The 56,690-nt window shown below is 35.7% G+C and overlaps 1 protein-coding gene across 1 annotated transcript; it reads right to left on the bottom strand.

Moving 5' to 3' along the window:
* Positions 1-15,423: 15,423 nt before the first annotated feature.
* On the bottom strand, positions 15,424-50,306 carry LOC103781181 (neural cell adhesion molecule 2-like; the record flags this gene model as incomplete). Its single annotated transcript, XM_008948884.1, has 9 exons — positions 50,271-50,306; positions 46,161-46,179; positions 44,939-45,013; positions 43,942-44,148; positions 41,781-41,924; positions 34,560-34,697; positions 28,868-28,985; positions 24,439-24,599; positions 15,424-15,569 (listed from the first exon to the last, which is right to left on the bottom strand). Coding segments are annotated over exons 1-9 (1,044 nt in total), but the record flags the coding sequence as incomplete, so codon positions are not given.
* Positions 50,307-56,690: the final 6,384 nt, after the last annotated feature.

The following is a 56,690-nucleotide window of genomic DNA, read 5'->3' as shown; positions in this document are numbered from 1 at the left end:
GTGGCTGGGGGTCTTTGCAGGGAAGACGGATCTCATGTATGAGAAAAAAAACCAAACAATTCTACAAATATAGATGATGTAATATAACTTACAATTATGATTTGGGAAAAAAAAAAACCAACCTAATAAATACTCTGAATGATTTGCATAACCACATCACCTATTCTTGTCACCAAATACATGGTAAGAACAATTTTGAGGGGGATCTACTATGTTAAGGAAAGTCCACAAAACCAAATAAAACACATAACAAATGTAAGCAAGAAAATTTGGCCCATAGTGTCATAAAAATCTGTATCTACTATATTAATTTCTAGGTTTTCAAAATTGTCTGAAAATGGTTACAATAGTTATCTTTGAAATTATAAAATGCTTCTAAAATGCTTATTAAATAATGTAAAATATATTATAAGATGTTTTCTGCTGCTCAGAATGTCTATTACAGTGCAGCTTCCTCGTGAATAGTTTAAGAAGTCCTGTTCCCTGGTCCTATTCTGCAGATGGATTAGTGTACAACTCGTTAATTTTTCTGTAGACATGTGCAATATCTGAATAAAAATTTACTTTTTGTCTGACATTCCCAAACACATAAATAGGTGACAGAAAATAAGGGTGCAAATACAGATGAAAAAAAAATTCCATTGATAAACAAAAAAATGAAAGAAAAGAAAATATTTTGAAGCAGTTGCTTATGTCTAGAAAGGATTCCCAGAATATACTGGAGATTAACACATCCAGATCAAAAATGCTAGACAGCATGATGAATTTTCACAAGGATTTAAAAAACTATTGATGTGGCTGGACTATATTGTTCTATGGTATAAATCAATTAATAGAGGTCTGGGTAAATAAGTCAAGGCTATATCTGATGACACAAGATGTACATAGTTAACTACGGCAAAGAGCAATGAAGAAGCCCAGACATAAATTGAATATGCAGTGTTAGCCTGAAGCAAAAATTGGAACTAAGCTAGTTATATTTTCCTGTTCTTGCAAAAACTAGAATATACTGACAAAGCACAATTCTGCCTTCATAGTATCCATAACATCAGTCTTCTTATTTAACTTTAAACAGCAAACACACAATTTCAAAGAGAGCATAATGAACCTTGGGGTCTCCACCAACCAGAACTTTATAACCTTTAGTAAAGTCTTTCTTAGGCTGATTTTGCTCCTGCACTAAGTATGGAGAGCACACATTAGCACCACATCTGACATCATAACACAACAAAACAGGGGGAGACAGCACACAGGGAATGTGAAGTTCACTGCACCTGCCTAGTAGTCCTAAGTAGAACTTCCTAGCAAAAAAAAAAAAAAAGAAAGATATGGTCTCTATTAATGAACAACATCAGTAACTCTCCAGTCTGCCTGAAATAATAATGAACAACCACTAAATTGGAATATTCTTTCTTCCCTTTCAAATGTTACACTGGAAGAGATGTAAAATATGTACTATGGTGTTTTCTACTGGATTGAATAAGTACACATGCTTTTATTTCTTAGAGTTAATAAAGAGTATGAAAAAAATAGACAAAAGAGAAACCGAGCAGTACAGTCTCTGTCATTCAGTACTGATGCCTTCTGTTCATTCACTGAGTCACTCCACATTACCTATCATCACAGAGCACGAATACTCAGTGAGGTCAGAAAAATACATGTGGTCAACACAGTTCCATACAGATATATGTACTCCTTTACAAAGATCAATGAGCAAGGTTGTTACCAGGTACTTAAACTCTAAGACATTGGAAGAATAATTTCAATAAACATACCATTGTGTTCCCTGAAAAACCATAAAGCTAAAACAGAAGTGACAAATCTTCAGTAAAGATTTTGATAGTGCCTTACTCGGGCACAGCTGACACTGTGATTTTATCCACAACCCCCCCCACATTCTCTAAATACAGAATTTAACATTTCACAGCAAAATACCTTTGATTTTGAATACTCATAGCAATCTAGTTCTCTGTCATTGTCAAAAGAAAGAAAACTCTTCTATACAGGTCTCCAGGTAAAATTATACATAATAACTCCACAATGTGTAAAAATTGCCTTCTGAAACCAAACCAAACAAAGGGTGAGAGCTTACTGCACTTGCAATATTCTTACTCAGAATATGAATCATAGACTAATCATAAAATAGGAGGTATCTCATCACTTGCAATTAATTCTACAGATTCTGTAAAAGTAAATACATATTTCTGATTTTGATAAAACTATTGTCATGCTATATATGCTATTCTAATACATTACTTTTTCTGTCATGCTCTTGTTTCACAAACTTGTCACATGATTTGTAGTCCCACACATGAATATTCCCCAAGTCCTGACTGGCTGATGCTGACCTGACTGGTTGCTGCACAGTGCTAAAACCATATTCCAGAGCTCCTAAGGCAGTGCCAGAATTGTGGTAACTGTGTATTTCAGAGGTTCCACATGCAGAGAGAATAGGGATGTGATGAGACAACAACAGATCCACAAAGAGGCATTAACAGCTTCTGGGACAGCAAAACTTAGGTACCATGGAGTGTTCAGTCTGTACAATTCCATTGCCATTCTAGTAAAAAAAGTGTAATTTCTCAGAAGGGGAGAATTAGCTGATTATGATTCTTAGAAATTGTCATTCTTCTTCAGTTGTAGAAAGCTGTACTTGGGATGAGGTGGATGGTGTGATTAGTGGTTGAATGCTTTTATGAACTATTTCTCCAGCTCCCACTGAGGAACTGTAGCACCAAATAAGATGAAACTGTATGGCTGCCAAAATGTGCACTTTGAGTTGTCTGAAAGCAGCAGTGAAGGTGAAAACAGATGCAGAGATTGGTGACTCATTTGTAGCTGGATTTTGGTAATATTACTTGGGTGGTTAGAGCAGCTGTGATTTTATGTTAATTATCTTCCCTCCTACAGAGTTTACAATTTGGCTGACACAGTCCTCCTTCATCCCTTGAAGCCCAAGTGCAAGACTGCAAGGAAAAAAAATCTAGACAAGCTGAAATACCTTTATTACTTTTTCTTCTAATGCTTAAAGCTTATTTGTGATTTAAGTGCCATTACTGTCCATAGTTACACCACTGCAGGTCATTTTTGCCTGTCACATATTTACCAAATACTTATTCTGACCGCTTGTGTACTTCAGTGCTGTTTTGGATGTGTGTTGCATGTGTTAATAACAGAAAAGATGAAGAAATAGTAGCCTGTTATTGTAAGAACAGACACCTTGAGTAAAAACTGAAGGGCTTTTTCAAGTTCCTCCAAAGGAGCTGCTGTAGATGTACATGGTAGAAGATCCTCACACTGGTGGGGGAAGGATAAGGGGAAAAAAAAAAAAAACAAACAAAAAAAAACACAAACCAACCAAAAAACGTGGTTTAATTTTATACCTAGCTCTTTCTTGTATCAAAAACTGTCAATGCATTATATTGTCTTGGCCATGTTCCAAGTACACATCACTGAATTTTCAAGGAGAACACAAATATTGATTAACAGAATCATCTTTGTAATTCCATGAATAACAATTTTTTTTCTGAAGCTTTCTGATTTTGGGTTGTGCTGATATCCATGAGAGGAAAACTTCAGATCACATACTTTAGGCTGCTGTCTCTGATATGTGAGATTTAAGCAGATCATAACGGATCATGTAACTGTTCCTTGAAGTAGCATGAAAGATAAGAACTTCTGCAACCTGACATGCTGATACTAAACCATGATAAAATTCCAGAAGTCCATTAAATGCAAGTGACCAGCAATTCCTAGTCTGAAAATCTACCTTTGGTGATGAGAAAGGGCTGTTAGTCACAACAGCCATCATCGTGTAGAAGCTGATGGAAGCTCCCTTCTGGATTATGGATGGTATATTCACAATATTTCCCATTCTCTTCAGGTAAATGTATTCTATCCATGCACCTGTTGGAGACAGCAGAAAATTCCAGAGTATTGCTACGTGAATATGCCTTAATGTCCAGTGAATCAGAAAAATGCTACAGCAGTGTCTTGGACTTCAGGGATTTTTATAGAAGACATAGTGATTCTTTTAGAACTGCAGCTCATTAAATATATATGTCAACACGCTGCAAACTCCTGGATTTGTTAGGAATTTGTTTTTCCACAAGGAAGGAATTATTGAAGAATCTATTGTTTGTAGATCTACAGTGTAACCCCAGGGAAATCACAAAAAAAACCCTAATCTTGAAGAAAAAAATATAGTTGTTTTGATTTTCTGTTTATCTGTAGACAATAGCAGTTACTTTTAAAGAATTCAGACTGAAAATATTAGCAGGTTCTATGCAGGTTGTTAACAGCATGTACAATCTCAGGAAAAAATGTATTCTTGAAAGCTTCATATCACTTCTAGGATTTATGAACTGATATTTGATTGATTCATGCTGGCATTTCTTTCAAACTTAAGTTGTTATGTAATGAGATGACATGGGATATCCAATACAACAAAACCACATACTAAGACATGAAATAGAAAACTGAACTTCTTTACTTGATTAGTTTTCACTTCACAAAAGATTATAAAAGGAAAATAACGAAGAAAGAAAACATAATTATCAGCTATTCATGATTACTTCTGCCAAAGATACAAATCGCAAGAATGAAATGGTTGATGATTATCCATGACAAAAGTATCAGCATCATATGAAAATAGCTTGTAGAGGAAAATAAGCCATTAGTGTTGGCCATAAAAAATAACAATAGTAGCCACAAGTGAGTGTTTATAACAGAAACATTACAACTGCAATAATTGCACAGGTACTTTGCAAATAGAAATTCTGATACACTCATAAATACTGTAATTAATGGCTTTTGTTCTAAGAATTTTCCTGATGTGCATATAGTCTGCTGCTGTGATGTCATGAACATAGGTGACTCAGATTCAGACCAACAAAATTCTCAGAAATAAGACCGTTAGGTATAACATTCTTAGTCAATACAGGCCTCACACAAAACTGCCACTACAAATAATGGTTTTACTATAAAATTGTGTCCTACTTTAGACAATCAAATCTTATTATAGCTTGATACTTTGGATAAATGAGAACGAGACACAGGTGATTATAATCCAGCTTTGTTAATCTTCAAAATGTTTGTGAAGTATAACTTCAGCACAAATCCGAGTCACAAGGTCTTCCTGCAAAGGATAACTACTCATGTGTACAGTATCAGTAGCAACAAGTGTGCTTGTTCTGACCAGGAACTTCAACCTGGTCCTGTTTCTGCTTGGGTCAGTTCAAATCTGAAGTTAGTATTACTTCAGCTGTAGAAATAACTAGTACTGTGTCATCACACTACACCAAACTGCCCACACTGAGTGAGTTACAGAACTGAAAGAAGCAGGAAACATCAAGCACTCAGATCCCAGTTTCCCTTCAGACAGGAACTGTAGCCAAGTAACATACTTCTCCTATACCTAGTAAAAGCTCTGCACTGTTCCAGTGGTTGCCTTGTTCTGAGGTGATTTCAGCTTTACGACTGCAAGTCCCTAGTAATCAGGTAAGTACCCAAACTAGTTTCCACTTAGCTCTGTGCTACATGTCATGCATGGCAAAGGTCTAAGTAACAAATCTTTATCTCTTTACCTTTATCAAGCTCTTCATCTTAATTGGGACTGCAAGAAGCAGTTCTGCAACTTCAATAACTAACAGGTGAAAACAGTAAAAAAGGAAAAAAAAAAGAATAATGAAAAAAGAAAAAAAGAAAAAAGAAAAAAAGAAAAAAGACAAAAGAAAAAAGACAAAAGACAAAAAGAAAAAAGAAAAAAGAAACTAAACAAACCTATAGCTGAAAACCCATGAAGACAAAACATGTCTAGCTGCAGTACAAAACGGACAAAAATAACTTAAAGTTGCCCCAAGGCAGAGAAGGAAGCACGGTTTAGGTTAGGCTTCGTTTTAAGGTGGTGGGGTGGGATGTTATCTTTTGTATCTTCCCCTGAAGAAAAATTTAAGATGCTGATGAATTGTCAGCTCTTGATCCCATTTCTTTCTTTATTTATTTATTTTTATGAAAATAAGCACTGTCAGCCTTGGGTCTCAAGGGAATATTGGAAGGATGACTATAAGAATGAAAAACAAATCTAGGAAGCTTTTGTATAACAATTTTAACTGTAACTTTTTTTTCCTTCCTCCTGTACTACTTAGGTAATTTGGATTAAAGCGTCCATATTATTGTAACTAGACTAAGAATAACTTTGTTTAAACTGGTAAAACATTACTTGGACTGATAAATTCTTGGATAGATATGGTTTCTCTGCACCTCTTATTAACAAAACTCCTCTGTAAGAATATACAATAACCTTCCAAAAAACTACTCTGAGAAACTCAAACTGAGCTTATGGTATTTATATATACATTCATTTCATTTTCACAGAATTCAGGTTCAAATCATGACACAGTTTAGCTTAAGTTGCAAGAATAGCTGATGTGGTGAAGGTGTGCATTTATAACAGAACAGCACAACATGTGCTTTCTTTGGGAAAAAGAAAGAAAAAGAAATTGCAATTTATGTTTCTCTTACTGCGTTGCTCAGTAGTTGTATGCAGCCTGAGATCCTTTCCACTATTTTTTTTTTTTAAAGGTGATGTGTATTTAATTAAAATGACTGTAGCTAGAGGGCAGATAGGAAGTCTTTCTGGAAACTGGGATGAGGTGGAGCCCTGCAGGGGTATATATAACCAAATGGCTTCCTTAGAGGAAAGAAAGGCACAGAAAGCCAGAAATGCATAATTTGATCATGAGGAGCAGTGGAATTGTCTGCAGGAGGACACAGATCCAGATTTCACAGATTAAAAACTCTTCACTCACAAACCCAACTAATTCTGTAGGGTTCTTTGTAATCAACCTGGAATCAGCCCGGAAAGGATTAATGTTAACAAGGGGCTGCAGCTGGGCGGGGCCACAGCCAGGATAAACAACTGACCCAGACAATGGGGTATCTGGTGCCATGCTGATGTCCTGCCCTCCGTATAAGGGCAGGGTCTGGTACCTCAGTGAGTGCTGTTAGCTTGTGGCTGGAGCAGGGAGAGCTGTGTTTTGGGGTTTATTATCAGTTGCTTTATATATTATCGTTGTGGTATTATTGTTATTATTGTTGTCTCTCTTCTGTTTGTGGTGTTCTATTAAACTGAACTTTCTCAACCCATGGGCTTTTTGTTTTCTCTTCTTCCCAATCCTCCTCTGCTAACACGTGTTGGGGGCAGGGAGGGGAACAGGAAGAAATGGGCAGCGGCTGCTGGTGTTTAGTTGCCAGCTGAGGCTAAACCAGGACAGTAGCTGAAGAAACAACAGGAAATTATTGCAATCATAAACTAAATAGGCAAAGCAAGCCAACCTGGACATATCAGGAAGAGCACAGAAGTATTTGGCTTCAAGTTATTTTATTTAATTGGTTTATTCCAACAGACTTTCTGTATCTGCATGTCTAAATTTATATATATACATGGATATAAGTAAAAGATGATGCTGACCATGTGACTTAAATTGGGTGGAAACTATTACGGAAAAAATGTGCTACTACAAGAGTTTGAAACAAGTCAGAAAGCAGACATGCAGCATGGCAGCATAAAACCCTGTGTGTCATTCTGCTAGGGAAGGCATCATTGAGGAACAAAACCCTAAAGCAAATGTACAGCTTATTTTCAATTACTCAACTGCACCAGTCAGGAAACTCAAGGAGTATAGGTATCATTAAATTAAATTATCAGAAGTTATGCATAGTACATTACTGAAGAAACATCTGTAACAACACAGAATGTGAAGAGGCCGTGTAGATAAAGTAATCACAGCTAAAAAAAATTTGTCACAGTTCTAGGATTCTCAGGTATGCAGGCAAACTGGGAGGGAAGGGGAAAGCCTATCCATCTCTGGGTGTGGAAGGAGAAGAAAAAAGAGTGAAAAAATGAGTGTGAAGATAAAAAACTCTGCAGACACCAAGGTCAGTAGAGAAGGAAGGGGAGGAGAGATTGCCTTGCATCATGTGAAGAAGATCATGGTGAGGCAGGCTGTCCCCCTGCAGACCACGGAGGTCCGCAGTGGAGTGGATATCCACACTACAGTGCCCAAAGACCCCACCCACATCGCTGCATGTGGACATGCCCTGGAGAAATCTTCAGCCCATGGAGAGCCCTATCCAAAGCAGGTTCTTGGCAGGACCTGTGGCCTATGGAGGACCCACACTAGAGGAGTCTGTTCTTCTGAAGGACTGTATGTGGTGGAAAATATGCGTGCTGGAGCAGTTCTTGGAAGAACAACATCATGGTGGAAGGAGCTACATTTGTGCACAGGAGACTATGGGAAGCAAATGGCCTCTTGGTGGACTGTTGGTAGGGCTAAGAGTTTTCTTCCTCTTTTGTACAGCTATTATGTCCCCGTGTCTTAGCCAAGAAATAAAGTTACCAATAAAATTTCCAAAAAACACATTTGCTGAAGGTCTGTCATGAGCAAACACCCTTCCCCCACCCCCCATGTTATTTAGTATTTTAGAATTTGCTACAAGATGAATGATGCACGTGTAATGTTTTTTAATGACACAAATTAATGTTAACAAATATGATGGTAAAGGTAATGAAGACCAAAGGACTAATCTGTTTATATAAATCCATGCATTTTCATACAAAATTTGCAAAGATTTTTTAACATAATTAGGGCATATTTGATAAATACAATGACCTGTAACTTCAGAAATTCTTAAATAATATCTATGAATCTTAAATAATATCTATGAATCTTAAAGGTCTTAAATGTCTTAATTTTAAATGCCTACAATATTGCTTTTGTGAAAGATAGTGATACTTTATCTCAATAGAGATTACTGTAGTTTTGGTATTACTGAAATCCCTTTGAATCTGTGATAAGGAAGTACTGAAAACTGCTGTCTCAATAACATTGCGTGTTCCATACTATAAATATTATGGGATTTTTTTTGTTCTTGCATTTAAAACCTCTAAAGGAATTCATTGCAGTTTGTGATGATGTTCTATACTTATTTTCACATCTTCTAATTGAAAACAGAAAATACATTTTGATCAACAGCCCATAGCTCGAAATGAGGCTTCTGTAATGTGCTGGCAAAATGGTATTTATTCCGTTTGGAACTCTAAATATTCACAAAACTGTATTCTTAACACAGTTTAAAATTTGCATCTTAATGCAAATTTCCACATTAAATATTCACTTTCGTATACTAACTTAAGAAGAGGAATATTTATATCGTACTGTGTTAATTCAACTTTTACCAAGTAATATAAGCCCGAGGGCTTTGACATTACATATCAGCTACCTGTATGATACAATAAAGCATGTTAGAAGATTAGATTGCTGTAAGGTAAAGATTATCGTGTTATTAATTCATCAGCCTTTAGCATAAATGTCACAGCTTGATTTGTACAAGCAGAAATTTATAGAAAGACAAAAAAACATTTTGTTGTTGATAACACTCTATATGTTATTGCAAAATTTATAAATTTTAGTAATAGGTTGAACCCATGCATAGATGTGACTTACTCTGACTACGAATTGGAGCTCAGACCCTATGATTCACTTATGCAGTCCTAGGAAATATTGTTTGCTGAAGTTCAGAAGCTGTCATTAAGGGATGGTGCAAACATTCTTTTCCCAAAGCATAGAAGTAAGACTCTTGCATTATGCTTTAGGTTAAGTTGCACAGCCTCTTAACTATCACATATAGACATACACTTGTCCATCAGCGTTGTCATGTCAAACTGCTACAGCTTGACTGCATTTGACATCTGAGACCTGGTATTAATAGGAAAATAGTGTATGACTAGGTTCACACAGGGAGATAGTGCAGTGAATATCTGAGAGGCAAATGTGGACGTTTTGAACAGCATACTAAGGACATTAATAAATTAAGAATTAATTATTACACAGAGTTTAGATAATTCGTTAAAAAACCTAAATAGATTGAAAAATAGAATCCAGGCCACTCGCTTTCATCTCAGTTTTGCCAAAAGTCTAATAATTTTTTTTTTTTTTAATTATATGCAAGGGTATTCAAATTTTCAGATCAGGAAAAAAAATTTAATAATGTAAAATACATTTTTCCAGCATCACACTACTGACTGTGCCATTCATTGTGCTCATTTATGATGTGTTTCCATGGTACATAGAAAATGCAGTGTTTCAGAATGTCCTATAGTACATCAGTGAACTTTACCAAATGACTCCAGACTGTAACGTGTGGCTGTATCATTTAACGTATAATCACATGCAAGATTTTTGTTGCATCAAAGTAACAGCTGTTATCAAGTAACACAACTGATAGTTAGGCAGAAGCTCATTAACTGATCTTTTGCGTAGTGAAAGAAATGAAGGAATATTCAAGTCCAAGCTGCACCAGTATCATAGGAAATGTTGGTCCATAAAAAGTTCCCTGATAATTTCAGTCATCATTAGTCTAACAGACAGAATATTATCACTGATGACTAAATGGAAAATGCTAGCATTGGAAGGGAAAGAAATGTAATTTCCAAGCCTGTATGGCTTTATTTCATCCAGCAAATGCAGCACCATAATCCACATAAAGTACCCAAAAATAGCTACTTGGTGCATAGGTAGTACATAAGCAAATGGATTGAATGGAAGACAGTTTTTAAGTCTCAAATATAAAATAGTATTATCCATTTACAGAATGGATAAGAACTTTGTACTTAATTTAAGGTATGTTAAAGATTTGATTACATTAGTGATGCTCCCAAATAAACATCCTTATTTCCCTAGGTTGTTTAAGCTTTTAATACAGAAGAGGTGTTAAATTTTACATTTTCTTGTCTTTATACCATCTTTAACGAATCAGTAACTTCATATCTGCTTACTTAATTCTTTCCCAGTGGAAAGGACCTTCAAGGTTTTACTGAAAGTAAAAATTTGCAGACATGGGAGAATCCTGATCTAGTGTAATACCAATGCAGTCATCCACACAACACAGATACATAGATGGATCTATGTAAAACCATTTGGGTCTACTTTGAGTGACAGAGCATTTAATTTCTTTCCTAAAAGAGGAACATATATGGAGAATCTGTATATTCTCAACAGTGCTAACATTTAAGACCACCCTCCCTGCTTTCTCCTCTCTCTCAAGTCTATTCATTTACCTTCCCTTTCCAGTCACAATATTCTTACTCTTCTATTTCATAGCCTTATTATGTGAAGCCCACCATGATTCATTTTGGGATTAGAAACAAATTTTTTAAAAAAAAATCTTTGATGCCTGATTGAATTGTATGCTGAGTGACTCAGCTGGATAATCAAATGCAGCTGCAGCTGGCTGCATAAACTGTTCTAGCCTGCATGCCTGTGCTAATACTGCAACAGTAAAAACATTCTATGAGATGCTAAGTAGAAGCTGTTCACACAACATATAGGTAAAACAGGTTTTAACAACTTTCTTCAATGAGGCCAGGAGACTTGCCCCTTACATTTTTCCAACTATTCAAAGGAGAAAAGTTCCTGGGATTAATCAAAAGAGACTGAGATTCGTATAGCTCAGAAAAAGAAAGAAATCTCCTGCAATCAATTAAAATACCCTAGATAGATCTATGTTTCCTCTTTTGGGGTGATTCACATCAAATAAAGACCTGATCTTGATGAGCAAGAATGGAACAGAGCTCTCATTACAATCTCAAAAGAAAAGCAACACAATGTGCTGGCTGTGTAACAGTCCTTCTTTTTGTGCAGTGACAGTAACCTACACAGAGGGTCAAAAAAAAAAAAAAAATAGATCAGATTCTTTTTATTAACATTTGTTAATAGGTGAGTTAACAGATTTGGGGAAAATGTAGAGTTGGCCTTTCAAAGAAAAAGACAAAACAAACCCCAAATTCTTTACCTTTGCCTATTGTCTTACCATGAAAATGACACAAATCTCTAAAACCTTCAAGTAGTTTTGATTTGCATACCAATATAAAGTAAATTCAATCTTAGAAAAGAGTTAAATCATTGGTCTGAGTTCTGCAATATTAAGAAACAATGACACAGGAAATTTCACCGGAACACCCTATTATTATTCCAATGGTAGGTAGAAGGAATGAAGTGGAACTCAAGCTATCTCTGTAGTCTTCATTATAAAGTGAAAAAACAGAGACTGTTTTACTTGTGGTTGTAAAAAGAATAGTATAAAATATTTTAAAGACATTGGTCAGCTTTCATATTTCTGCTAGAATTAGATACTAGGAAAGTAGAGCATGAAACTCTGGCCTCACACTTCTGCAGTATGCGCAGGAACCAATGAAATTTTTGCATCAGAGAACTGGGATACACTCTCCTTCAAGAATGTGCATAGGTATGCATATGCATGTCCAAAATACATTTTATAAGTGATTATGGCAACTCCAACCACTAGCTTTCATTCTGTTCTACAAAAATAAACTCTTCTCCTGCCTCCCCTTTTAATGGGAAAAGGGCCAGGCTTGCTGGATGCACAATGGTCTTTAGGAACATGCCATGTCTAATCATAGACAAAAGGGGCATGGCCAGGTTGACAACTTAGTGATAACGACATGCAGTGCTGGGGTGTTGGCCACTAGAAGGGCAGAGGCAGAGTACACTTGACACTGCAACAGCAGGTGAAGCTCTGGTCTGGGACTAAACCCCCATTTGCATTTTCAGATCTTTAAGGGAATCAAACACCTGTCACTCATAATCATTCATTTAACTCAGACTTACCTGCTCTCAAAGTATTTATGGGTTACAAAGCCATTAAGGGATTAGAGAGGTCATCTAATGTGACCTCCTGGAAAACCACTCATTTAAACTTTCAAGAGAGGTCAGAGGAAGAGAACAAACCCCTTTATTTCAAATTCTTGAGGGAAGATGGACCACACACTGTGTGGTAGGTTTTTTTCAAGGGCTACTTGATAAAAGGAGAGAGGAAAAGGCTTCTTCACTTCTGGTTTAATTCAACTTCAACTTTCAAATACACACTTCTGATGTACTGAAAAGTCTTCATCAAAGCATTATTTTCCTAAGAGATAATTATAGGCCTCTTACTCATTAACATTACCCTCCTTATGCCCAGCAGGGTTATTTCTTTCATCTATGGCTTTGGTGCACTTTTTCCATTCTTTTGGACACAATAATCTAAAATCTCAGAAAAGCCTATGTCCTGGTTATAAGGTCTATCTCATTTGAAATAAAACATTTTGAATCCATGCAAGATAAGAACATTCAGCCTTCTTCATTATCCACATGCATATGCTTGCATTTTAGCAAAATAAATATAACATGATTGAGAAGCTACATACTAAAAGTAATAAAAGTATAATTAAAAAATAAGAACACTTTCTATGTTTTTCATCATCATCGTGGTAATATTGTAGTTAGAGCAGTTCTTCCATCTTCTACAGAAAAATATTCATCCCCTAAAGACATTGTTAGTTCAATTAAAAATGCTGGGTAAAGTGCACTCCATACCAGAAAATGTTTCAAAATCAGTAAAAAATTGAAGATATTAATTCCCTGAATGTCTGATATTTTTTATATTTATGCAAGTATGTCTGGTGATTGGACGTTACTTCAGAAATTAACACATATAAGTAATAATTTCAGTTTAAGACTACGTTACAAACCCGTTTCACGCCTTCCCCCTTCTTCAATTCACCTTCTCCTTCCTTTCTGTTTGCAAAACATTGCTGTATTATTCAACAAATAATCAATAATTTTTTCACTGCCAGTTTTGTTCCCTATTCACCTAACTTGGTAGGAAAGCACAGGCCTAGACTTTGGCACCCGAGAGCTGGAGGACTACAGGGCAAACACAGCAGCATGTTTTATAGCTCAAGAGCATATACAGTATTTCAGAACATTAGTACAACATTCAGCAAAAATGCTCCCATGAGCAATATACATAGAATTCTTTCATTGGCAAGAACAAAAAAAGCCATATAACTGCATTTATTCTCATTCTTTTTATATTCCACATATAGTATGTTAGCACACTAGTAGAAAGTGAATATAGATTTTACTTTGTCAGTATTATTCAGTTGAACCACGGTTCAGAGTATGCTACAGTAACACATCCAGACTGATTAACCACCTGCAGTTTGAATTAAGAAGGTAATAATGTCCTATAGAAGCAATGGAAAAACTTCTGGTTCTAAACCAAACCAACATTTTTTTACCTTGTTTCTGTGATTTCCTCTCATTTGCAGTTCTGGATTTAACAAAGTTATTTTAGGAACTGTCCAAATGTGAAAGGCTACATTTGTAACCTTTGAACTAAATGTAGTCTTTATGAGTCAAAAAGGTGACCTTTGAGTTGAAGTATTTGAAAAGGAGAGAAATTGCTTTTAGTGCAAAAGTATTAAAAAAAAATATTATATAAATACTGATACGCTGTTCCAAAATAGAAATCACAGATCAGGAAAATGGTAGACAGAGCCTCACATGCACTGCCTCAATTCCACAAAAGGTCAAGTCAAAGACCAGACCAGACCAGACATTCTACTTCAGAACACAAATAAAGGAAGTACACAATTTCTTCATATGCAGCAATTCCTTAAACTGACTCACTATATATCTAATTCCCTCAGTGGCATGATTACTATATATGTTTCTCAAATATTTTTTAAGCACAGCTATGAATATGCAAACATCTTCAAGAAGACTGTATTTCTGAATTAGCCAGCCAGAAAAGTATCCCATACCTTAACAAGCACAGAGAAATTCTGTAGTTTACATAAGGAAATTGAGAAGAAAATATTTGTTCAAATAATAAAATTATTTTTAAAGAGAAAAAAAAAAATTAAAAAAACCCAAACACCTTCTGTAGAAACAGTTTGATATCTGCATGGTTAGAAACAACATTACACCATTCCTTTTTGTTTTCACCACTTTATCTAATTACAGCTCTTGTTCCCACAATAACTGACTTCCTTCATTGGCATACTGTAGTCTTTCTCAACTTACTTTTCTAATAAAACATGAAGATGGGAAAACAAATAGGGAAAATAGGCTCAATTTATAGTTACAGACTACTTGCTCTGTGTGAGGAAAAATGTACAAAAATAGAAAAATAGGAAAAAAAATCAGAAGTGGGAAATAAAAATATTCGGAATTTTATTATTTCCAATTTCTATACCTTCCATTGCATTTTGAGAAATATTTGACAGAATCCAAATATAGTCAAGAAGGGCTATGGGCAGACATTATGATCAAGACAAAACCAAAGCCCTTAGTAGGGATTATGTATTAAAAATTTAGGCCTGATGAATTACATGACTTTAATTGATTATTTTTTTTTAAACATCTCTACATCTTACTTACTACCTTGGAAAGTAGCAATTCCTTCAAATTCCTTAAGAATCTAGAATTGCTCTACCTCTAAATTAATTTTCTGCTTACAAAAAGATCAGACAGGCAATATATATTTAAATATTTTAGATATTGAAGGCTGATTTACCTTGTCACCTTCAGAGAAAGTTATTCCATCTATGACCCTTTTCCATGTAATCTCTGGAACAGGTTCTCCTTCTGCTTCACAGATGAGGGTGGCTTTCCCATTCTCAAACGTGGTTTCATTTTTAAGTTGTATTATTTGAGGCTGTACTGTTAAAAATACAAATTACATCATTCATCCTGCACAAAGAATATCATGTCAACATCTATCTTTTAAATAACTTTTTTTTTTTTCTTAAGCACATTCATGGTTTGTTTGTTTGTTGTATTTAGGATTATCTAAAGGTTTAACATTGCGATCCATAACAGCATCCAACTTCCAGATGCACAACAACCATTTCTGCATGTCTGATAAGCTGGACTCCTGGCTCAACACGGCTGACACCCTGCAGGCTGCCTGCTCCCTCACTGGGGTTGTGTGGGATGGATCCTGCCTGACCCTAGGGACCAGCCAGACCTTGCTAGCTTCTGGCACTTCAGGAATGAAGCAAAAATTCAATATCTGACAGAGTTGAGTACAGATAGAGCCAGAATCTTCTCAGAGGTGCTCAGTGACAGGAACAGATGCAATAGTCAGAAATTGAAACACAGGATAGAGGAAAATCCTTTTCATCTCAGAGGGTGACTAAACAGCAGAACAAGCTGCCCAAGAGACTGTGGAGTCTCCACCTTTGAAGATATTCAAAAGTCAGCTAGATGTGGTCCCGAGACACCTACTCTGCCTGACCTTGCTATGAGAAGGGTGTTGGAATAGCTGGTCTCCAGAAATGCCTTCTTGCTTCAGGCATTCTTTGATTCTATGATAATCTGTGTTTTTCTTTAAATATAAATGATTTCAAAAAAATAAAGAACTATTAATATTCTTGGACTTTTATCATAGAATCATACAATGGTTTGGGTTAGAAGGGAATTTTAAAGGTCATCTAGTCCTACACCCCTGCAGTGAGCAGGGACATCTTCAACTAGAATAGGTTGCTCATAGCGCTGAACCACCTGATCTTGAACATTTCCAGGGATGGGGCATCTACAACCTCTCCGGGTAATCTGTTCCAGTGTTTCACCGCCACCAGTGTAAAACATTTCTTCCTTATATCTAGCCTGAATCTACCCTCCTTCACTTCAAAACCATTACCCCTGGTACTATCATATCACTACAGATCCTACTAAAAAGTCTCTCTCCATCTTTCTCACAGGCACCCTTCAAGTAATGAAAGCCTTCAGCAAGGTGAACCCTAAAGCCTTCTCTTCTCCAGGCTGAACCAACCCCAGCTGTCTCAGCCTGTCCTCTTAGGAGTGATGTTCCAGCCCTCTCCTAATTTTTGTGACCCTCCTCTGGACTGCTCCAACAGGTTCATGTCTTCCTTGTGCTGAGGACTCCAGAGCTGGACACAGTACTCCAGGCGAGGTCTCACCAGAGCAGTGAAGCAGAATCACCACCTCCTTTGATTTGCTGGCCATGCTGCTTCTGATGCAGCCCAGGATATAGCTGGGCTGTGAGTGCACATTGCCAGCTCATGTACAGCTTTTCATCCCCCAGTGTGATCAACTCCTTCACAGGGCTGCTCTCAATCCCTTCATGCCCCAGCCTGTGTTCATACTGGAGATTTCCCCGACACAGGTGCAGGACCTTGCACTTATTGAACGTTGTGAAGCTCACTCAGGCCCACTTCTCAAGCTTGTCAAAGTCCCTCTAGATGGCATTCCGCCCCTCAGGTGTCTCATAGTGATGCACCACATCAGATCCCACAGACTTATGCAGAGTGGTGTATGGCCCTCAGGACTTTGCTCCCCTGATCCCTGTCTGGCAGCCCATAGACTAGGGAGGTGTGATGAGAGATGTTGCCCACTGAAGACTGAGGCAAAAAAATTGCTGAGTATCTCAGCCTTCAAAATTGATCTTTAGCAATATATAACAGCCTTACACAAATTACTGAATTTAACCAAATCTCATAATAACAAACATTTTCCTGGTATTAACACCATTAAGAACTGAAGAGTTCTCTGATACAAAGATATTCATACTTACTTACTAAATTGGTGGTAAGATACATTTTTAAAGTTCCAGATGTTGTTTACGTTCTTCAGATCATTCCACTTTATAGCCCGAAGTACACAGCAACTAGTTCTTAAGTTCTTAATCTACACTGTACCTTGTCAGGTTATTTACATATGCAATACAATTTCTGGTTAAGTGGGAACACTTTTATCTAGAGGATTTATCTGTACAATATCATACAAGAACTCTGTTGTAGAACTCTGCAATGAATATTTCTCTCTTCCATGGTGTCGAAGTGTCTTAAAAAATGGTTTGGTCCTATATATTCACTCATATATAACCACTAATAAGTTTCTCTGAAACTATTCACTTCAGACATTGAATGAGACACTCATCCCACTGGAAAGCAGTGAATTAAGTTTACAAGTGAATTAAATTTTGGCAGCTGTTAACATTGACTCTGTCAACATTGAGTACATTTGTTGAAAATAATATATTTTCTATGCATTTTCCCAAGACTTGCTTTTGAGGAATCACTATTATACTATATTTTATATGAAGCAGAAGGTAAACAGAGGAGCAACCGATTTTCTAATGGGGTCCCTAAAGTATATGCTATGGAGAAGAGTAATATTGGCTTATATTAGTGGATCAAAAGGGAAAGACAATCATTCAGGTTGGAAGAGACTCCAGGAGGCCATCTTGACCAACCTCCTCATGAACAAAGGGTCAACAGACTTTGTTTAAATCCAATTGCTCAGGGTTTTTTTGAGCACTGTCTTGAAAAATGCCAGGAACAGAGATTTCACAGCCTTTCTCACCAGCTTGTTGTAGTGCCTGGCTGTCTTCATGGTGTAGAATGTTTTCCTTACATCTAGTCTTCTTTCCCATTTTATAATCACTATTTCATCTATGACCTTTGTCTCATAGATTCTGCATTCAGCATCACCAAGAAAAATAATAAGACCAAGTTCAAACTGGCTATATCCAGATACACTACCTACCTATCTTTTATCCTCTTCCATATCCATACCATTTTTGGACTCATTCCTTATCTCTGTACACTTTCTGATGCTTGCCTAATGTCTGTTCACCCTTGACTATTACAAATCATCTATTGTGTTTACTACATAGAAATGAAAAACAAGTAATATTTTACTGGACAAAGCACTGAGCTAATATCCTGCTTCATTAAGATATAATCTATGGTGAGTGACACAATGTGCAGAAAGAAAATAACCTCATCATGGGCTCTTGAAATGTCAGCTGGATCCAGCTTTACTGGATGCAATAGAAGGTAGTAAGCAAAGGATTACAGCTGGACATCAATTTGGATGAGAAAAGCTGAAACTCTCCTCAGTGGTATAACAAGGGAAGTCAGTTGAGAGAAGTACAGAAGAAAAAAAAAAAATGAGATAAAAGATGACTATATTAAACTTCAAAATAACTTCAATTATTACTCTTGCTTTCAGGATCATCCAAATGCCTGTGCAGTATTTTACCTTGGTACTCAGATACTCTACTCCTATAGCCATGTCTCCTGACTACAATAAAATCTGTTCTTTCCTTTGATATATTATCCATGTAAACATGGAAAGAGCTGTGGCATACACACCACTTACTAAAAAAAATAAAGCATCGTACCTAGTCTTTTATGTCAGAAATTTGCAAAATTTGGAGTTACGGTATTTTTATCAGAGCAAGAGCATTTCCCCACCTGGACAACATGACAAACAACCTGATCTGCTCAATATGATGTACGTTATAAAACATATAACTAATACTTTTTATTTTTAATCTTAGACTTATATTCTAGATTTCTTTAAGGCCTTCTCCAAATGGATCAGTCCAAGACAAAAAGTTTTAGCTTGACATTTTAGATGTGAACAGCTGACATTTAAAGGAATAAGCACTGATTAATCAGCAAATATATCTAGCTGACAGTTATGACTAGGAAGAAAAGAACTCATGTGGGGGATATTATTTAATTGCTTCATTTTTGTAGGTCACAAGACATAACTCATTATTGACTAGAAGTTTTTACACTGACTACTTTTTTTATGGTATTTTAGACACTGGAGAACATTAAAATACTTTTCTGCACATGTAAATAACAGCATTTATTTGAGAATAAATTTTTTGGGGAATGCCAAGGCTAGAACTGACAGAAATACTGAAATAGTTTTTCCAGCCCTTGCCCATCCCCAATTCTTTGACTATTCTTTCTAAATTGCAAGGTCATTCTCAAACTGAATTGATATTTGCTTGTTGTACTCAAATACGAGTAATAAAATCAGTTAACAAGTATGAAACAAATGAAAATACAGGGTCTTGCAATGTAACTCCAGGAAGCCTCCAGCTATTTTCTGGTTTCTGCAGTCAAAAATATTGAAATATTTGTATCGTAATGCACTTTAAAAACTGTAAACTGAATGACCTGACTGAATTGAAAGAAGGGTTGAATATATAGAAAGGAGTTATGCTTAAGCTTCATTAACATTATTTTATTTGGAAGGTGAGGGACTCCTCATTATTACTAGATATACATTTTTTAAATATTAAGAGTGATGCTGCCAAATAAAGAAATAACATCTATTAGATGGAATATTTGTCCTCTGAACAGAGAAGGCAAAGCTAAGTTCTCTAACAAGTTTTCTAAGTCCTCAATAAACAAGTTTCTTTAAAATCCTTTCCTTGGTCTCTTCTGGATTTGTCTCAGGCAAGGGCTAAGCTCACTGCTGTGTACCTGCAGCCTCCTCAAAAAGCTTAAGAACATGAACAGCAATCTCAGGTTCTAGATTTGTTATTTGTTGCTTACAATCGATTTCTTGGAAAAGGTACCCAATTTATTGAATACACAGAGTTCTACCCAGATATTTGACAAAACAGTTTCATTGGACTTGGGAAGTGGCAGATATATGAAGTCTGAGATAGTCCTGATTGTATTTCATCAAAAGAACTGTTTTAAACAGCTTGTTACTAATATAAATATGGTTTTCCTGTATTGCTGCCTGATAGGATCTCTTGATTAATATGACACATGAGGAATCATACTCTTACATTACCTTCCTGCACTGCTAACTTTTTATCAGGTAGCAAAACTGCAACTCTGTCCACCTGGAAACTGTTGGTACAATCTGAATTTAGTAAACAAGCTAGAACCCAACAAGGAAATATCCACAAAATGGATTCCTGAAACTTGATTTCTGACGTAATAAGGATTAGCACACACAGTAGTATGAAGTGTTGACTTGATTTAGCACACATGAGGAACTCGACTCTTTGTACATGATAAAATGGTATTACTACTTCACACTCAAAGGGATTTAAGACTCATCTTGTGAGACAACTGACATCACTGCCTTTATAGGTTGGAACATTCTTATTTTACACAAAAGAGATTCTTCCAAACAGGTAAGGATGTAAGAGTGAGGAAGAAGGAATATAGAAAATGTATGAGCTTTTGACACCCAATCTTTAATGGATTAATTGCACTTTGTGCAGCTGCTGTTGATACACTTCATAATATCTGGGATGAACAGGCACAGGTAATTCTGTGCATAGATCCATGGGATTCCCTTCCAGAGGTATCAGTGAACTTAAAAAAAGAGCTTACATATATGTATTCAATTGTATTTTAGGAAAAAAAAAAACACCCACAAAAACCCCCAACAAACATATAAGAACACAAATTAATCTACTCATTAAGCTCAAAAAATAAAACTAATTAGGTGTGTTCCAAGCACTATAAATGTAAAAGGAATGCAGTCATTAAGCCTGAAAATAATGGAAAAATTTAGGCAACCTCTCACCCCAATCTCATTATAAACTCACTGCAGTGCTTTTGTTTCTAAGATGCATGGCTTTTGAGGGCCTAAATTAACATAAATGTTTTTAATTTTAACATTTGGAACACATCTAAAGGACATAAGACAGGAGAGGTCCATTATACTTCCTCTCATTTGGCTGGTGACAGATAAAAAATTAATAATAGAATATATTTTTCTCAATAACCAATAAAAGTTACATTGAATAGCTGCATATTTTTTTGCTGTACGAGATTCAGATTATACATAAAGAGACATATAGAAAATACAAATTGCCTTTGTTAAAACTATGCAATAATTATGAAGGATGTTTTCTAATGCTTCTTGCTGTATTTTTCCCTCATTTCACTTTAATGAAATTGTCAGAAACTACTAAATGCCAACAAAATATATTTTATAAGCTCAGATAGTCATCTCATTGATGATTTAGATAAAACACACTCTAGAGAACTTAAAACTAACTTATGCTAGAACTCCTTCCAAATTTTTAGCAATTCTGATTAAAGAAAAAATATTTTTTCTCTTTCTAGAAATAGAAATTATTAGACACAGAAATGTCTCTTTCTATGGCATGCATACAGAAAAGAGAAGAACAGTTGAAAACCTCAGCTGTTTATGCATCATCTAATGACAGAACCAGGCACTTGAGTGATTAAGGAGTGGAAAAGAGCAACTAAAGAAAAAACAAAACAAAGGTATAAAAAGTGTCTTCAGAATATAAGCACTACTCTCATAGAGCATGAATACATCTTTAACTGAAGATAATTTTTTTTTTTTTTAATTTAGCCTGATGTGATTTTTTATTATAAGGTAAACGTACACCACTGCCATGCCTCTGGGGAAGGAATGATGAAAACATGAACATTTAGGTCTGAGAAAATAAGATGACGTAGGATGACTATAAGGTATTGAATTATCTTCAGTACTCTTAAATCAACTGCTTTTTATTATGTAATTTTGGACATTTTTGTTGGGATGCTCATAGCTGTAAAAATGTGGTATTTCATAATTCAAAATACTAATTAACAGGCATCTACACACACACATACATATAACTATTTCACAAAACAAAACAAAGAAAACAATCAAGATTAATAATAGGGGTGAAAGAGATATAAAAAGTTAGCTACCAACCAGAGACAAACACCGAAAATGTTTTTGAAGAATTCAACAAAGAACACCTATGGTTTCATGCTGTTCAGAAGGACTAAACGTAAAACAATTTGTATCAAAAACCTTTGTACAAGTCCTAAGCATTAAAAAGGATGAGGTCTTTTAGGAAGTAATGGATAATGCTACAGAGAGAACTACAGCAGATAAGAGGATGACACACAGAGATTACCAAATCATGATCAGTAAGAAATCCTCTGAGGGAAACAGGTTTTTCTTGACTCTTCTATGTCTTATTAGGTACAACAGATAAAAAGCAATACTAAAGATAAAGCATTGGTAAGAGCAGGATATGTGCCTGCAATTCTCTATGCATGTGTTAGTGTTGCTAAAAAACTGATAGTGTAATAATTTGATATGAGGATGAAATAGGTTCTAACATTAATATTAAAAAAATAAAGTGTTTAACAAAAAAAACCTAGGTCATTTATGGAAACTAAACATATGCAGCTGGTGTACAGATGGTACCAAGATGGGCACACCCATTCAAAAGTGCAGAGTACTAGAAATTTTAAATGCTGAATGCTATAACATTATGGTTATTTTTATTGCATTAGGGTTACATTACTGTTATTACAAGTTTCAAGCTTATCAGAACTCTGTTGTACTTGAAACAATAGTTGTTGCCCCAAGAAGTTTGCACTTGAAATTAAAATTAAAGATAGCATGTATGTGAGACATACAGACTAATGGAGTGACAAAGAAAAATGTAATTCAATAGGTCATTTTAACGCTGTCTGTGTACTGTTTAGCTATAATAACCAGCCATCTGCCTTGTGATTTTCAGACTGTAGCTTTTTGAATACATTTAAGGGGAAAAAAGTATAATAAGTTGTTTGCTTTATATATGACTTGCAGTTTAATCTGTGTGAAAGAGACAAAAGTGAAATTCTTTGTAGGAGAAAACAAAAAACTGCTCCACATTTTCAGAGTTTAAGTAGAGGCAATATTAGTCTAAAATTACATCAAGCTTTAGAGATGACAAATAAGGTAAGAGGCTTCAATTTATGATACTATTCCCTAAGGTCAAACTAACAGTACACAGATTATTATAATCTAATTTAAATATGTCCAATAGCGAAGCACAGAGGAAAAACAATTTGAAATATACACTCTCGGTGATGTGTTCTAAATTACCTATAACCACTGAGGAAAGTGATCTGGCAGAGACTGTAGAGAGTTCTGTGGAAACACCAGTTCAGTACTCAGGGAGAGCCAGAGGGGCACAAGGAATGTGAGAAGACACCAAGATCAAAGCAGAAGCAGCACTGAGCAGCCATGTTGCCCCCATGACACGAACCCTGTGTACCATTCTTGCCTTCCATTTCACAAACATGGGAGTAGAACCGAAAGGTACAGGGATGTGTGGTTGTGAGTTCTAGTTTTCTACGTTCTCAATGATGCCCGCTCTCTAAAACTTCAAAGAAAACATCAGTTCTATGTAAAGGAGAGAATCATGAATACAGACTGGGTGGTAGAGGATAGAAAGAGAAATGTTTTCATGCTATTACTTTTATCCTTTGAAACTCAGATCAGATGATATTTCTGTGACCATATCTGCAACCATGCACTTAAAAAAATAAAAATCAAGAAAGAAAAATGAATTAAAATTATCAGGAACATCTTTGCATTGTGTCTTCTTATAACCAAAAAAAGCCACTGCTTAGAAGTCCAAATAACCTGTTTTCCACTTTGAGAATTTTCCCCTTTCTCCCCTTTGTTATCTTGCAAGCAGCCAACATTTAAAGGAGAACCAGCATGAATTAACAATTTGACACTCCATTGTACTGCATCTGAATAGTAGAAAAGCAAATGTCGAAGACAGGCTTTTCAAAATTAAATTCAGCTGCAAAGGTTAAAGAGGCCAATAGGGAGGAAAAAGCTGTAAAATTATACAGAGAGTGGTTTGCTGCATCAGTAGACACCTTGCAGGAATACAGTTCCACTGAAAATTGTGAATTATCATCTCAGTTCCCTACTATTTACATTTATAAAGTAAGCATGGAACATACGATGCAGTACTTACCAAAAACTTGAAGGAATGTCTGTTTTTTATCATTTCCTGCTTTGTTCTTAGCATTACAGATATAAGGACCCGCATCATTATTTTTTATATCTCTTATTGTTAGTTCTGTATTGCTTCCTCTCAGCATATATTTTTCATTTTCTTCAAGAATTTTACCATTCCTAAAAAAATAAGAACAATGTTTAGAACAACCAGTAGGTTCCAAAGTCTGTAACAATGTTCTATGGAAGCATGGCTATGTTGAAAATAATCTCTGAGGGAAGAGACTGCTATTATATGCTAGCCTCAAAAAATGTATTCACTCATAAATTGGTGGCATAAATTGGCAGTATTTATAACAGGGAGTTAATTTTAGCATGATGAAAGTTGTTCTGCAGTATCACTATTTTTTCATAAGAATGTGCCCATTCTAGACACAAGCATAGCATTCTGACCTGCATTTTGATGTTCAAGATGTTAGCTTCATAACTTTATTGTCAGGTTCTAAAATATATATGTATTACATATACTATACTATCTTTATTCTTAAAGGTTCAGTATGGACTTAATGTTAGAAAAGTAGACTTCATTTTTTCTAAAAGGGTATTTTCCCTAAAAGTAAGAATACAACTTCTTTCTTGGGAACATTAATAACTGTTAATATGATTCCTCTGGTATCTATATAGCCTGCATTTTAGTAACTTTTTTTGGTAAATAGCTCTAGGCCACTTAGCTGTCCACTTCAAGACACTATTGAGATTCTTGTTCTTCTCCTTTCCAAAGCAAATCAAAGACAATGTTTTGTAGAACTGATTTTCCACATAGGTGGTTTAATAAATAAATAAATAAATAAATAAATAAATAAAACAATCTAGTGATTTCTGTAAGGAGACAAAAGTCTATATTCAAGATCAGAAGGACTTTCCAAATGCCTATTATCATAAACATCACCTATATCTATGAAAATTTCTAGGCAAAAATTAGATTATGAACATTTCCCTGGACTCTCAAGCAAACAGGAGAGATTGACACTGATGCTGATACTGGAGAACAGGAAAACATGACTAACACATTAAAAGCAGATTATTTCTTTTGTCAGATAATTCTAAGCCTTGCCAGTAAAGATAAGGGAATTGATCTAACTAAACTTTACTAGTGTAAATTATCTCCACAGATGTAAACAATTATCATGCTTTCAGTAGGAATATTCCCATGAGTAAAGGTTTCCAGTTCAAGACATACACATCTGGATTTTTATAGTTCAGTCCTGGCTAACTTCATTCTCTTAATGTATTGCTCCTCTGAGAGTTATGCTTTACCCTAATGCAGTATCAGCCTCAATAAAGATGTCAGCTATAGAGTGAAAAAATTATATTCTCTCAGTCCATGAAATACCAAAAAGTTATACATGGATATTAAATGGAGCAGCAACTAAACCTTGCTGATTTTTCTTCTGGACTAGGTGTTTCAGACTGACTAATTTGTAAGTGAACTAAAGGATTTTTTTTTGAGAAAGATTGACACATCAGTTCAGATGCCTCTACTTTAAACTGACAAAAATCTTACATGTTGTCAGCATCTGGAAATGAAAAGGGTTGATGTAAATAGTTTAGGCTTTACTTCAGTAGCTACTGTTTTAAAGAGTTTAAAGCCTGAAACTACTGTTTTGTCCAGCATCTTGCTTACAGTCAGCACAGAGGGATATATAAGTCACCTCAATTTACTGTCATTTGATTTTAAAAATATAGTAATTTTTCATGCCCTAGCTGAAGCTGACATGTTAAATCAAATGAACTCACTGGAAACTGAAAAGGAAATGAGGAAAGAAAAACAAGATAATTTATTTTTTAATTGACTAAAATATCAGTGAATTGCAAGGAAAGTAATAGTAAACAATGGTAGATCCAAATTATGCAGGCCTTGCTAAAGAAACTTCAATAGACCAAATGAGAGAATAACTGGTATCAGAGTTCATTTCAAAAGTGAATAAGAACACACAAGAACACTGAATTGTGGATAAACCAGGTCCCTAATCTTGATGAATCACCCCAAAAGCTACAGGTATACTTTCTATACCATATAGTGAAAATCTTCCATCAGAATGGAGTAGCAATCATTCCCACCCTTTTTGTCAGAGCTTTTCTTCAGCTCTCCAGAACACTCAGTATAGTTTTGAATGTTTTACAGTGAAACAACATTCTCTCTTATAATAGTTTGCATCTTTCTACACTTCTTTCCTCAGCATAGCTATGTATTCAGAAAACAGACTTCCATTAAGTGACTTTATTATATATGTTCATTTTACAAATGGTTAACCTGAGGGAAATTAAATAAAATGACTGAACTCGCATAGATAAATGGTATATTTGGGAATAACACTGAAAACATGATGTACATGACTTGCTGCAACTAAAGATTATAATCCTTCCAAAATCAGCATTAACAATCAAATTCAAGATGTAATTCCACTTGTTTTATTAAAAAATAAACACAAAAAAAACGGAGATTAAATCAACCTATACTCAAGAGCAAAAAGTACACTGAATGGGATGAAACTGGGAATATGACACTTTGTCTATTAATTCTGATAAATGGATTTAATTAGGTTCTTAATGGATGACAAACTTATTAATATTAGATAAATCGCTTTTGATAGACTACTACTGCTGACAATGTTTTCTAGCTGTTTCTCAAAATCAAGAAGGGTTATGTGAATCTAGTTTTCCTACGCTTTATCTAATTTCTAAAGAAAAATTATCTTGGCATATCTGCAAGATAAGTCCAAGGACAAGGAGAAAATATCAGCTGATTCTGAATCCTGTTAACTAGCTACCTTCATGTGAGTGAAAGGGGACCTGAGCAGTTCAGGAAAAAGATTTTAGAAGGAACAATTTAGATCCTCCCTCCTGGGTTAAAAAATTCATTTGCCTCAGGGGCTTGCAAGCCAAAGGAAAATCCCTCACTAGGCTCTGATAAGTAAACACAGAGATAAATGCCTCTCCAAGGCACTTAGGTCCATATATTTAATATATAAAAATATTGATAATAACCCAACAGAGATACCCTCAACACTGTGGAAATGTATGCATTCTTAACAATATAAAATAACAGTGTTCTTTGTTTTACAGATTCTGATCTGTTTTGGCAGAGGACTTTGGAGCCCTGGTGGGTCGGTGGTTGGACTTGATGATCTTGGAGGTCCAACCTAAATGATTCTATGATTCTATAACAAGGCCACTTACGATACCAGATTTCATACAGCTTCAAAGACATTAAATAATCAGAATATTCAACCAGACTTTGAATTGAGCATCAGTTCTTTAATTTGGGCTCTGTATATTTAGTTTTTCTTTCTTCCTCCTCTACACTAAATTTTGAATTCTAAGCCACATAAGGTATTAACTTTGCCTTCTATCTATTTACATCTCATGAGATTCAAATTGCACAAGAGAAAAAATTAAGTCCACATTTGACTTACAGCACGTTAAGATAAAGGTGTCAGTCAAAGGAAGCTAACATTTAAAATTAATCTAGCATTGTTCAAAAATTCCAAAGGAGATTAAGAATTGATGGAAATCCCTTCTATGTTTGAAAATGCAGTGACCTTTTATTTCACCTGAAATAGTCTAAGTAGATGCAAATTATTCAGGTCTAAAATAGAAATGTGCATTAGTACTAGGTGTCTGAGATACCTGATAACTCAGGACTGATGCATATTTTCCTTAACATTGAAATAATACAGGGCGTATGGTTATTTAAATGTTTACCAATGTTATATGGTAAATGTTCCCACATGACATAGCTATACTATGTTCATGTCACTGATACCATCAAACGACACACGTGAACTTTAAAAGCAGCTCCATTTTCAAAACTACTACAGTTTTAAAATTACACAAAATAAGCCTGAAGCTTATTCAGTGAAGCATTCCCACATCTTAGAGGTGTATAAAGCCATACCTCTTCTGAATCTCATGGAAATGAATAGTTAGGGTTAGAATCTTTTTATAGATGGATAAAATATTATATTTGTAATCAGTATTGTTGAGCTGTATTGGATATTTATTTCTTGGTTAACTGCATATGTTTCTACCTTATGCCTTCGTGTGCAAAAGTTGTGAGGTTTTTTTTTGTATTGTTTTTGGGACATGGACTCATTGCTTCAGCTTTCTTTATTTCTGCTCAAATATGAAGAAATCATGTCAATATGGTATTTTAGTTACTTTTTACATCTGGGTTACTTGCTGGTAACCTGAGTGAAATTGAATTTGTGTGAATTCATTCACTTATTCATGCTGAATCCAGCTTTAGAGGTTAGAACAGAAATGGTCAGCAAATGCTCTTAAAACTCAGTAAAGAAATTAAGGTTGCACAGCTTAATGGACCGTGATAGAAAATTGCAAAACATTAAAACCACGTGCTCTGATGTGCAAACCTCAACTGGACTTACCTATACCAACTAATTTCAGGTGGAGGTGACCCAATGGCTCTGCAGAACAAAGTTATTGCTTCTCCTCGATCTGCAGTGGCATTAAAGGATTTCTGTAGCAGAGTAATTGCAGGGGGAACTGAAAAATAAAACATTATGTCCTATTAATGGAAAAAAAAAAACCAAACATGTTTCCAGAAGAATTTAAAGCATAAGATAGGATAGGATCCTTTGCTAATTTTGGACCTTATGGTTACACTCAGAGATCAAGTAACAATACAAATCACTGTTATTGGTATTTCTTTACTTTTCTTAAAGCACAAGATTTTTAACATTATATGGACATTCATATCCCTTTCTTTTCGGTTGAATAAATTTTTAAAGTCTTTTTTAGCAGTTCTTCCATTTTCCTACATACCATTTTAAAGTGACTGAAGTTATACCTAGCATGTACAAGACACAACAGAGATATGATTGCTACTGATTTAACTATCTCAAATGAAAATTTATCTAGTCTTTTTTTCTCTTTCATTAAATTATAAAGCAGACATACAACTATATACTGATGTAAGACAGTGGTTTTAAAACCGGTGTCAGTATATAATAGACTTGATTATGCATATTTACTTCTTTTTACTGAACTCCTGACTTCAGCATATTTCCTGGGTAGGAGTATCACCAGCGGCAAAAGGTGAAATATGGTAGCACCCAAAGGATACAACCTATTTTCTGAAAATGTATTTCAGAAAATTATAATTGTGTTCTGAGAGTGACAAATTTTATCTTTTCTTGATGGGACGAAGTAAAAATCCGTTAACTAGCAAAGCAAATAAACAAAAAATAAACTCAGCAGCTTAGAAGGAAAACGATATGCGGAAAAGAAAGAATTTCAGAGACAGTGAGAGGAAAAGGAAAATTAGAGATTCACAAAATGCAGGTCTCTGCTAGCAAGAATCCCGTCATCAGAGTGAATCGAGAGTTATCATTTTTAACTTCAACTTTCACTAGAGAAAAGAAGGAGAAATGGACAATCCGTAAACTTGCTTTGGGCTTCCCATTGCACTTCCACAGATTTTTCTCACAAACTGTTGACAATCAACTTTTGTTGCTTTGCACCGAATGTATTAGCTTTAGTATTCTTTTTCAGAAGCCCTTCCAGCTTCTGAACCTTAAACATACCAAATTATTAAAAAATAACATGCAATAATTACCAATGATCAGTAAGTAAACGTTGTTATGTACTTTTCACACATTTTAATGGTGTGCTGAAGCCTGTGTTTCACAGGTCACCTCTTTCCCAGCTGAAACTGCGTGGGCTAATACTCAGCATACAAAACCCTCCCATTGTGCAACATCAATTTATCCATCCCTTGTGAAAAAATGTCACTTAGAAAGCATATAGTACACTTTACCCATTTATGCAGTGCTTTCTAATGTCAGGACCTGAAAATACACTCAGTAACATGAGGGGATGAAACAACCCTTTGCCAGAATTAGTAGGTCCTTCACTGCTCACAACCAAGAACTATATGATTGACTCAGTTCAGCACATTACTTGAATTGTTCCCATCTTCCAAAGACAGTGCAATGACAATGAGATGAAATACCATTTTTTTTCCTTTCAAAAATATTTTTTTTTTTTCCCTCATCACTCTTTCTGGAAAAAGATCTGTTTATCTTTGGCTCTTTTCTTGTTGGTATGTAGGATGGAACTAAAGTGTGAACCTAACAGAGGAAAAGACAAATGAAGCCACGCTGGCAAGTGTCTCACATTTCACACTTAAAGCAAAGTGGTAAAATCCAGTCACATTTAAGTGAAAACAATTCTTTTTCATTTATGTAAGTAAGATCAGGATGTCAGGATGTCTATCCTATTTATGGAACTCACCAGACAGTAAAGAAAACAAAGAAATGAATCAAATAAGCCCATTAGGGGACCAAAAAAAAAAAAATAATTTTGTTTTCAGGAGGACTTGAATTCTTTTGTTCCATTTTATGTTAACCATTATTTTTTTTTTTTTTTAACAAAAACCTGCTATTAGATCTCACTATAAATATTGGTAGAAGCGAAATGCTACAAAAATTTCAGTGTTGCAAGTAGAAAAAGATACCTAAACATTAGCTTTCAAAGAGATAATTCAGCTCAAATGTACTTCAAATTATTATCCATTATAACTCCCTAAAGATTTCCATACATTAGAAACTACATTTTTTATATAAAACTTTACTCCAAGATTTTCTTCTAACTACTTCTGAGCAAATTTGAAAAATACAACCATTATAATGAACAGTCAGCCAAAATCAAAGAGTTTTTCAAACATGTATTTCCTTTTGTTGCTTTGACACCTTTTTATGTCAAATCTGTTTCACATATCACTTCTTTCCTATTGGAAATTGCCTGGACTACAGACTGGATATGGAAATACTGTGTTCCCAGAACAACAAAACTCTAAATTCATGGGGCGATAATCCAGACAAAGAGATTTTAATGCTTCCTCTGCAAATTTACTCGGTTTTCTTCTTTTTCAGACGTTCCTAGAGAGATGATTTGTGTTCCATTTCCAGGCCTTCACCACCAAATTCTTCAGCACAGAATCCTGATCTTAAAACACTAACCAGAACACTGAATACTACTTACAAAATCATTCCTTTTAAATCTTTTAGTTTTTAAAACTATGCACCTGACTTGAATCATAACTGCTGGTATTATGAGCTAATTTGGACACTTGCATAGAAGACAACATACTATACGATGGTCTGAGAGAAATGCTACGCATTTTGTCTCCACCTTCTTACATCTCTCCCTGGTATGTATTTGCCAATGTTATATCAATCACCTTGCCATCTATATGGAGTAGAGAATAGAAGAAATATTTTCAAGACACGTACCTTCATATTCTTTAATTCCTTCTCTTCAAGATAAAATACATCTCTAAAACACTATCTTTTCGCGTAGTGTGTATGTGTCCACTATTTTTCCCAGAATCCTAAACTATTTACAATTTATATAATCATTGCAAAACAAGAATTTTCCCTTTTAATTTAAGATGTTTTGAAGAAATTATTTGTATTTCTACTCCACTAGAAAATTAAATATTTTTTTAAAAAGATACTTTTCTAAAACTCATCCAGTTTCAGTTTCTTACAAAGTTGTTACAAAGGAAGGTAGTAACATTCCTCCAGGTATCTAAGTTAAAAAATTCAATTCATTTCCACTTAGTCAACATCACCTGTACATGCTGCTTCATTAAATGTGAAACTTACTTCTGCTTTCTTGGGCATGTAAATATGGGGTACAGCAACCTAGCTTCAACCAAAGAAAGAATGAACTTTGGCAACATGTTCTTAAATCATTTGGGGAGTAGCTTTTCAATTTATTTTGGTGGTTGCAAGGTCTAATCCTTCATTTTATAGTAATAATTCTAGTGAAGATTCTTTTTTCTGACCTCTACACACCACAAGAAACCATTCTGTAGGCAAGTATCATCCACACAGGCAGAGATGACTCATTTATGACCAAAATGGCCCAAGAGGGAACTTATCTCTTGTTCTCAAATGTGAGAATTTTAGGGTTAATCCCAGGTTTAATCTTCTCCTCTTCTGGAGAGGATTTGATCCCATATCATTTACCTCTCAGGGACCGGTCTTCCATCAGTTTTCTTTAACCCTCAGAATGTTTTCCCTTTTTAGTTGGACAGAGAGGCAAAGAAACAATACCAAATAAAGTAAGTGCTTGTTCACGGAAGAGTTGATAGTTCAAATTTTTGTCCTGAATCAGAGGATGTACTTGCACCACGGACAATGCTTTTAACTAGGGAACAATGAGTACAAGGGCAGCTGGCAGTTTCTTTTTGAATTAAATATTTGTCACTATTCAAGCAAAATAGAATCTGGTATTTCACACAGCTCTACCATAGCTCACATTTTTGAGTGACATTTATATAAGAATTGGAACAAATCAAATTTGCAGAAATACAAACAATATCTACTCTTGCTATATAATAAAGGTAACATTTAGAAAGCAACATACTCATATACTGTTCTCAGTGGAGAAACAGCATACATGGAGAATTTTGCTACTTTAAAATACATCAGCAAAGCTACCCTTCCCTTGTCTTCCCCAGTTCATTCTTATGTTCTCCTTTTCACCAAAGAGCACTATAATTTTTCTTTCTTTCTGATTTTTAATATTGGTCTAAAACCTATTCTGGGCCACATTTGATACATTCAGCTTTATGTAGGAAAATGTTTCTATTCCTATATATGAAGCAGAAAATAGTTCTTAATTGATATCACTCTACATAAGCAACCATGTCAGAATCACTTGGTTGGCAACTCCTCCTCCTAGTACCGTGAACTCAAGTCTAGAGGTAGAGTGAGCATTAGTATTCTTGTCTAGAGGCATTATAAACACACAGAGAACAAAATTTGTGGATATAATCCACCAATAAATTATGTGAAGTCAGACCACAGCTTGCAATCTGATGTTTTAGGTTAAATACAGGCTCTCACTCAGCTCAATTGCATATAAATATCAGCCAGAAGTGAAAGGTGTTCAGAATGTAAATTCACACCCATGTACATAAATGGCAGCAGAAGGAAATCTCATTCGGCATTTTAAGTGCTATCAGATGCACTGCTGGAACTGCACACAACCGGGAGTCGAGGTAATGCAGCACCACAATGCACAGAGAGGAAAGCAATTTGTTGGGAGGGGAGTGCTTCAACAGTGCACAGGGTATGTGCTGTTATATTCTTTCACAATACACAGGATAATCACTCATTTGCTTGTACTGTCTGTGTACTATCTAGGACAACCTAAAAAATTCTGCTTCAAAAGCTGCTGTTTCACTATATGGATTAAATAATAAATGTGCAAGAATCTCCTTCTCCTGAAATCAACTGAGAATTCAACTTAGTGACTTTTGTAATCTGGGGTTTGCTGAGAAAGACCAATCAAGGACAAAGCATTTAAAACTCAGAAACTAATAGGCATGATGGAAGTAGTTTCACTGAGAAACTGACATTAAACAGAATGTACACATAAAAAATGCCCTTTATAAACTGTGTCCTTTCCAGAAAATATATGAAGAGGTACTTATTTCTCAACAAGTCAGCCCTGAATTTAAGAGAGGTTGAGCTAAATGCTCCATCTTTTCTCAGTCTGTTCATATGCCTTCTTAGAGGTTTATTATAAATGAATAAAATGTCTAATGCCACTTTTCAGAGAACTTGTTATATATTTTACTCATCAGAAAAATAAAATAATGAAAATCTTAGTAAAATATATTTATGAATTACAACAGTCAAAAAAATATGTTTAAGGCTGTGAGGATGAATAACTATTAAAAATCAACTATGCTTTTTAACAGTAAATGACAAAGCAGAATACAGGTGAACTGAACTACTATACATTATAATCTGAAATTCGAGTCTGCTACTAATTGTCAGTGTTCTGTGAATGATTAAAAACAATCCACATTTTACACATATAGACTGATATTATGAAATGCAATGAAATCCCTCTCTAGGCAGTATAGTAGATTTAAAAAAAATGCAAAGTTATTACATTTATAGGAAAACAATAATAAACAGACATGACAACTACACTAGCCGGTTTAATCAGGACTGTTTAGGAGATGATATATTTTTAAAAAGACTATATTTTTAAAAAGTAAAGCAAGAAGTCAATTCAACAACTTTTACTCCTTACCATTCACAATAACAATGATGTCCCGAAAGTCAATTTCTCCTCTGGCTTCCACTCTTCCTTCACATCTGTATACTCCTTCATCACTTTTATTGATGTTAAGAATTTGGAGATTATTGTTTGCTAATATTGCAAATCGATCTAGGAAGGCAAGAGATTTAACTGGTGTTAGTAAATCAAGACACTATGAGGAACACTAAATTAAATGAGTAATATATTATGTACTTTCTCTGTACAATCCGAATGCTTGTCGGCAAAACGTTTGTCAATTTAAAAGTAAAATGTCAGCTGAGAAATGTGGGGTTTCTCCCATTCACAAATACACTGTCTTTTCCTAAAATGCAGTCTGTATTTTCCATCCGTAACTTCCTACTTTGAGGAGTTACCAAATATATGTCAAGTTTATAAATATTGCAAAATGAGTGGAATGTTTATGCACACCTACATAGATTATCAAAAAGATTAAAATTATGACAAAAACATAAATAGAACAATTTATACTAAAATAAGTAAGAAAATGCTTCTTCCCTATCTAGATTAAGCAACTATCTTTGTGCCCATTTTATGGCACTATGCTCAATCACTTCTCAGCTTGCTTGCTCTCCTTCCCTCCTCCTGGTCCTTTGCTCATTCACTACTATTCAGTCAATAACTATCTCACCATAGTCTAACACATCGCAGAAATGGGTACGATGACTTTATCCAACAAACCACTCTATCCTTTGCATAGTCCAGCATAATCTGAAATTCAATAGACTTTCTGAGCAGCTAAAGTTCATTGAAAAAATCCGATTCTGAACAAGTGTGCATACTTTCCTGCACATGTAGCAGCAAAATTATAAACCACAAGAATAAAATTGCTTCAACTTTTCTCTGCTTTCTGTCTGAACCAGTGCATTGGGTTTATGTGGCAAGATGCTGGCAGCAGGGGCTGCAGGAGACGGCCTTTGTGAGGAGAGGCTGGGCCTGCCTGTGCCAGACACAGCTGGTTCCAGTGAGCTCCAGTGGATCCACCACAAAGCACAGCTGAGGTTCTCATCCAAAGCGGAGGCACCTCTGGGACAGTGTGTATGCAAAAGGGAAAAAAATGCTGTGCAGCAACAATGAGAGAAAGGAATGAAAAAAAAAAAAATTAAACAGCCCTGTAAGCACTATGATGAGAGAAGGTAGAAGGGGAAGAGGTGCTCCAGGCATCAGAGCAGAAGAAGAGCACGGTAGAGTAGATATCCACATTGCAGTCTGTGGAAGACTTGGTGCTGGAGCCCATGGAGGTTAACAGTGGAGCAGAGATCCACCTGTAGCCCATGGACAATCCCACACTGGAGCAGGTGGATACCCAAAGAAGAATGTGACCCATGGGCACAGAAGAATGGACCCTGCTTCTGGCAGGACTTGTGGAACCATGGAAGAAAGAGAAGCCCATGCTGGAGCAGGTTTACTGGCAGGCCTTGTGACTCCATGGGATAGATCCCATTCTAGAGCAGTCTACTGAAGAAAACACTCCACAGAAGGGATCAACATTGGGGCAGTTTGTGAAGAGCTGCAGCCTGTGGGAAGGACTGATGCTGGAGAAGTTCATGAAGGACTGTCTCCCACAGGAGGGATCCCATGCTGGATCAGGGGAAGAGTGTGAGGAGCCCTCCCCCTGAGGAGGAAGGAGAGGCAGAGACAATGTGTGATAAACTGACAGCAACCCCTATTCCCCATCCCCTCACTCAGGGGGAGGAGGCAGAGAAATTGGGAATAAAGTTAAGCCCAAGAAGAAGGGAGGGGTGGGGGGAATGTATTTTTTAAGATTTGGGTTTATTTCTTAATATTCTGCTGTGATTTGACTGATAATAAATTAAATTAACATTCTCCTAAGTCAAGTCTGTTTTGCCCATGGTGATGACTGCTGAGCGATCTCCCTGTACTTATCTCAACCCAAGGCACTTCTGTTATATTTTTCTCTCCCCTGAGAAAGCTGGGTCCAGCTGAGGAGCAGAGTGATAGAGCAGCTTTGGAAGGCATCTGGTGTTCAGCCACGGTCAACCCCCCAAACCTGTTGAGGAGGGTGAGAAAGTGGCTGGGTTGGTGTTTGGGAGCTGGCCAATGTCAAACCACCATAACTAGTCAACATTAATGGACTCTCACGAGGAGGAATACTTCCTGCAGTTCACTGTATGTAGCTTTTGAAGAACATACTTACTTGTTATTCATTTGTCTTTCTCATTCTATTTGAACCAGTGTCATCCTTTTCAGTATTAGGAGGATGATAAGATTTAATAGCTTCAACTTTAACTAGCAACCAAGTGCCTTTTTTCACTTTGCTTTCCTTTTCAATTCTGCTAGGCTTTTAAAGCATGCTAGATTTACCACAACACAACACTGATATTCAAAAACAGTCATAAACAATACACGGTAGAAATACTTTTATATAGATATAAAGGTAAGATAAACAGCTAAGTGTCTATTCATAGAACACATGGACATACATATTTACAAATAAAACAGTTATTTAAGCCATGTGAGTTCTGTTTCACTACCAAGAACTCTATGAGAAAATAAAGAGAGAAATGAAAAAAGAAAATTTAATTTTGATTTACCTGATAGAGGTTTACAGGACACCAGTGTCTTGTCACTTATGCTAATTATGTCTAGTTAATTAAACTCATGCTTGAACATTACTACCATTTCACACATTACCACATAAGAATGTTATCCATTTTTTCTTTCCTGTCCCTACACAATTGCCACAGAGATGTGCTTTAAAATGTTTTGAAAAGGGGAGCTCTAGCCCATCTTTAAATATCAGTAACTTTTTTTTTGTTAACAAAAAAAATGAAAGTATATTTCATGTGTGAAATGGATGAAAGGACTGGAGAATATTTTTATTTCTTTAAAATGCTAAAAAACCATGATGGTTCATTTAGATGGTTCATTTTGGAAGCAAAAATAGTAGCTGTTGGCTGGATATATTTTCAGTTTTCTCTGAAGAATAATATAAAGGACATAGTAGGAGATATTCTCATGAGTAAACTAGGTATAACAGAAGACAATTTTTTTTTCCATCAATACTGTCTACATACAGAAAAAAATTAATACAGATTGTATATTAAAGAAACAAAAAAAAGGGCATATCAATTGAATAAGTGGCTTTCTTTAGAAATCATTGCTCTTCATGTTTTAGCCTTTAGTAGGCTTGTGAAAGAAGAGTTCATGTCATTGTGAAACAGTCACCAAATATACAGTGACACTATTCTCATGCTGCAGAAATCAATTGTGCATAGACCAGCTGGGTCTACAAATGTACTGAAAACTTGCCAGGCAGAGGTTACATCTTGATGGACTCACTTGTACTATGGAACACTCAGGAGGTTCGGAGCAGTAGAATAAGCCAGTAACAGACCATGATACATAGGGATGGTGCACACACAAATAAAGTTCACAGTGTCATGGTTATCCTAATGAAAATTGTGTCCTATACTAAATGGATTGCAGTTGGTGGATGTGGACAGCAACTGGGCACTACACTCCTCCAGCTCATCACTATTTTCTGGATTCAGTTCACTGAACTAAAGTTCAGTCACGACACCTTCCCCTTCAGTTAAACCAGATTTGAAGTGGTATGGATAGCAAGAGTGATTGCCTATGTCTTTTCAGCGCCTTATAATCAGGCTTGACTTTTTGGATTATGGTTTTTGGCTTAAGGTTTGAAAATTTGACTGTGTTCTAGGATATGTACCATGCTATAACCCACACTGTATAAAAAAAAGGTTAGGCACAGCTGTTCATTCTAAAATGTGGACATGACTAAAGATCTGTTGAACAAAAAATTAAAATTTTCAGAAAAAGCTGAAGACCAAGACTGCTATTAAATGTCCTTTATACAACCAAAGCAGTCATTCTCTACAGCAGCAACTATAATTTCTTCTAGACCACATGTAAACACGGCATGTTATCCACCTCAAAGCTAACACACATGTTGCACATCAGTTTGCACAAATGTCTGCAAATGGTCTCCAGTGGCTCTGTAGAGAAACGGCACTTTTTCCACTACCATAATTAAAACTGTGCAAACTACTGACCTAGGGAAACTTAGGTCTCACAGACTACACTACACTGAGGAAGCAGCAGAAGGGGACTGGCACAGCCTACCCAATATGATCTAGAGGAATAGGCTGGCTTATTTAAGTCTATCTTATTTAGTCTTTCTGAATAAGAAAGAATGTTTGTGGGGTTTTTTTGTTTGTTTTTTTTTATGGGCCACATCAATCATAAGATATCATGCCCTTCTGAAAATTGCAACTAGATGGATTTTCAAAAAGTAAACTCTAAAAGTTTTCTAGAACATTTTATCACATATAAATTATGTCTTGAAGAGAATCACCTTACCAACTAAAATTAGGTAAGCAGGGAAAAAAATAGTAGATTATAGATTATAATTACATGCTTGAGAATATATATATAAAAAAATATATATATCAAAGCATACAGGAAACACGGAGGATACACCAGTCCCCAGTATTTTCCATCCAGTTGCATAAAGATAAAATTTTCTACATGCATTATAGTTACATACCACACCTATGCTGTTTGTAGAAAACTGCTAATCTGAGAGCAGAATTCTGATATAACAGTGATTTGAGCATGCCAGAACAACACAGGCACATTTGTACAGATATTGGGTAATACATATCTAGCCTGTTTGTATTAACAGGTGTAGATGACCTACTTCTAAGGTCAACCCCAACTATAAACTAATATGCTAATGTCTGTACATAAATGTCTATATTTGCTTTAAGCAATGTAGAATGAGTTGTACTTAATGTCATCTGAAGTCCCAGAACTGTGTAAAAACAGAGCAAGTCACATATGACCACAGATAAGATCTGATCAATGAAAACAATCCCATTCACCTTCACAGCTAGTAAGATCTCTCTGACTCATATGTCTCCATGACATAAGAGTAATGACAATTCGGCTCTTGATAACAGTAAAGAAAACCTTAGAACATTCCCAGAAAATAATGCTTTATGTATTTCCCTTTAAACCTTAAACAATATAAGACCAGAAAGACTTTTGAAAGTCATTGTTCACCTAGGTTGTGTTTTGTTGTTTGTTTTTTTTTTCTTTCACCAAAGAATGATTGACAGCCACTCCCACAGTCTCTTACAAATTTGTTTGTAGAACTCAAAAGAGAATATAAATGCTAGGATGACCTAGCAATGGAGAAGATAAGGTTTTGGGGAACATAGAAAAACTAATTTCAGCTCTAGGCCTACTACACAGGAAAGGTCTTTATATCCTTCACTTTTGATTTTGTGCATGGGCCTTCTGGGAGAAGAAATAAGTCTTTTGTTTGAATGGAACATACAAATACAGATACTAGTAACTGTCAAGAATATATCAAACTGAAATAGTCACAATTCTGTGCTGCAAAAACTGTACTAGTTGTAACATATGAAATAGAATATTGGTTAAGAATGTCAGACAAAAGCCATGATTCTAAAGCAATGACATTATCTCATGTCTTCATATTATGCCAGTGCTAGAATGCTTGAAAGAGAAGTTGCTTTCTCATGGCCCCAAATAAACTGCAGTATACAATTCAGTTTGGGTATAAAATTTTTCAGTATTTTAGCTTACTATGAACTAAAACCCAACAAAAATAGTTAGTTCTTTTTTTTAAAAAAAAAAAATGACAGGTAAATTTGACATAATTTAAATTATGCAAATAGGTTACAGGTACTGATCTTTTTCAGGAAATTTTGAAGGTGGAAATGCAATACGAAACTGAATCTTTTTATTTCACAAGGCATCAAAACCATTTCTTAACTATAAGACTTTGGATATACTCTTTCTACCTGCATTATAAACCCATATAGTGGTAGCAAAAACTCACAAAGTTCAGTGTCCTATTTTTACATTATTTAAAACATTGCTTCTTCCGAAGAATGACTGGAAACTTATTTGGATACAACTCTATATCAGAACATAAGGAAATTATTCTGCTGTATAAATTAAAAGGGGTTTCTCTCATTGTACCTTTTCATATTATAAGCACTGTGAAAGAAAATGGTTAAAAATATAAGATTATGCCTTTAAATTTAAAGACTCACAATTTTCAAAATGCATGATTTTGAAAAATGAAAGGAAACGTTTCAATGCCATTGCTCATCCTACAACAGGCAGATTGAATGAAAAAAATAAATAAAAAGGCAACAATAAAAAATTGTGAGAGAGATCCTTCAGGCAGCATTACTTTTTCAAGCTCTGAGCTGCATCCTTGAAAAAACATTCTTAGTGTCTGTGTCTAGATGACAAAAAGAACACAATATACTAAATAAGGAAGTTTAATCAAAACATTCTTTCCTAATGGAGATAAGTCTACGACTGAGTCCAGAAACTTCGAACAAGCTTTTTTTTTTTTTTTTCCCCCAGCAACTCCTCCACATTTTTTTTTATATTATTTCATAACAGACCAAATCACAGAATTATTTCAGCTGGAAAAGCCCTTTCAGTGCATCTTTTCATTTTGAAATAAAAATATTTATTTTCTGAAGAGCAAGAATTTTAAGCACATACATTATAACCTTGAGTGCAGAGATAAAGACTGATGAGAAGGTAGATAAACTGGTTCATCAACAATGTTATTTCCATTCCCAGAAATATAGAATTGTCTTCCACAAAGGCAAAGATGACAATGAGACAGTAATGAGATGACATTTGCAGTATTGAGACAATACTGAAAAATGATTCACAGTTTTTGAGGGTGTAAATCAAACAAATTCTACATGCCTAATTAATCATTTCTCTCTACAGGCTTAGAACTTGCATGTGAGGAAGGTGAGATTCATCTTCTCTTAACTTTATGCAGTGTTTGGTCAGCGTTATAGTTTTGTGTGCACAATGCAAGCTTATCTGCATATGTTTTAAGAATGTGTCCAACTCCTACATGCATGACAGCCCAGGAAGAGTTCCTGTGAAGGAGCTCCCAGCAATATTCTTGGCATTTGGACCCTCATGTTACATCTAGACGACACTTCCAGTTGGAAAAAATGATACATGAAGGGAACCACTGCATATGGATTCTCTGGCATATAGATGACAGAAACTGATTAAATTCTACTTAAGCTGACAGGCTAATCAAAACTCTCCCCTATAACTTGATTAATATCAAAATAATACTGTAAAAGAAGACTAATTAGAATGTATATCTTAAAGAGTTACCAAAATACTAACTGTCAGCAATAGCTGTGACTTCCTCGTTCCGATACAACCAGCTGACCATGGGAGCAGGAGAACTAGTAACACGGCAAACGACTTCTGCATCTTCTCCCTGCCTGAACTCCTGTGGAGACACTATGTCTCGGAAGGTGAGTTTTTCTAAAAAGGAAGGAAACAGAACACAGTAAGTGTTGTCTAGTTCACTTAGCACGAAAACCGCACGTGACACCAAATCAGAAAAAGACAACTATTAGGCCTCCTCATTGTGATAACACAGAATTATGTCCATAATAAAGTTTTCCCAGATGAGACTCAAATGGTCCTGGACACATGACTTCTACTCTGTAGCAATAATCTCATAAATCTTTGGTTTATTTATATAAACTGAGCATGTTGTATAGATATACTTTTGTTTTCAATGTTCCAGGGCCCAGGTTTGAAATTCTAGGTTTTTTAGAGGTTTAATATTCAAGCTAATAATCTATTTTCTCTTCTCTGTTTTATTCCTCATAGTTTTTATTGTTAAATTAAAACCTCATGTTTTTATTCCATACAAAATTCCATTGAAACCAACAAAATTATTTGGAAAACACGTATTAAAAAGGTAGAACTCACAGTAGTCTCACTTACTGTGAAGAAAATCTTAAAATAAAATCTTAAAAGCCAGTGGGAAACGATATGGAAAAACTTAATGCTATTAAGTCATAACAATTTGCAGCAATTTTTTTTTTTTTTTTTTTTTTTTTTACGCAGTAAGAAGAGTTAGGCTTGATGAGCCTTTTAGTTTTTCCAACCCCAGAGAACTAAACTCCATACTTAATTTTGTTACCAGGTTGAATAAGTTCAGTTAGAATTTAGCATTAGAAGTCCAAGACGGCCTTAATCCATGATCTCATACAAGATCTTATGCAGGAACCAACTGACTGTCAAATAATTCTGGAAGAATTACTGCACACAGAAGAAACAAGCCGACCTGTGGTCTCTAGGATCGAAGACTTCCAATTACATTTCAGAGCATGCTCTGGAAAATGTAAGTCAGAGATGCAACTCCACCTCCACCTTTGTGTTGATATGAGTGCAGGCTCAAATAATCCACACAGTTCCCACAGCAGAGGGAGCACACTTTTTTTATCTACATCTCTCATGTATTTTTACAAAGTATTTGTATGAAATGTTTTAAGTATTTGATGACACTAAGTCAGAAAAAAAAAAAACATTCACAGACGTCAGTGAGTACTAAACCACACCCTAGTGTGCAGTGTATCCTGATTTTCCTTACAATACTTCACATACACAAATAATGAAAGTTTTATATGTTAGTTCCCACAAACCTTCACATTTCTTGTGTAGATCTTTGGGTTAATGTAACCTCAGAATTATTAAAATTACCAGATGCAAACACTTAAAAAGTTTTCAGCCTTGCTCAGCAGTGTGCTAATGGAGTGACTGGCAGTTTTAAGCATACAAATGAATTCCACAAAACTTAAAATCCTTTGAACTGCCAGCTTTCAGGCTATCATGTAATTGCTCTTAACTGTTATCGTCACTTTAATAGTTGTTTTATCAATAGGTATTTTTAAAAACTCGTATGTCTTTTGTTATCTGAGTTATCTGTACCTTTCAAAAGCAGTGTTTTATGATTCTACTCTATATTTTCTGTCTCATTGCAGTTCCTTAGCTCTCAGCCCACACACAAACAATTTTCATGAATATTAAAAAAAAGTATTCTGCAATGAAATTAGAGGATAACTCAGCTGAAAGTCTGCTGACATACATTGCTCCCTTTCACCAACACAGATCTTGCCTTATATTTTCACTATGTACTTATTTAATGCATTGCTTTCCAGTATTTTTGATTCATTTCGAGAATATAGTACACCGTAAAGTTATTTAACTTAATATAAATTTTTCTTGTATTTCCTCTTTCCATAGGGGCATACAGAATAGCATCTTGTGCAGGTGCACTAAGATACAACAGAAAAGTGATCTACAATATTACAAAGTGGCCATTTAATTCACCTAATATCGTAATAGCTACTAATTAAACTGCAGGAGATCTAATTATTTGAAAGATAACGTTCACAGCCTCAAGATATTTTGACAGGCTAAACTTTCTCAGTAACAGTGGCTTTTAAAACATAGTCTTTCATTTGTTACTTGATAACATTTTACTTACGATAAATTTCCAAAACCACAGTAGCTTCTTGAGTTTGTCCTTTAGCATCTGTTGCTTGACACCGATATATACCAGCATCTTCTATATCTGCATTATAGATGGTTAGACGTGATCGAACACCTTCTTTCTGAACAACCACTCTTTGACTAGAAACAATCTTCTCTCCTTGTGGATTGTACCAATCTATGGTGTCAGGCTCACCAATGGCTACAAGCAAAACCAAAAAACAAACCAACATTAGAAGTTCAGGCAGCCATTATGCAACACATATGCTTCTCCCATGCATAACGTCTATTCAACGTCTGAGAATTGCTAAATTATGAGAGCTGTGAGAAAATCTGTAGAAAGACAAACAAGGCAAAACTGTAGAGAGATATATGACTATTGAGGCAGGATAACTAGCACATCACAGATTCAAGACAGAAAAAGTAATCACAGAAAGGTTTAATGTCTTAAAGGAAAGAAATAGGCTGTTCAGCAGTAACTGGCTCAAGAGGTTAAGTTATCAGTCAGTTGAGCTGTCAGTGTAGTCAGGCCATGTGCCATTATCAATAGAAGATGGCAACTCAGCAGCATCAAGCATCCACATCAGGCAGTTTTAAATGCAAAGTCTTCTCCTCCTGAATGACATCTGCCTCACCAAAGAAGCCTCTTTGTGTATCCCATTAGAGGACACTAAGGCTTAGCCTAGTAGCTTATTAAACTCCTCAGTTTAGACAAGTGAAATTATTTTACCTAAAGAAACATTCTAAGAGATATAAACTACCTGCACTGATACAGACAACTCAAACTGAGTGATTCAGACTCTTAAATGAATAGCTTCTGGGCTGGAAATATGAAGTCAGAAAAGATCTACTAGTTAACACAAATCAATGTAAATATACAAAAATATGCTAATTAAAGTTAACATTATGAATCAAACAATTCCATTTCAAATTATATGGAAGGTTCAAAATCTAACAAAAGGTATATATTTACAAGTAAAATGAATGCATACCTGTGCATGTAAAGAACTTGGATTCACCCACACTGAGCTCAACTTTGCTAAGTGAAATTGTAACTTGAAGTAGAGCTGAAAAAATATAAAGTAGGTTGTGAATACATTTTGGTATTTATCAGTTTAAATTTTATACGTTCAAGTTTTGTATTTTCACATGCTATACTATATAACCTGTTGAACAAATCTGAAAAATTTCAGTTAAGCATTGTGTCTTTTGAACTGGAGTACACACAGAGTTGAAGAAAGCAATCAAAATAAAGAAAAGTTGTTACACAAAGGATAACAGCCTCATATTCTAAAACTCAGGAAAAAATTAAAATAAAAAAAGAAGCAACGATAGAAATTCACAAAATCATAAAAGCAAAAACTCAATGAGAATAAGGTGACTGGGAACACTCAGCACAGGCAGACCATGGGTAAATCATGCCTGACCAACCTCACTGCCTTCTAGGACAAAACAATGGTTGGCAAGCACCCTGACTTTACCAAGGCTTTTGACACTGTCTCCCACATTATTATCGTATTCAAGTGTCCTGGGTATAAATAGCAAGGTTTTGATAGAGGCGGATCAGGGGGTAACCTCTGTGGGATTGTCAGGGGTTGTGCTGCGACAGACACAGCTGGGTCTGCAATGGGCCCACTTCAGGACACAGCTATGACAGTCAAAGGAGTTTGTGGCACCTTTTAGAACAGCAAGACAGAGGAACAAGAAGGCCAGAGCAAGACGAGGCACTCCATGGCACGGTTGGTAACACTCCTGAAGGGACTGTGGCCCATGCCTAAGGCCATGCTAGAGCAAGTACACCCCCAAAAAAGACCACAGCTCATGGATAACCCACAACCAAAGTAGAAATCAGTCAAGCAGAAATAGCAATGTAAGGAAGAATGTGAAACAAGGAATGGCAGAAATAAATCACTATGTCCTCACCCCAAACTCCTGCATCACCCATCACCTCACTGAAGAGACTGAGCATAAACTGCATTAAAGGTGATAACAAGGGAAGTGGAGACTAGAAATAAAGAAGAGGGGTATCCAGAGTCTGGGAAAGGGTAATAAACATCTTTTCCTTAAGTGTTTAAGTATTCAGCTTCTTTGTTTCCCAATACTCAAATCAGTAATTAAATGTTTATGCTAATGATTGATAAATGAAGCTAAATTCCCCAGCTAGAGTCCAGTTTGCCCACAACAAGGATCTTCCAGTGATTTTCCTGTCTTTACCTTGACCTGTGAGTTTTCTCTCTCCCAGTTATCCTACTTTCATCCCTTTCTTGTTGGGAGTGACAGAAGAGTGGCTTTGTGGGTGCTTGGCCCAGCCCACCACATCAAGTTAAATTGTTACAGTCTGGATGAGTGGGCAGCTAGGCTGCTGAAAAACCTAGCTAGACAGTTAAGCTTAGAGAGGAGTGGCTAATGGGTCATACTCTACCTGGAGACCAGTAACAAGTGGGGTACTGTAGAGTTCTGTCCTGGGATTTGTCCTATTTGACAGCTTGCTAGGGGGAGCTGGGATGGTTCAATCCGCAGAAGAGCGAGCTGCAAGGGAACCTAACAGCCCCTCACCCATACCATGGGAAGTTCATCAGGAAGATGGAGATGGACACTTCACAATGTTGTATGGCAGATAAATTAAAGACAAATCAAAACAAGAGAGGCTGAGCACAATGAAAAACTTCTTCATGATGTAGACAGTCAGATGGTGGAGCAGACTGCCCAGAAAGAATTATGCAATCTTGGTTCTTTCAGTTTTACAAGAGCTCATCAGATAAATCCTTGAACAATCTGGTCTGTCTTTATAACTGATCCTGCTTTGAACAGGAGGTTGGGCTAGAGACCTTCTTTGGTCTCTTCCACCTTGAAGTATCTTTTGGTCCTATGACTCTATGAATAACGTATTCAACACAGCCAGTACTACTGGTGAAAGGCTCATCTATGCAAAATAACCACGTACTCTAAGTAGCTGTAGTTCTTTAACATCCATCATCTTACAAAATTGGATAATAAATGTCCATGAATCAACAACAAGGATAAAGTCAGTCATGTTAATTCAAGCTCTAATCAAGACAGAAAAATAGACCAAAAAAAAAAAAAGTCTAAGTTTTACAAATAATAATTAATATGAAGTTTCATTCAGCATTATATACAGTAGAGAATTGAGGTGCATCTGAAGCATAAATAATACTGCTTTAAGAATCTGGGGTTTTCAGTCTGGAAATATAGTAATTATGGTTTATTCTGTGTATGTAGAAATATTTAAACTTTTTGAAAACTGTAACACAAACTACAGCACGCACCGAATGTCCCAACCTCACCAGAGTCCTTTTATATAACTGGTACAGAAGTACAACAGGACGGACGTCTCCAGAAGTGGGGAGCATTACGCTCCAAGCATAATTCTAAAATAGAATTCCATATATATGAATGTGACAATTGTTACAATTAAAAGTTTCGTGAAACAGATTTGCTATTAACTGATGTACTTTCATACAGTCAGTCTGGATAAGCAAGAATTAGAACAATATTTGTATTTTTTGTTCAATGGCCTTATTAAAAGGAAAGACTAAGAAAACTGAAGATTATTTCACTATCTGTCTGCCAAACTAAATTTAACAGAATTGGTAATTTTCTAAAAAAAAAAAACAAAAACAAAAACAAACAAACAAACAAAAAAAACCACACCTAAAAACACCTTCTGTACAGTAAGCATTTTTCATGAGATGTTCTGTAATTGTGGATACTTTTCATGATGACACCATAACAGTTGAGCTTACTTTTTAAAAAAGAAAAAAAAAATATTCATATTTTATACACTGAGCCCAGAAGAAAATGGGAAAAAAAAAAAAAAAAAAAAAAAAAACAAAAAAAAAAAAAAAAAAAAAAAAAAAAAAGCCCCCAAGAAGACATCTTACTTCAGGCAAAGCTATTAAATATATGTGTGGATTCCGTTTGCCAACATCAAAACTTGTCAGTTCATAAACACCATCAGGAAGTGGACTGTAAAACTGCTGAATCTAGTACCAGAGCAGGTACTAGTCCCATTCTCATTGCAATAGCAAGGAACACTGAGCAGGCTCCTTTAGGACACGCATAGAAACGACACAGCAAGAGACTAATGTGCTCATTTTCATCTATGGTCTTTCATCCATGGCACCAGAGGCAAATAACAAGCTTAAGACTAGGAAAGAAAATTAGTTTCAGACAGTTTTATTTTTGTTGTAAAAAGCATCAAGGAGTAGTAAATCATCCAGGAGGCTGCTCGAAGCCTCACTTCTTTATTTGTCTGTCAGGGCAAGCTGCACTTTAACCGCAGGGCATATAACCGTTGGTTAGTAACCAAGGTACTAATAAATACAGAGGTTGGGGAATTTCAAGAGATTAGAGTGCAGACATTTATTTCAAATCACAGGCTCACTTGTTAGGTTCTATGCCACCACTTGTCTGCTACTAAATTTTTTTATAGAGTTTGTAGCCTTGTAGTCACTTCTGAAATATATATGTTAGCATTTCCACAGTATTACTTCAAGGACAATTTCATTGCTTAGTTCAAATAACTGTAATAATTGATATTGAACTATGTAAATGCAACAGACTAAGCAATAAAAGGTAGAATGCAAGGAACTGCATGATGAGATTTGTAAAGCAAAGATGGGAAACATTTTTCCCCCACCAACGAAATAGATATTTGAGATTCTAACACAGTTTTGGCAAAGGGTCAAACTCCATCTAAAATTTGTAGTCTAAGTGCAATTAAAAACTCTGTGGAGACATACTAGCTGCATTTATGAAACCAAGAGGAAGTAATATTTTCTACATATGGTAGTTTAATATTTATAAAACAGAAAAACATAAGACCATCTGTCCCATGCTTCCAGCCTCATCGTTTTCCTATCTCTGTTTCGCATAAATAGAAGAATACTGCTTTGTGCATACTAGAATGAAAAATATTGCTCAAGTGATTAATCTAGCAAGCTGTGTTTATTAGGTAGCCAGAAAAATAGTGTAGTACTAAGCCAGGAAAGGTTCACTCATCAGTAACTGAAAGTAACATATTGCAAAGAGACAACACATCCAGAAAGCTTTATATTACTTCAAAAGTCATGTCAAGAAGAACTACATAGATTCACTAGGTTATTATGAGCTCTGATGAAGACGGCATGCAATGTACACAAAATTCAAGGTATTGTTGCACACTAACAACTAGTGGATTAATTTAAAAGGGAGTTGTTTGTACCTGACTGGTTTGAAGGTCTTTGAATAAATAGGTGAATGCTTATTTTATCCACTCAGTGAAGATGTTCCAGAAGTTCAAGTCAGTGGAGGCTGTGTCTCACTACGTTAAACTAAGCCCAGAAATTAATCATAGTTTATTGACAGATGTGACAAAATACTGCCTCTTCCCATATTTCCAAGGATATTACCTAACTACTTATTAAAAAAACCAAACAAACAACAACAACAAAAAAAGATCTAGAATATCTCTTCAAGTAGAATACTGTGGACTCTAACGCTACTGCTGTAGAGCTGTTCTGGGAATAAGTGATGTCAGTCAGCATTTCACTCAGTCTTCAGTACATGTGCAGTCGTATAGCAAAAAAAAAAAAAAAAAAAGGCACTATTAGCACTAGGTGATACAACCAATCCCTTCCCTTTAGATCACAGTCATTATGAAAGAATTATTATCAGCTGTACTCTACTAAGAGGATTCTGTTGAATTATTCCTTAATGGGTTTAAAAATCAATTAGGAAGATACGTAAGAATAGCACTAAGAGGTCCATTTGTTCTGTTAAATATGGAGACATTATTTTATTCATAAGACCTAGTATTTAGACTAATTGACTTCAGTCCCATTTGCAGTAGTATTCTTCACATTTCAGAACTCTGACCTAACCTGTGAACGATCCTTCACATATCAATAGCTCCGTCTACAGAGATGATTATCCAAATGCAACAGGAGTGAGATGTCCTCACTGAGAGCTTCAAAGAAGTTTAACAGTAAGTCACTCACATATGTACTTCTGTTGTCATTTAGCAATGTATTAAATCACACTGTGTATACTATGCAAATGTAAGTGTAAAACATATATATGAGATACTAAAAAGAAAAAGCAAACAACAGCTAAATAAAATCTGAAAAATACTACGTAAAGCTCTGCTTCAAATAGTAACTCCATCCAACAAATTCTTGATAATTCCATTTCTTAAAAAAAAAAGCAAACAAACAAACAAACAACCCACCTAAACACTTCAAAAATGTGAAAAGCTTCCTTTTGTTTGTAGTGAGATGTATGACATCAGGCAGATACTAAAAACCAAAACATACCATATTCTACCATAATTATACCTAATACATAATAATATAATAACATCATAATACCTATACATAATAAATTGGCATGCTTGGACTTTGTGTAGTAAGTAAACTTTCTTGGGTAATGTGGATTTGCTTTCAGTAGATCATTACACTAGTATTTACTATTTAGTATATTTTAAAAAATTGTCTTCATTGTTCTTGAGAATCAAGATATTAGTAATTTTTTAATTGGTATCAGATTCAACCCCAGAACAACCATTCACCCAGTCAATCTTTTTTTTTTCCCTTTATTATGCAGGCTTATGAGAATATTCTGTCTAAATCCACTAATTTCCAGATAAATGTGATTTGGCTTTGAATTAAAATTACACTAACACAATCCTGGCAGAAATGCATTCTCTCTTAAATTTCTAATATTTTCTAGTTTTAATATAGTTTGAAAAGTCGAAAAGGGTGCTTTGTTTTGGTTTTAGATACTATACATGCATTTAGATTCCTAAGCCAAAATGAGGAAACAGAAATTAATTGTACACTGAACTTGTTAAGTATCAGATAGTTAAAGGGCATTTTATTTTAGGGTAAATGCTTTTTTTTTTTAGTTTTGTTTGGTTTAGTTGATTGTGACTTTTTAAAAATCTCAATCAGTTAACTTATTTCAACCATTAATTCAGTAAAGTTAGAAATAAAGAAACATTATGCAAACCATAAAGTTAGAGTTCTATAAGAGAAAGTCTGATTGAAGCTGTTCCCATGAGCAAAAGATGGAATCACCAAATAGAAATAAAGTTCAGAGATATCTCAAGTCACCTAAAGTTGTTGGGGTTTGTTTTGCTTTGTTTTTTTCATATAGACAATGCAGACTCAACACTGTAGACCTTTGAAGGAGGAACAGCGTGCAATCAGATGTTACACAAAAGATGACCATTGATGTTAATCATGTCATTATTAAAACTATCATAATTAAACAGCAAAACCACAGGAAAATCCCAGGGGAAAAAAAAAAAAAATACACACATTGTCACATCTCTTTTTTATCTAAGCGATAAATATCTCTTTCTTATCTATGGGGAAGAAATCCTACCACCTGCATACCCACTGAAAAGGAGGTGATGGTCTTGTTGAGCTTTTAAAGCCTGTGTGACTTGTAGTGTTTAAAGACACTGAATACCTTTGTACTCCTTTGGAAATAAAAATCATGCCAAAGAATATATTTTTTTTTTTCTGTGTGTGAACCTAGAGTGAACATTTAATGCAAATAACCTATTCAAATGAAACTCAAGATTTTATATTTATATGTACTTTTACTTTTTTTTTTTTCTCAATTTCTTTTAGCAGTTTTAATAAACTACGTAAAATTTTCTATTTTCTATATCCTGTATACACTATAACATTGCATAGGGTTTTTTTTTTTTTTTTTTGGTTGGTTGGTTGGTTGGTTGGTTTTTCTCTTATGAATAAAGATATATTAATCAGGATAGCCTATCTTCTATTCAATCCTTGAATGCCTGCCTGCTATTTATTTGTAAAAATATGTAAGAGCCAAGCTGTGATCTGCAAAGCCACTGAACAAAAATTCAAACTCTATGAAGGCTGGTTATTCTTCAACTTAGTAGTGAGCAGGCTACTACTAAATCATAAACATCACTTCTCCAGGGTATGACAGTAGTGAGAGATGCTAGTTACATTTTTAATTACTTGACATCAAGTTTCACGGTTAATTAAGTGGTTCAGTATAACTGAACTGTCCATTTCATCACATTAGCCTTAATTTGGATTTGTCAGTAGGAAGCACAGTCCTGATATAAAGTTGTATGGCTTTATTTGAATCATTATGGAATCCTTGCTGTATTTTTCTTACAGAATACACAGTGCTTTATTTTTTAGGTAGACAAAACAGTCTTTGTATCATCATGAATTCATTTCCTACATCTGCTGGATTGTCATTTTGCCTGATGAGAAGAACTAGAAGTCACATGAAGTTCAAACTGCTTTCTGGGGCATAACAGATGTTAGAGGGGTGAAATGCATGATGCAAGAGAACCAGCATGATCCAGTTTTCTAAAACAAATACTGAAGCATAGTCAGAAAGTCCTCTGTTAAATATTCTTTTCTATGACATTTGCAGCAGAAACTAAACTAGATAAGGTATCACTATCTGAGCAGAGACAGTATCAAACTATAAAAGAGAACATTTCTTAAACAAAGTCTGCTTGTTACAACTTTATTTGCAAAACCTATCTCAAAGAGAAGTCAGGCACTACTGCCCCCTCGAATGCCAGCAAGCTGTGGTCCAGAAATAAACACATAAACACTGAGAGTTGTATTGAGATTTCCAGGTAGGTTGATAGTGGTAGCTCAGTTTTCTCAAAACTTAAGAGATGGGATAAAGTTGTAAATATTGAAATAGAGTTTTACAAGCCAAAACTTCAGCTATTTTAAAAAATATTTAATCAATATTTAATCCATATGCACATTTCCTAATCCTGGCTTAAAAGGTAATCACAGAAAAACAATATCAAGACATATCCAAATTTAAAAAAAAATCAAGATATCTAAATTTATTCACTTAAAGTCTGTTTTTGCAAGAAAGATCTGTAAGTGAAGAGCACGACATTTGAAGTACTTCAGCTATAAAATGCATTCGAATGTCAGGCATGACATGATAGAGATATTTAATGCTGTTTAAGTTATTCTAGTTAAATTCAGTAGAGCTTATCATGAATGGAAAGAACAGTGAAGTTTAAAATTCATGGCTTAACAGAATATTAAGCTACTTTAACAGTAGAGAAACATACTGGAGGTTCTCTATCATGTATTGATTACATACGCAAATAGTTATGTGGGGAAAAAAATATATATATAATAGGATATTATACTTACCAAAGCTTAATACCACCTTAACAAAAATCTCCTTAATCTGAAAATGTTTCTTTCTGTCAGCAATTAAACAGAAAAAAAAAAAAAAAAATATTTCAAGAGCTTATGGATTTTAAGAAACGTGCTTCCTAAGCCAAAAACTATGTAGTCAGTGAATTCTTAATTTCACAAGTTTTCCCACATCCAGCATAGAATCATCTAAAAACCAAAAATACCTGAGTAAAGATATTCCTGAAAAAAATAAAACCTTAATCTTCAAAGTAACAGTTTTTCAGTAACAGCAACCTAAGATGAGAGGTGTAAAATAAGTGGGAGGCCAGGCAAGTGCTTGGCAGGCAGGGCTATATTTTTTAATACTAAATCTCTTTTCCCAAGCAACAAGTGATGGGACAAGACAAAACTGCCTCCAGCTGTGACAGGGAAGATTCAGACTCAATATTAGGAAAACATTCTTCACTGAAAGGGTTGTCAAGCATTGGAACAGGCTGCCCAGGGAAGAACTGGAGTCACCATCCCTGGACATATTTAAAAGATGTGCAGATGTGTTGCTCGGTGACATGGTTTGGTGGTGGACTTGTCTGTGCTGAGTTAATGGTTAGACTCAATGATCTTAAATGTCTTTTTCCAACCTAAATGATTTAATGATTATGGAGTGGTTTTTTATCTAATCTGAAATGGACTAAATAACATCTGCAAAACTGAAGACCTTGTGACACAAACTCGTTACCTTTAAAATGTATCTTAATATAAAACCTCCTCTCACCTGCTGTTATGCAGCATTGGTACAGACCTTCACAAGAATTTCATTAACTACACCACAGGGATAGCATAGCTGTATCACAGGTGTGCTGCAGCTTGAAGATACCTCTCACCTGTGGTGAGAAGCTGAGAGATCTAGGGCTGATTAGCCTTGAGGAGACAAGGCTCAGGGTGGGAATCTCATCCATGGGTATAAATACCTGACAGGAGGAGTGAGGAAAAAGGAGTTAGGCTCTTCTCAGTGTCAGGACAAGATAGCTGAGCCCAGAGCGTTGTCATGAACAGACTTAAATCCAGTTGGTGACTGGTCACTAGTAGAGGTTTTTGGGCCAGTCTTGTTTAATATCTTTATCAGTGATCTGGAAGAGGGGACTGAGTGCACCTTCAGTAAGTTTGCAGATGAAATACAATTGAGTAGGAGGGTCAGAAGGCTCTGCAGAGGGATCTGGTGAGGTTGGGTCAAAGGGCTGAGGTCAGTTGTATGAGGTTTAACAAGGCCAAGTGCCAGGTCCTGCACTTGGGTTACAACCACCCCAGGCAACGCCCCAGGTTTGGGGAGGAGCATCTGGAAAGCTGCCTGGCAGAAAAGGACCTGGGGGTGCTAGTGGAGAGCTGGCTGAATGTGAGTTGGCAGCAAGGATCATGTTCAGAATGAGAAAGACACTGAGATGCCAGTGCAGGTCCAGAGAAGGGCAGTGAAGCTGGTGAAGGGTCATACGTCTTATGAGGAGCAGCTGAAGGAACTGGGGTTGTTTAGCCTGGAGAAGGCTGAGGGGAGACCTCAGCCTCCTGAAAGGAGGTTGTTGTGAGGTAGGTGCTGGTCTCTTTTCCCAAGTTACCAGTGATAGGATGAGAGGAAATGGGCTGAAGTTGTGCCAGGGGAGGTTTAGGTTGTGTATTAGGTTAGACTGCAGATATGGAAGCATTTCTTTCCTGCAACAGTGGTGAGGCATTTGAACCGTCTGACTAGGGAGGTGGTGGAGTCACCGTCCATGGAGGTATTCAAAAAACATGCAGACTTTGGGATATGGTTTAGTGGTCATGGTAGCATTGGATTGATGGTTCGATTTGATGATCTTAGAGGTCTTACCCAACATTAATTATTCTATGATTCTAGGATTCTGATTTTGGCAGACTCTGCATGATCATTTCAAAATTCTATTCCAAGACCTTGACATTTCAAGATACCAGTTAAACAAGTGACAGAAAACACTGTGAAGAATGTATTCTTCCATGTCCCAGTGTAGGAGCCAAGAGTTTGTCTATTCTTAAACCATAAACAAAGTAATCCTTAAAAAACATCTGCTTCAAGTACATTATATAGAGGACTCCTATAATGTTTGTTTCTTATATGAAGTATGTATTAAGAGATTTCTCTACAAATAAAAAATAGTTGCTAAAAGACAGTACTCTAATAAAAAGAGGTCAAGAAATCATATCTTATGAATATGGAATCATTGTATCTCGACTGATTTAAAAACGAGATCTTTATAATGAAAAGTTCAAATCAATCCCTTCCTCTCAATTCTCACCAGAAAAATGCTGAAGTTAGCCTTTGAATTCAAAAGTTATTACGTGAGATTAACAAATTGATTGCCAGATACAGCAACCAATTGCAATTGCATACAATTTGTCTTTTGTCAACTCCTGCTAAAAATATTGTAATCTCTACAAGGTGTACCATTAGGCAGGAAATAAGTTAAACCAGAAAAAGATGTAAACTAAACAAGAGAAAGAGCAGTATTTAATTAATTACATCTTCAATAAAACACACTGACTAATCAATGTCCTTAGCTGAACTGAGAGTATTTAGCCCTGATTCCAAGAACCTCTAAACAATCAACTGCACTGGGTTTTCTCACCCATTTATCTTTTTTTTCCTTGTGAAAGAAAACACATCCAAAAATGGCCTGTTTCAGAGAAAGGGTTAATCTAGTAAAAACATTTAGTGCTTCAAAAATCAGTTACAGTCTCTGTCAGGAGGTGGGTTTTTTTGTCTTTTTTTTTTTTTGTTTTTTTTGTTTTTTTTTTGGTGGGTTTTTTTTGTTTGTTTGTTTGTTTTTAATATCATAGAGTGCTTTGAGTTGGAAGTGACCTCAAAAGGTCCAACTGCCCTGCAGTAAGCAGAGACATCCTGAACTAGATCAGGTTGCTCAGAACCCAATCAAGCCTGACCTTGAATGTCTCCAGGGATGGGGCCTCCACCACCTCTCTGGGCAGCCTGGGCCAGTGTCTCACCACCCTCATAGTTAAGAACTTCTTCCTAATGTCTAATCTAAATCTACCTTACTAAAGTTTAAAACCATTGTCCCTCGTCCTGTTGCTACATGCCCTTGTAACCAGCCCTTCCCCAGCTTTTCTGTAGGCCCCTTCAGGTACTGGAAGTCCTCCATAAAGTCTCCCTGGAGCCTTCTCCAGCCTGAATAACCCCTGCTCTCCCAACCTGTCCTCATAGGAGAGGTGCTCCAGCCCTCTGATCATTTTTGTGACTCTCCTCTAGACACACTCCAACAGGTCCATGTCCTTCCTGTGCTGGGGGCTCCAGAGCTGGACACAGGACTCCAGGTGAGGTCTCACCAGGGCAGAGGAGAGCGGCAGGATCACCTCTCTCCATGGCCTCCTGGGCTGCGGGCCTCCACTGCTGCGTCATGTCCAGCTTTTCATCCCCCAGTATCCCTAAGTCCTTTCCTGCAGCTCAGCTTTCTATTGTATCATCCCCCAGCCCGCATCAGTAACAGGATTGCCCGATTGCCCTTACACAGGTGCAGGATACAATATAAAATATGTATAAATATAATATATA

The sequence above is a fragment of the Merops nubicus genome, unplaced genomic scaffold, assembly GCF_000691845.1.
Source record: "Merops nubicus isolate BGI_N331 unplaced genomic scaffold, ASM69184v1 scaffold431, whole genome shotgun sequence".
Classification (NCBI taxonomy): domain Eukaryota; kingdom Metazoa; phylum Chordata; class Aves; order Coraciiformes; family Meropidae; genus Merops; species Merops nubicus.
This window is presented reverse-complemented; position numbering and strand designations above follow the sequence as displayed.